Here is a 52944-nt window from a genome sequence, read left to right on the forward strand (position 1 = left end):
GAAGTTTCAGTGCCAGCATTGCCAGACTAGGTGAGGAAGGTGATCCTGTCCTCTGCTGAGCCGTGGTGAGGCCACACCTGGAGCACTGCGTGCAGTTCTGGGCTCCTCATACCGGAGCCATGGAGCTCCTGGAGCAGGTCCTGCACAGAGCTACCAAGTTCATTCAGGGATCTGGAGAATCTCTCTTACAAGGACAGGCTGGGGGACTTGGGCCTGTTTAGCCTCAAGGTGACTGGGAGGGGACCTCAGCAATGCGTATAAATGTCTGAAGGGAGGTGCCAGAGGATGGAGCCAGGCTCTTCTCGGGGCTTCTGAGCAGTAGAACAAGCGGCAACAGGCAGAAATGGATGCTCGACTAGAAGTTCTGCTTCAACTGAGGAAAAACTGCCCAGAGTGGCTGTGTGGTCTTCCTCACCGGAGATATTCCAGAACCATCTGGGCACAATCCTATGCTATGTGCTCTGGAACAGGGAGGCTGGACCAGATGCACCCACCGTGGTTCCGCGTATCAATCAAACCCATCCTCGGCTTTTGATAGTTTATTCTCAGAAATTCTACACTACCAGCAGCTTGTCTCATTGTAGAAATGTACGTGGACGATACGAGCCGCATTCCGGCCTTCTCTGCCCAGGCGTGAGCGCCGGCAGCCGGAGCCGTGCCCGCGGCCCTCAGGCCCCTGGGGACTACAGCTCCCGGCGTGCCCCGCGGGCCGGGCCAGGCCGGGCCGGGCCGGGCCGGGAGCCGCTCGGGCCGCGGCCATGCCGGTGTGGCTGCGGGAGCAGAGCTGGCGCCAGACCCTCACCGCCGTGTACCTCTCGCTGCCCTTGCGCGGCGCCCGGGCCACCCCCAACAGCATCTTCTGCGGCGAGCAGTACCTGAAGGTGGGCGGCCGCGTCCCGCTGGCCTCACGGGCCTCCTGCCGCGGCTGACTCCGGAGCCCTGCTCGAAAGCACGCGCTCCGTGCGCCGTGGCAGCCCTTCAAGGGCACAGGCCTTCAAGTGCATAGCCTTCAAGTGCATAGACCTTCAAAGGCACAGGCCTTCGTGTTTTCCAGTCTCCCTCTGTGTGCTGCGGGCTGTTAAACGCCCGTCCCGCGGCAGATAAGGGCTTTGCCGCTCATTCCCTACTAATGCTTTTGCCACTGGACGGGTGCCGGCTGCCTTTACTCTCATAAATGGACTGAATTTATAGGTTCACTTGTACTATGAATAAGAATCCTAAATTTGAAATCCACGGTTTCTCTTGCCGTGCTGAAGAACCAACTTTTTCAATCTCATTAGTAAAAAAATAGAACCTTGTGATGACCCACCCTTAATGGGAAGGAAGTGCCTTCTCTGGACTTGTACAAACCTCCAAAGCACATTAGTTCTGTCAGTAGTATCTGCTTCTTGAGGTTTGCTGTATGCTTGTACTAAGTGTTTTGACTATGTAAGAGCTAATTTAAAGTAGTAAATATTAGTACAAATTATATTTTTGTAGGTAAGCATCCCTCCCTTTTTATTTGAAGCCGTTTTGTACGCTCCTATTGATGACACCAATAGCACAGCTAAGATCGGAAATGGAAACATTTTCTTCACTTTGTATAAAAAAGAACCTGCCATGTGGGATTCCCTAACTCTAGCAAACAGTAAGTGTTCTACTCTGGAAATTAGACTGTGTGTAAGGAAACCATACTGTGAAACTTCAGCTGGTAGATATCTGCTCAGTTCAACCTTGTTCATTATTAAAAATAGAAAGTATGCGAGAACAAAGAACATCTACTAGCATGTATGAAACAAAACAATATTTCTTGTAAAATTTGTATTTTGTGTTTAAGCAAATCTTAATTTTTCTCTTTTAGAGATGAGCTTGGTAGACACTGGTTTGTCGAATTGTAACCATGTTTTATTTTGCTAAAGTAGCAGAAGAAATCATGTTTTCATTAAGATTATATATACCAGTAGAACACTAGGCCTAAATTACTAAAATAGTTGTTTTTTTTTTTTTTTTTTAAGCTGACAAGGAGAAACTACAATATCTGAGAGAGAATGCTGTTCTAAAAGCCCAAGAAAAGGCAAAAGAGGAGACAGAAGCAAGAAAAATTACAAAACAGGAACACAAAAAATATGCTTTGGAGGCTACAATGAAGGTAGGTTTAGAAGGAGCTCTGCAAGACATGCATGTAAACAGCTACCAATTAATCTGGCAGATACTTTGTTAAATGTACGTTGAAATATATGAAAAGTTCCAATTTCTATTATAGTGGTGGTGAACCTTGTTATTTCTTTGCACTTAAAACATGTATTACCAAATATGAAAATGTTACTGACAAAGTGAATAGAAGTTGCCATTTTCTATGAGTAGTACTAATGAAAGTTTTTGGTGACAAGCTCAGATTTTTGTCTGCTCAAAAGAGAGTACAGTCATGTGGCAAAACTATAGTCTTTTGTGGCCTTTGCAGGTGTTTAGTCCTTTAGCACTGTGAAAAATACTGGTTAAAAAAAAAATCTTATTTATTCTTTGTTGTATTTTATGTCAGATTTGGGGTTTTTTTTTTGTCTTTTGTGTATTTGTATTTTTTTTGTATTCTACTTTTTATGTATATTTTAAGGTACGTTCTTAAAATTTTAATGTATATAAAAGGTCTGGTTGCTTCACTTGTGTTCAAAGGATTTTCTATTTTTTTTAGCATACAATGAAATTTTAAGATTGCATATGCAATATGGACGAAAATGAGCTACGGTTAATGACTGGCTTAGTGGCAACATTGTACCTCTTCTAAATATGTAATAATCTCAAAGAGAAGAGGAAAAATAAGAAATAGTGTATTCAGGTCATCACATATATTTCACATTTCTCTATTCTCCAGAGATCTACATTAAAACATGGTTAGGATTTTCACTGTTTAAAAGCAGGAGTTATTTCTGAATGTTTCTGGATTGTACCTGAAGACCTCTAAAAGCTAATCAGAAATCTTTACTCTCACAGTAATTTTTAAGCATCTTATTTAACTCTGCTTGTATGGTCACATTATTGGTTACACTATGCTTGGGCTGTCAAACTGGGAAAATAATGGTAATTTTAACACAGTCATGTCAGTATGATCAGATATTATGTATCTCATAGGGTGGTTTTTGTTCAAATAGCTAGAGGAAGCAGAAAGAAAAAGAATTGAAGATCTGAAAGAAAAGGAGCGGAAGAAGGTTGCTAAAGAGTTGGAGTTATGGAAAAACCAACAAAAAGATGGTGATAAATACAAGAGCATACAAAAAAAGGTGGAATTATATAAAGAAATAGAGCCATTAAAAGAGAGAAAAAATGAACAAATGAACAAAACTCAGATTCCTAATGAAGGAACTTCTAAGACCAGACTCAAATCCACAAAAGGTTGTATGATTGAACTGTACTTTATAATTCTTTAAAGTGTGGGTGTAACTTTTTTTCTAGATGTTTCTAATTCATCACTTATCTTTGTCTCCACCATACCAAACCAGTTCTTTTAAAATTGTTATTTTCAGGCAATTTATTGAGCTGAAGCACATGAGTTCTTGGCTTTTGTTGAAGTCTTTGGAAATACAAGGGTGGGTTTTGTTCTAAGCTTTAGGAAATTAAATCAGAAAGCCTTTTCTGGCAGTGTAATGCAGACTTCCTGGGGGTGGAGTCTCTTTCATTTCACAGAAATATTCAATCTCCTTTTGCTCTCTCTGTCCTGTGTCTTGGCTGCATGGAGAGCCATTCAGGGAACTAAACCAGCAGAAGACATTTAATATTTTGTTTGTTTGATTTGATAGTTTCAGCTCTTATTGTCACCCTGTCACATCATCAATTTGTACAGCAATACATCAATGTCACAGCATCATACAAACAACAGACAGAGAGGTGTGAGAGGAGTTAAGGTGTTAGGGAGTTAAGGAGTTTAAGTTCATTTGTGACAGATGCTATATTATTCCATTTATTTACTTGGTACATTAGGAAGAAAAATTGTTTGAATGTTCCCTTCAAAAGAACAAGTCTAAACCTTTCTCAAGCAATTAGAGGTTTAATTCTAATGTGACATTTCTAAGTCAGGTGTACTTTGGACTTTGGTAGAAAACCAGAAAAATATTTTGTTTCATTTTTCATTTCCAGTGCTCTAATTCTTTTCATAGGTTCCTGTAGTATATTTTCACAGAATTTAAAGGAAGAACAGTTACCAGCTCCCCGAGCTGCTGCTACAGTCAAAGTCAACTTTACACCACGAGTTTTTCCCACAGCTCTGCGAGAATCTCGCGTTGCAGAAGAGGAGGAGGTAAGGTGGGGAATTATTTATTGTGTATTCAGTCAATACAAAAATAGTGTCTGTGCCAAGGAATGTTACCTGTGCAATATCCTTATCTTCCAAGGATAGCAGTCTTATTCAAATTAAGATGGAAAGAAACAATTTTATATTAAAATTATTTTCAGCATGTGGTTGTGCAGATTAATAACATATTCCTTTTTGGGGAGGGGGAGAAAAGTCAGCAATATTAATTTAATTCCTTGAAGTAAAAAATTTTAAATTTCTTGACTCTTATACTTAAGATTCTTCCAGTTGTATCTTAAAAGAAGTTCACAGCTCTTTTGAGCTCGATTCAATGAACACAAAATACTTTTGGAAGATCAAAACAGACAAGTAAACAAAAATGTGTTAGGGATGTGGTAACCTGACTTTTCATGACAATAAAAGATTTGGGGAAACTTTCAAGATTTTCATATTGGACATAAATATTTTCCTCTGTCTGAAATATGTGGTCCATAGAATTCTTTTGATAAGTATTAGTGAAGAGATGAAAATAAAATCCATTCTTGGATTTGAATTTTTGCTTCTGAAACAATACTAGCACATTTTGTATTTACAGTGGCTACATAAACAAGCAGAAGCTCGAAGAATAATAAATTCTGATTTATCTGAGCTGGAAGACTTAAAAGAAGAGGAGAAGAATCCAGATTGGTTAAAGGACAAAGGAAAGTAAGTTACATTCCACTTGAAGACGTATTAAAAAATTAATTAGTTTTATGGTGTTTGTCTACTGTTCAGTTTTGGTATATTATATTTATTCTAGACAGAGCTGGTGAATGACTAGAGTAGTCATGGTAGTCATACTAGAGATTTTATTGACATCTTATGGGGTTAGAATCTGGTAAATCATGAGGTACACTTGTTGAAGCTCATGATGAACAAAATCATTGTAAACACATTATGCATATTCTTCTTTGAAGAAAGTGGAGGCAGTGCACTATTATACCTAAGTAGATTTAATTTTATTTGTACTTTTTCAGTGAGAGGTTAAACATCTGTGCATAATAAACTTTAGGAACTTGATACAAATATTGGTTTATTTATTTATTTGATTAGGCAATCATAATCAGATATACAAAGCTTTCAAAATTAGTCCCGTGTCTACATAAATGTGTCCACTCTTACAGCTCTTCATTGCTTGTAGGCAGTGACTGTTTTTGTTGTGTATCTCCTAAGCAATGTTGCCAGCATTAAGGTGCACTGAACTTTAGCTATGTTGTTCTCAGAAAAGGCTATAAAGGAGCACTTCAAAGGAAAAGATGCTAAAACCTGAAATTTTTGAAAATAAGTTAACAATTAGTAGGTGTTTATTTTGTATTTATCCCCTTCTTTAAAGTGCATGTTTCACTTTTTGTTGACTCCTTAGCAAAATGTTTGCAATGGGAGACTACCTTGGGGCTGTAAACGCGTTTAACCTTGCGGTGAGGCTGAACAATTCACTTCCCCTGCTGTACCTGAACCGTGCTGCTTGCCACCTTAAACTGAGAAATTTACACAAAGCTATCCAAGATTCCTCTAAGGTATAAAAATCCAGGAGCTCTGGCTGTCAGCTTGTGCATTAATGTGATTTGTTACTGTGATGGTTCTGTTTTAAGCAGATCTGTAAATACGTATTAGCGCAATCCAAAGTTTTAAAATTCAAATTTAATTTAATGAAGCCATGGTGAAATATTAAAATTTGATAGTGATCAATGAACTCTCAGAAATCTAAAACAAAGCAACAATAAAATAAACCCTAAACCAAGCTTCCACACATTTGTGACAAATGGCCATATACTGGTCAGTGTGTTTCCTTATGGACAAAAATATTGTAGCAACATGTATGTTTGAAAAAACCCACAACTTGGAGCAGAGTAAAATGAAACCAGTGTATACTCATGCATTTTCTATTATGTGGTGGTGTGCTTCATTTAGTTGGAAGGAAAAAAAAAGTGGTGGTGATGAGCAGGATACCTTAAAAAACTTTCAACAAACCAAACATTTTTAATGAAGGGCTATATTGTCCTGATGTTTTCACAGCTGTTATTTGTGCAACAAGAGGAATGATCTCAAATGGCACCTAAATAGCATGGAAAAAGTTTTCCAAGAATTATTATTTTTTGAACTGATAAGTACTTGAGTCTTGACGCTAGAGAGTTTTTTGTCTTGTTTTTTTTTTTTTTTTTGTTTGTTTTTGTTTTTTTCCTAGTAACTACTGCTAAAATACATGTGCATTTTTTAGAGCTGCTTTTCTTTTTCTTTTGATAGCATGATAGATTATGATGTGTGAAAACAGAACATATTGTTTGACTGCAATAAACATTTAACCTGATATTTTTCAATTTTTAGTCATGGCAATGTAACTGTAGTTGGCAAACTGGGGTGATGGATACAAATCTTAATGACTAGCTTCACAAGCCATTTATAGTTAAATTTGAATAGCTATTTTCTATTCCAGTTGGAATAGTTATTATGTCACTCTATAATAATAGTAATTGGGTGAGAGAAGTGTTTGTAAATCAGAAAAAAACCCCAAATTATGGAAAATCTACTTATAAATACTTAGGGTGTTCTCATTTGTAAAGGCACTGGAACTGTTGACACCTCCTGTTCCTGATAATGAGAACGCTCGAGTGAAAGCCCACGTGAGACGTGGAACAGCGTTTTGTCAGCTGGAGTTATACACTGAAGGTGAGGCCTTGCTTTTATGAAAACATGCACAGGAATTTATAGTGACAAGCAAGTAACTCTGGCTTAGTGAGGCTGCTCACACCTTTGTTTTCAGGGGTGACTTTGAAGGAGGTCTGTACAATCTATGTCTAGTTGTTATGAATCTTTATTTTAATTTAGTGGATACTTGTAAAATCTTTACAAGTTTGAGAGAATGGATTGCATTCCTAATTTAAGGAGTTTTTCCATTGAAGAGATTAAAATAACCTGGAATATTTAATAATGTCTTTGTAAAATGAGGTAGGAAATCCATACTGATGAGTAAAATGATTCATCAAGTACATGTGATTTGTGTGAAAATACCTGAATTTACAATGTCCCTATTCAGTTCCTCAAGAGTAACAGATTAGTTTTGTAAAGCAAATTTACAAGTGAAAGCTGATACTAGAAACTGAAGAATATTCAAAGTGTCAGTGTTGAAGTACTAAGCTTTGGCCACTGTTTACCTTTTTCTACTTAGGCATCACTTGGTTACTCCCTTACAGCTTCATTTGCACTTTGAAACTCTATAAAAAAGACTAACGTAGGCAAGATTGTACTTCCTGTACTCATGGTTTGCTTTTCCCCACAAGCTCTAGTTCTCACAGTTCATGTCTCTTCTTGTCCTTATTTTCACACAGGATCATTTCCTCTTCTGCAAAACACTTTAGAACAGTCCCCTCATGCACACCTATACATACACATATACAGGTGTATATTACGTGAATGAAGAGGTTCTATTTTCATATTTCAAAACCTGAAGATGTTTGTGTGGTAGAGTGTTTCCACTAAAATGTTTTGTAAAATAAGATAAACAAAAAACAAGTTTATTTACTGATGGAAGTTAAACTAATGTCATTGTGATGCCATCTTGCTTAAGGACAAACCTCAAGATCAGTACTTTATGTGTATGACTGGGGAGTAGCTATTTCCAGTTAGTTGCTCTTGCAAGAGCAACTTGCAATTACAAAAAGAGGATGCTCTTGCATTATTGACTGATATTCTTATTAACGTATCTATATTAGGTCTTCAGGATTATGAAGCAGCTCTCAAGATTGATCCTAGAAATAAAAATATAGAAAAAGATGCTGAGAAGATTCGACATCTAATTCAAGGAACAATGCAAAGTTCTTAATTGAAAAGAATATATAAAAAAGTAAACTCTTTGATGCCTTTGAGGACATGAGACGGAACATTATTTCTCTTCAGTGTGTGTTACCTGCTTCACTTGGAACATTTAGAAAATTGGTAAAAGACTGGATATATTTTTGGAAAGTATAGTATTATAAACATTATTAGATACATTTTAAATATGTCATATTGTCAAAATTGTCATATTTTTTCTTTTTGTTAGCATTCTGTATTACTCTGACAATCTGTAACCCTGGACTTGAAGTGGTTTCTTTTAGTTAAGTGTTCTTTCCAAACTGGGACCATTTCAACTACATTTCTTTCAGTAAGTTTTAGCAGACTTCTGAATTTTCTGCATCAGTCTCTTTCCTGAATACCATTTATGACTGATTTCTGTGTTTATAATAAAGCATTTATCAGGCAGATATATATTATTGTGTGCCAATTTTATAGTGTTGTATCCGGGAGAAGGTAGCAGGCACTGTTTCCAGCTCTTTTACTTAGAGCCTTGAGAGGAGTGCTGAGGTGAGTCAGAAATGTTTGGGGTAGCTGCTGCCCCTGCTTTCCCACAGAAAATTGCTGCATTGCACTGGAAGGGGCTGAAAATACTTTTTTATAACAGCTTGAAGGAGGGCAGTGCAGCAGGTGGAGTGCCTCAGTTGAGGGAACGCTGTGCTTACAGGTATTGCTGTTTTCTTTTTATAATTGCTGAGGGGAAAAGAGGGCTAAGGAGGAGAGGCTGGCAGTGGGAGAAAGATGCATCTTATTCAACCCATCTTACTCAGTCTTTCAACTAAGAGGGCAAAGCATTTCAAATTTGGTAAGTGTGGTCAGAACAAATATTGCTCAAGATGTGTATTGAAATACATGCATGGTGGAGAGTGAGGAACTTAACACTTTGACCTTATTTAGTAAACTGTGGACAGTGGTAATTTGACTCAATGACTATGGAAGACAATAAAATTTATCTCAATTTCTGAATTAGTGATAATCTTGATCATAGAAAATATCTTAATATGTATGGCAGAAATAGTACAAATAATGAAAATACGAATGAGAGTAAGAATAGAGTGAGACTGGGTGATTTGATTTAGTTCTAACCTTTTTTCCTAAGATACAGGAATTTGAAAAATAGACCATAGGAAAATGTACAAGTGACTATGCTTCCTCACTCATGTGCACATGCATGTATTTTTATTTTTATTTTTTTTTTCCTCTATAGGGAGTGAGTTATATGAAAAATACTTCTTGGTCTGTTTATGGAAAGTGCTCTAGTGCTGTATTGATGAGCCTGCTGTAAAACTTCTCTGAGTAAGGTACCTCCCTTAGTGCTGCTGAGCAAGTCAGTTACAACCTGCTGCTTTTCAGAGGTGCAGTGAAGGCTTTTTTCTTTGTTTCTCAGTCATAACAAGACATGAAGCCAACACTTAAGTTGCTATCTTAGATAAAACTTGAGTAAGACATTGACTTTATTAATGAGGCCTGTTGTTATCATCTCCCATTTATTTTTTTCCAGTACCAGAGCACTGTTGGGGTCTAAACCTCTGGAATTTTGGATGTGCTCTGTACAGTGTGCGTGGATGAGCTGTGGTGTAGGAGCGTGGGTGGGATTTAAGAACTGCCTTATCTCCAGTCTGAGTGCGTCTTGGGACAGTTTATCCTGAGGCAGCAGGGCTTTCCTTACAGGACACTATCCAAATTATTACTTAATTCCCAGTCATCAGAGTTTTTCCAGCTGAGGCCGGGAGAGTCAAAGATTAGTTGTCTATTTACAGCACCTTTTTTGTTGTCGTTGTTTTGTTTTTTTGGGGGACAGTGCATGTTCTGGGGGTGTTCTTTGGTGGGGCTTTTTTTTTTTTTTGGTTGCTTGACGGCCGTTTGTTTATTTTTTTTTTTTCTTCCTTTCCCTTAGCACAGGCGTTACCGGTATGTGACGGAGCGCGCCTCCTCAGAGCCGGCTGCTGCCGTGATCCCAGCGGCACAACGCTCCTGGCGCCGAAGGGGCCTCCGAGCAGCCCCCGCCCGGCTCGCAGGGCGCCGGGGCCGCTGGGCCCGCGCTGGGCGGCGCGGCGTTGCCATGGCGGTGCCCGGGGCGGGCCGCGGGGCGGGCGGGGAGCCGCGGCCCCGCCGGAGCTGCGGTGCCCGGCCCGCTCCGGGCGCTGTGGCCGCCGGGCCGCGGCGGGGCGCGGGCTGCGCTCGCCAGGGTGCTGCGGGCGCCGCCCCGCGCGCAGGCGCCGGCCCGGGCGGGCCGGGTTGTTTGTGACGGCGTCACCGGCGGCCGCGGCCCCTCGTCCGTGCCGGGCCCCGCGAGGGCCGCGCTCAGGTAAGCGGCGGGACCGGCCCGCGGGGGCGGCCGCCCTGCCCCGGCCCGGCCGCGGGGAGCTCCGGGGGACGCGGCGGCTGCCGCGGGAGGGGCCGCCCGGAACGGCGCGGAGCCCGGGGCGCCGGGGCCGGGGCCGTTCCCGGTGCGGGGAGCGGGTGAGCGGGGCCGTGCGGGGCGGCGGCGCTCGAGGGGCGAGCGGCCTGCGGGCGGTGGTCACCGCCGTGCCGGCCCCGACTCCGGGCGCTGGCGTTTGCCGGCTTCCTTCTCTGTCATCGTCTGCCGCTGCCTCGCCGGCTGATGCAAGGTGCTGTGTTTCATAAACAGTGTCCTGGCGCTTTAACTGCGCTGGCGCCGAGCCGCGCTCCGGTTCAGGTGCGCTCCAGGAACATCTGCGCGGGACGAGGGGCAGGGACTGAGCAGGGAATGCCCACCCTTGCCGGAGTCTGCCTTGCAGAAGCCACGTTTGTCTTTCCATTACAACAAGGAAATATTCTGTGTTCGGTATGGGTTGCTAAATGTATTCTTAGAGAAGAATGCTGCTTAGGGGAAGAAAATACCACTTAGTAGAAATAATAAACTTCCATGAGAACCCTGACGTGTGATAGCACTGAACCTGTTTTTATTTCTCTTGTGCAACAAAGAATCAGCTGTAGAAGAGAACTGAGAGTTTTTACTTGGAATGACAGCACAGCAAACTCTGTAGAACACATTAATATTCCTCTTGGTGCCTGTTACTCGTCAGTGCATATTGATGTTTTTTTTTTAGTCCAGGAGATCCTCTTTTTAGATGATAGAGCTTAAGGGTTTATTTAGACTGGAGTGGTTCTTTTTAAGACTGGTATTTTATTCTGCTTCATACTGGATAAATAGGATGTGGTATCTCAGATTTATTTTTGTACACATATCTTGCATAACTTGGTATTGTGTTATCAACAATGCATATGGCTGTGAGCTTTTACACCTTATGCTTCTGGTTTACATTTCACTGAGGATAGGAAAATAATTCACGCTTTTGAATTCCTGCCCCTCTTCCCCAGATACATACTAATTGAACTCTGAACGTAATGGATATTTAATTTGTCCAGGTAGGAATTAAGGTGATGTCAAAAGTGGCTGTGAAAACACGCAGTGAGCATACAAAACCAGTGCACCACAGGATGTGGTTTTGGTTGGGTTTTTTTTTCCCCCAGTCTTTCGTTCTGGCTTGGCCTGAAGTACAGGAGATGTGTAACACTAGTGTATCTTCCAGTTATCCCTGCTGTTATTGGACTAGTACACATTAATGTAATCTTGATTCTTTAGGAAGTTTGAAGGCTTTATGTCTTTTTAACTCCTCCTCAAAGCTATCTTTTTTTTAAAAAAAAGTTGCATTCAGGAAGACAGTGGCAGAATTTCCAGCCCCTTTAGGCTGATTGGAGAAGCATACTGGTTCTAAGTAGGCCTTTGTTATTTGGTGGAGAATCATACTGGAGAAGATTTTGTGAGTGGGTCAGTTTAGCCATTGGGTTCAAATTAGTCTTCTGTTTTTCAGTGTATTTAAGGGATTGAATTTGACCTCTGATTAGTTATGATTATGTGCAATTTTTAATCTGTTACAGAAATAAGCTGTTTAGCTAGTGATTGAACTTTAGGAACACTGTACCTAGGTAATTTTTTTATTAAAGCTTTTAAGTATTTTTTTTATCTTTTAGATCTAACATAGTAATAAAATGCTTTAATTTTGGTAACTATTTTGCATGTGTACGTTTGTTGAAGGTACCTGTAGGAATACCTAGACATGCCCTTCAGTCTGATGCCAAGCTATCTATCTTTTGTAATTTGGCTAAATTTAGAAGTTCTAACCATAAGCCTTAGTGTTCTTCTAATTATTCTTTTTAAAAAATTCCATTATTTTTTCTTAATATTAAAAGCTTTTATATTTTGGTGATTTGTCGCCTGTATGCAGTTAAATATGCACTATTAGTGTAATATTCTGGTTGAATATAAATAAATAACTTTTAACTCAAGGCCATTTATCAAGACAAGTGAGCAGTAGAAAATGATTTGTCTGCTTGTTTCTCTCCTTTTTAATCTATTTGATGGTGTCGATACCCAGGTAGGTCCTGAAGCTTTTGTTTGGGATGGGGAGACAGATGTTTATGTGGAAGCCAAAGCCGTGGTTGTATGTTGAGAAGAGAAGATAGATTTGGGTTTCTGCAGTGCTCAGTTACCTGTCAGTGTGTTTTGCAGCTGGAGAGGCAGAGCAGGAAGGTGTTTCTCTGTTAGCCAGGACCCAGGGCATAATGCTGAGTTAGCTGGAGGAAGAGAGATGTTGTAATGTCCAGCACAGAGTCTGCCGTTACGACTTGGGCTTTCAAAATCTGCAGATGCACTTGTATCAAACTGTACTGGTGCCCTGAAGTTGTCTTTTAAGAATTCACTTCAGATTTTGCCAGTGATGTTTCTGACAGGTGATGAGTTCTGGTGCTGGGAGTTACCTTCCTGTGAAAGGAATGCTGCTGCTGCTGGATGCCTAGTCAAATTTAGAGTAATTAATGACAGCAAGCAGATGTCGTTGTCACATGTAAACTCTTGAGCTTAGTCTTTGCCATTTGGGCATTTGTTATTTTGATGATTGAAGAAGTATGGTTTAAAAATAAATCAGGATTAAAAAAAAAAAATCCTTGTATGCAGTGTGATTTAAAAAACCCCAAACAACTCAAACCAAAATAGATTTCTTCCCAACCCCTCCCAGCCTGATATTCCCTGGTTGAGATTCCAGGAAAAGCACTAATGAAGGAAGAAAAATAGCTACTGGAAAAAGACAACCATATTCAAAGTAGGGCTCTATAAAAAACCAGAAATACAGTTTCTTCTAAGGTTCACACCTAAGTTGATTGTTACTGAATATTTGTGCTTAAACTGTTGTTGTGATTGTCTCCATTGCCTTTTAAATATATTAGTTGAAGTTGATGAGAAAGTAGTTTTATCTTAGAAAAGCATGCAATAGCTACCGTAATGCAGAGAAATGAGACTTGTTTACTGTGTTTTGTGAGAAAGCTAAATGGAATTGGAAGTTTTATATTTTGTTGTGCCAATTTCTAGCCACACTGGTGTACATAGATATTCTCATTCAAAGTTTTGTGTATAATTTCTGTGTTGAGAAACCAGGAGTGAAAACAGGGTATATAATAAAATAGAGAGCAAATAAGTTTAAACACATATATGCTTTCCTCTGTGTTCTAACTGGAACTCATTAAGAGTGGGAAATAAATCAGGTGTCAAAATTCTGGGATAAAAGCTTCATTGAACTATGATTTCTTTGGCTGTTTTATTATGTTGATACATAATATAACAAGCAATCGATTTGAAATTGTTCAATTTTGGGAAGATTTTTCCCACCAAGATGAATCCATAATAACTTTTATATAACAACTCAATGTATTTTTATTTCAAGGAACAATAAATTTATTAAACTTCTTCAAAAAGTCTTTTTGCTAGTTAAAGATTTGGAATGTATGTGAGTATGCAATGATAATGAATACTCTGTATTCCTGGTAAATTCCTGTTAAAAAGGAGAAAAGGTAAACAGGCAGCTGCAGTTGGACAGTTCTCTTCTGGAAGTGGCTACCAGTCATCTGGTAATATTGTTAAAAAAAACAAAGTTATACTTTGGGCTATTTTAATTCTGTTTTTATAGTTGCCAGGTACTCTCTCAATTTTCCTCAGAATCAGTGATTTGAGAGTACATGAAAGGAGTGAAAGAAGCAGGAAACATTGTTTTTGCCCAGTAGTTGAAGAGAATTAGTTCCAAAAGATCCTAATCTGTTTCTTTGCAAAAAAATGCACAGTGTTTTTCTTGAATAAAATATAGTTTCTGTGCAGGTAACAAAGCAGAAATTATGTCATTTACTGAATCGTGTCTTAAAATTCATCTATAGCATAATTGTTTAATTATTAATTTATGGACTAGCCTTGTGTGTGTGTCTGTCTAGTCTAAGAGCTTTTTGACTGGCTGAAATAGGTATGTACCTAGCAAAGTGACACTTGCTCCAAGTGTAAAGAAGATAATAGGAAATAAGTACAAAAGAATGTATTTTCTTTCTCAACTTTTATTGGTTTTTTTTTCTCAATTCCAGAATAACAATTTGTGTGTTAGTATATTGTTTTGTAACATCATGATTTCCATTCTTCTGTTTATTTTTTTCTCAATAGTGAAATTGTTTGTCTTGTATATTAAAAGAGTCTACTTTTACCTGCAGTGTGCTTTGAAAATGTCTGAAAATTCCAGTGACAGTGATTCATCTTGTGGCTGGACCGTCATCAATCACGAGGTACCCAGTTTCACATTGGTGAAGTTCTGTCAGTTTAAGGCTATCTATATGGAGTAAAATATTATTTCAGCTTAGTAATTCTTGTTTTGTGTGGATCTTGCGTATCAGCAGAGAATATAGAAGAGAAATTTTTAAGTAAATCATAAAACTATTTTAAACATGTATACTTTTACTATAATCAATATAAATTTTTATATTTAAAATAATTTCTTTTTCAGCAAAGGTTTGGCTTTGAAGAGCTGGTAGAATTTTAGAGGCATGCATTTTTCTGTTCTATCCTGCATGAAAAATTAAGCATTCTTGTAATTTGTCTGTTGTTGCTAATATATTCTTCTCCTGATAAATCTGTACCCTCACCAAAACAAACAAAGCTGGGAATACTGGGCAGGAAAATGATCTTGTGCAGAAGGGAATGAGTCCATTATTTCCCCAAGTTTTTGTACCACTAAGGTATCTAATCCTAATTTCAGCAGTGGCTGTTCAGGAACAGCCCTGTGTCCTTGCATAATCTTCCTTACAGAAAATTAGGATAGGGCCAAGTGTGTATTCCATGACTGTAATGGGACAGGTGTCTGGGTCTGACGTTGGTTTCAAAGTTTGCATTGTGTGGATGAAATCAATGCTGTCAGAGGAGTCTGGAGAGCAGGAGCCTCATGTCAAGGCCAGCACTTAGGTTTGGTCAAATGATTGCACTGACTCTGGTGAAATGGTGCCTTCAACACCTGCTCAGGTGTAGACACATGAATGTAGATAAGAAGAGTGTTTTATTTTCCCTTCCCACAGTGGACAAGGTGGGTCTGAGTTGCTCAGAACCTCTGAGAAGCTCTTCCTGGTAGAGTGGATATCCAATATCCTTTCTTCCTTTAGTCCTGAGGATTTTTATCTCTCTCCAGATCTTGGCTGATATGAGTGTAGGATGGATGGGTTAGTTTGCTTGTTTGGTTTGGTTCTTAAGTATTTAGCATTGTCTTGTATAATGAGGAGGCCGCTGAGCCAGAATCCTCAGGACAGATGGCTTGACAGTTTGACAGTTTTCCTGGAATGACTCTTAGGTATTGCCTGCATCTACTTGCTGTCTGCCCTAGAAAAATATTGAAGGACCAGTGCTGGAGATGTTTCACTCAGAGGAGGAAAGTAGGAAGAAGTGGCTGATGATCATGCTGTGATAGTGGTCAGCTGTCCTTCATTGCACACTCCCCGGTTTTGCAGATTATAATGAATATAACTTGGAACCAAGCTATTACAAAGTTGTAACTGCACTCATGTTCTGACAGTTCTGTGTCACAAGTGATGCAGTTTGAAGTTTATAAATATTGGGCCATGTTTACATTTCTGTTGGCAGCAAAGTGGTATTTAAGAGATAGTTAAAACTTCATTTTGGGCTGCATGACAGGTTGGGAATCTTGTCTCCAAAAGAAACAGAAAACTCATGCACTCCATTCCTCAAGGCCAAGTGGGCTACAAGAGCGTACAGGCTGCTGGACTCACAGAGTTCAGATAAAAGTGAAAGGATTTAGAGGTTGAGTTCAGCAGTTGAGTTATTCAGCTGTGAAGTGCAGACTGTATTTTCATTCTTGGGATGGTTATTTTACACTGTAACTGCAAATGAATTATGCAGTCTAAATAAGTTAACATAACAGGAGATTGTAGGATGGCTGGGATTTGTCTAGCCAAAGCAGAAAAGATTTCTGTGACATGGAGATTTTGTGTTCCCAGTTATTCATCCCTGATTCAGTGAAATCAAAATGGGGAAACACTGGTGTTTGAAAGCTGCCATTATTAGCATTCTTCTGGTAGGACAGCTTTGACCCTGAGCATGAAGAATGTGGAATGGATAGGATGGCCAGGTACTCTTACACAGCTGTTACCCAGGGAGAGGGGACATGGACTTCTGCATACTGCAATGAGTTGATTTGGGTATTTGGGACAGGGGTAGAATTATGGGTTAGACAAATTTGGAGTACTGTAGTATTGTTTTCTCACATACTGTTGTGACCTGTATTGGTGATGACACAGTGGAATCTGTTTCTGGATGTGTTTTGCAGTGAGTTAAGGGGCAAGAAGTGGCTGTTGTCCAGGCTGTGGCTGCAGGGAACTGGCAGCTGTGTGTGCTGGACTGAGTGTGGGCTTTGCACAGAGAAGCAGTGCTGTGCATTGTTGGACTGCTCCTAAGAAAGGACTTGCTAATTTTGTGTAGGAGGATAGGGAGGTGACAATATTTTTTCTTGACCTCTTTGCTATTGCTGAAATGGAAGAGTCCAGCATCAGATGAAGTGTATCAGAGAGTTCATGCATTTACACCTGGCTATGTGTTTTTAAGAAAAGGATGGCTTGCCATGTACTCAGCTAGCCTGTTTTCCTTGTTTTTTAGCTAACATTGTAATCTGTTTTAAATAATACTCCTGGTTTTTTTCTTCTTGTGGACCCTGGACAAACTGAAGTGTTGTTCTTCTTATTCACATTTCAATAAATGAATATAGTGGTTCTATCATACCAGAAAACAATTGTCACATAATAAACCTGCATAGCTATCTATAAAACCCAACAAACCCAAAAACCCCAAATAACTTCATATTTTCTCTCCTGAGATTTCACTCAGATTATAGTAAATGACTTGTAAATGAGAGGTGAATTTCTGCAAAGTACATGGAATCAAACTTGTGATACTTATGTAGTCAAAAGGAAAAAAAGATACAAAGTGTTAAAAAATACAAAGTGTTTAACAGTTTTCTAAGGCAATTAATTTTTGAAGCCTTTTAAAAAGAAATACAACTTTGTAACATGATTATAGAATGTATCTTATGCAATTCTTTTTGAGGTATCTAATCTTCCTAAAGTACCTCTCCATAAAAACAAAAGCATACACGTTTGCTTGAGCCCTGAAATGAGACATCCAGAGAAACTGATCTGGAAGTATTGCTGCTACTGTAATTTCACACCTGCTGTTGCAAAAATAACTACCTCTGTTTACAAAAACAGCTCAACTTATTTATGGATCAGAGTGACTTAGTATTTTGCAGTTATGTTTGGCATGTTTGTAGTTTGCTAATAGCCCTACTGGTGTCTCATCAGTACTTTTAAACAAAAAATACAATATGAAGATTAAATATTTGGAATTATCAGGCATATTGCTTGCCTTTAGTCCCCTGCAGTCTCCTGGCATTGTTTGTTTTCAGCTCGTGTTGTGTTCTGGTGTTGCTGCCTGGCAGTTGACTAATAATGTAGACTCCTTTCTGGATTAAAGACCGAAATCCAATATAGAGTTTGTATAAAGATTTGTTTTTTGAAGTGTTAGAGATGTGCTACATAAGCACAACATTTCTGGCAGGAATTGAGATGGAGTAAAGTTATACATAGTTTTTCCTGGTAGTAGTATTTATTAGAACTCATGCTTGTATGCTTGAAAGTTCTGTTTCTGGGAGAGTGTCTTGTATTTACATACAATAGATGGACCTGGGAACAAGAATTAGATCCCATACTCAAAACCTCTTCCATTTCTCTAAATTCCATTTAATAAACAGGTCTAATAAAGACAATAAAAATAGTTCTTTAAAATACTCAGTGTAGCTGTTAATTAATGCCTAAATTGCTGTCATTTTTTCCCCCCTAGAATTGTCTTCGTGTAACTTTTTTTAACCTTGGTAATGAGTATTACACATTAACACTTGTTTCACTCTAGTTAATTAGTTGGTATTTCACTTGCTTTTCTTTGCTCAAAGCTGTCTTCAGATTTAAAGGCTCCATTTTGCTGTTCCTGTTTTTATTAGAAATATTCTGTTTTCTTTATAACCCTTTCTTCCTACTTTACTGTTGGAAACCCCAGTAACTGTAATCTCCATTTTAACTCCTGTAGTGTCCATTTAAACTCCTGTAATGTCCATTTAAACTCTTTACCTTCAGGGTTCTGACATAGAGACAGTGACCTCAGAAAATGGAAGCACAAATGATAACCATGAGTTTGTTTCAGAAGAATATGTTTCTTTGCAAGAAGAGGAGCAGGCAATTGATTTGCAAGGTAAGATATTAAAAAAAAGAGCAGTTTCATGAAACAGGTCAATATTTCTTGCAGGATTGGCAAAAAAATAGTGTTTTCAATATATTTTTATGTACTTTGTGGACCTCTGTCAGGGTATTTGCTTCACGAGTGTTATGGCAAGTATTCAGTCATCAACTTTATACTAGTATTTTTTCCTTAAATATGCGAAATTAGTAGAATGTTTTTTATTTTGTCCAGACTTCAGATGTGTTATAGAATAGTGTTCACTGGTGTTGCTGGAAGATAGTTTATAGAACCATTATTGATAATTGAAGCATTCCCTAGTAATGTCATAGATCAAATAAAACTAATTTGGAAGGAACCATCAGTGCTTGTACTCCTAAAAAATGACATTGTGACAATGTATTTTAATATTATATGGATGTGGGCATAAGTTGTGGTTGCTGTTTTTAATCCCTTGTTTGTTTGCTTGTTTATTTCCTCCTTTTATTTGTATAGCTCAGTGCAACAATGATGAAGAGATCCCAGCAGTAGATAATACTCTATCTGGTTTTGAGGAAACTCAGACAGTTCCAGAGGTAAATCTTATTACAGATTACATTATTCAGAAGCTTCTGTAAGCTCCATCTGTCAATGGCAGGAAATGTTTCGAAGGCATTATAATAAAGACACAAATTTTTCCTTTCCTAAATTTCCAACAATCCTTGGTTTTTTGTTTGTTTTAAATACATTATGTTTTATGTGTCTGAACAATTCTCACATTGTCCCTTTCCCTAGGGAAGTAAAGAAAAAGTTCCTGATGATGGGTCCTGCATTGGAACTATTAGTGATGATTCTGACATTGTTACACTTGAAGCTCCAAAACCAGAAGAAACTCAGAGTCAGGAGGAAGCTCCAGCTGATGGTGAAGAAGCTCAGAGTTCAGAGGATTTTAACATGGGTTCCTCCTCTAGCAGTCAATATACATTTTCCCATGTAGAAACTGGTAAGAGGAATACAGTCCTAAGCAACTGTGTGCAAAAATGTCACCAGGAGAAAAGCCCAAACCAATCTTTGGTTAGGGAACCATCTTTTTGTGGAGAGAGGAAAAAAAATAATGGCCTTGTTGAGTACATGTCCAAGGATTTGCAGTCTTTAGAAAAACTCTAGGTGCCCTCTACAATTTAGTCTAAATCTATATCTGCACATTTTTAATATGAAAGCAATCTCTCTCATTAAGTGTTCACTATTTTAAATAGAAAGTTAATTTGTATCATATCTCGGAGAATTAAAACTACTTTTAGTTCATAGTATAATTGTAGGTTTTCTTCTTGGCAATATTTTTGGCTTTATATAGAGTTGGCACAAATGACTAGCAAGTGGGAGATGATTTTTGGTGCCATGAGGACTAAGCAGTATGACTACACAAACTTTGTACCAATCTCATAGCTATGTCGTGTATGTTTATATATTTAAGATACTCCCAATGCTTGGCTGAAATAAGCAGGGCATTATAATCAGGAGGAAGGAGATGAAGATTTGTCCAATGAAGCACAAAAACAAACAAAACCCCAATAAATCCAAACAGAAGAGTTCCTGGTTTTTTTTTTTTTCCTCCTCTCTAGTTCTCTAGTCTTCCTCTATAATTCTTCTTGGCTGCTTGTTTGTAATCTCTTCTGTTCTCTTTGCTCTCTATGACACCTTTGTATTGCTGATTTTTATCTTTCAAATTAAGTTTATTATACAAGCAGGATTTTACCTGAAATACTGTTTTATTTTAAAGTAGGATACAGCATCATTAAGTGTTCATATATCTATGTAGTATCCATTGGAAACAGAAAGTGACACTTAGCATCTGATTATAACCAGTGAAGATTTGTGACAAAGCTGCCGCCTTCTTTCAGTTGTCCTTAATTTTCAAGTTAAGATTTAGTTGACTTTGTTTATTTCTTCTAGGGATGAGTTCTAAAAGTGCCTTTTTTCCCCCCCCTATGTTTTTGTACACAAAAGTCAGTTGGCTGGAGAAGCTGTGGAAGATTCCTGAGTGTGTAAGGGGATGGGGAAATGAGGTGAAAGAGCATGTGTCTCGCAGTCTTCCTTTCCAAGGTGGTGTGATTAAATTTGATCAGCTTGTGCAAAGCTGATTGCTTATGGCTTGCATGGAGTGTTCTTACAATTTTTGATAGCAATCTGACTTGATCATACTCTGGACAGATGCTGAAAGCCAATCCTCACTGAAGAACTTGGCTAAGCTATCGGTGTCTTATGTGCTTCTTTAAAAAGATTTTAACATTGCATGTAGGTTTGGAGCAGACATCAGTAAGGTTTGTAGTACATTTTAATGTGTGTGCTTGTTTGTTTAAATGGATAGTTCTTGTTGGAATCCAAGCCTACATGTGAATGGCAAAAAGAATTTCTTCCTTCTAACTTAAGTTGATTTCAGCATGGCCTTTAGTGCTGTGTATTCAGTTGATCAAGTATTGCAGAAAATGTCAGGAGTCCTTTTGCAATTACTTTAAATGCTGAAGTTTTAGCAGTGCAAAAAGTGGCAACAGAAATCTTTACCATCCACTTCCTGCTGACTGTTCTTTTGTGTTGGAAAAGGATGAGCCTCAGATTCTTCCTAACGTAGGTATGAAAGTGTTCTACAAGGACTTTCTGACACTTCTTTTTAGAAATCAATTCCTGTTTAGGCTGTCTTCATCACACAAACAGAAGTGTTTTGATTTTACTTCATGAATGATGTTCAGCCAGCAGAAGTATCCATATGCTGCAGTGAACTGTACCTGAGCTGTGTCTGTGCAGAAATGTCAACTGACTTAATCTGATTTTTGGTGTAGATCTGACACTTCAAAATCACAGTAGAAACTAGGATTTTGGACTGCTGTTGTGGTCACACTTTGTTTCATTTGTAGTCCTTTCCATCCTGGTACTGTTAGAGAACAGTGTTGTGCTGAACTCTTACAGCAGCCGTAAGGCAGTGTCATTCTTGCCTGGAAGTATAATTGCTGTTGACAACTTGCCAGTCAGTGCTTATGAATGGCTTTAAGTGTCTTACAGCATTTTTCTTTCTGATTGTCTTTTTTTTCTCCTTTCATATTCTTTGCTGTCCCAGTGTGTATCAAAGAATTTTCCCATTTGGCTAGAAGCAGCTTTTTCCTTGAGCACTTTTGCATTCCATGTGTGTAAACTTCTTTGGTTGTTGAAAAACCCTAAAAACCCCCACAGATGAGCAAGAATTACACCTTTTACTAAGTTTGTCTTGCATATTTCTCTATAATTTCTCTGCATTCTAGAAATGCATTCTGAATGTTTGCCTTTGTTTTCCAGGATTGGGAAGTATGCACCTGCTTAAATGACTGATTGTAAAATAGTGTCTTTCCTCTACTAAGTTATATAAATTTATTGAAGTGTCTGCATGTCTGAGTCATTGTTTAAGTGATTTGTCTTTATTGCAAAGTCTGTTTGGTTGGTCTGATTTGACTGATTTACTAAAATTGAGTTTTTTATTAAGGGAGGAAGTTGTTTTTCATAATCTGTCATGACGCTTGTCCATGGACTTAGAAATTAGAAGTGTTGCAGACACTAATTGATAATGTTTTCTGGGCTTGATGCAATCACTTCTATCAAGTTGTAATTTATTTTAAGTGAAGAATCTTAAGTGGTAATGCATTTTATAGATAATAGCTAGCATTGCTTGGCATTCTTGTCTGTTCAGTGATGTGTGCATGGCTTTGCTCAAAAAAATGATTTTTCAGTTGTGAACTGTTCAAGGACAGTTTCTCTGTATTTTTACATTTTGACTGATGATGTCTGATATGAGAACGAACAACCATATTTCTGGGAGTAGCATTAGCATTGTGTGGTTGTGAGCAGCAAAATTAGTGTCCAAGCAGGAGCACTTTGTCATGTCTGGGGACTTCACTGATCCCATTGAATTTCTTCCAGACATGTGAATTAGGTACAGAATGTAGATACTGGAAACTACTTTTCCACTCTACTATGGCCTCCCCTTGATATTTACCTTGCACTTGAAAGTTGCACTTTCAAAGGAGGGAGATTAAATAATAATTACTTATATACTGGATTATATAAATCTATTTACAGTATATGCAGCAAACACATATACAAGCAATTGCAACTCTGCTGTTATTTTCCTGGTTAGAATATGTGGATTTTGGGGCATTGGAACATGAACATACAAATGGTATAATAAATATAATTTTGGAAAAAATTCAGTAGAAGGTTTTTTTTTAAGGATAGAATTTGTTCTTATCTCAAATCTTGTCTAATTTACCAACACTTCAGTCAGGTAATAGAAGAGTGTTGGGAAAGAACAAATAGAAAAGCACTTGAGTGTTTTTTTTCCTATGCAGTAGTGGTTGAAAATAGCTTTTTTGAAAGGTGGGTAATGATGTTAACAGATAATATATGGTAGATATTAAAAGAAAACAAAATTGCATACTTGAATAAATTTATATCTTGATTTTTGAATATTTCTAATAGCTACATTAATGGAACTTTAATGGCATTTTGTCTGCAGTTGCATGCAGAGCACAGAATTAAGTTTTTTGAGAGTATGTAACAAAACCATGTCTGTCTTCTAGGAAGCCTTCTTTTAGCAAGCCTTTATGTTGCTCTTTCATTATTAAGTATTGCAGTTTTAATAGCTGGAAGAGAAGGAAAACTGAATTCTTAGTCTTTCAACCTCACAAGAATTTGCAGGGGCAGTACATGTAGAAGCTTTAGGAGGTAGGATTGACTGAAACACTTCATAATGAGTGAATGATAAGGTATGGGAAAGTGCCATGCAGCTTTTTAGTGATGGTTTCTTGATTCTCTACAATCTAGTTTTTAAAAAATAATTTTTAACTTTGGAGACCACACATTCCTTGCATAATTTCCAGCCCAAACTATAGAATTAGAATTTTAGTTTTGTTTCATCAACGTTCTCAAAGATAAACGCCAAATCTATTCCGCAAAAACGCTGTGGATCTTGATACTCAGTTTGCTCTTTAGCACAATATTTGATGCATTTTAACCACCGCTGTATGTCGCTTTGCAGTTTTCTCATCGCAGGCCAGCCCCGAAGAGTCCAGCAGCGATGAAGGCAGCAGCCAGTGCAGCCCCGCCGTGCGCAAGCGGCGCCCGCGGAAGCGCGGGGTGTCGAGCTCCGAGCCCGAGGCGGCTCCGGGCGAGCCCGCGGCGGAGCCGCCCCGGGAGGAGCAGCACAAGCGCCAGTTCAGCAGCGGCCTGAACAGATGCATCATCCTGGCGCTGGTGATAGCCATCAGCATGGGCTTCGGGCACTTCTATGGTGAGTTCAGGGAGAGAACGCAGAGTTCACGGCTCGTGTAGCAAAATATCGTGACTCCGATGCTTTTTCTTGTTCTCTGCTTACAACTTAAACATGAGAGAAAGCAGCTGCTGCCGTGTTGGTTATACAGGGAGGTCCTTCAGCAGTGCAACTGTATGTAATATACAGTAATTTGTATAGTAATGTGGTAAATAGTAATTTGTCCTGGGTAGCTCTAGTTTTGTATGAAAACATGCCTTTCTAAAAAGACATGCCATTCAGTGGGAGATGGGGGATATCATTCTCTTTGGATTTGGTGTTGACTATTTGTTAGGGATTTAAATTTTGGCACTTCTTTTGAGATTTGTATTAATTTTCACTTGATCCCAATTTTTTTTTATTCTTAGGTAAACCTGAAGGTAAGAGCCATGAGTGATGTACTGTGGATGCTGTGCTTGCATTTAGACTTACTTTTTAAACTGTGGATGTGAATACACACATCTGTATATATATGCCTACTTACATTATGAAAATAAAACAAGAAATCAAGTCTCAGGAATGAGATGTATGATGGGATTATAGGAACAACTAATCCAATCATACAAACACATTTTACGTAGCAGGTACAGCAGGTAGTAGTAACTGGTGTTAAAATTGGTTGGTGAACACTGGCATGCTGGAGGTATGGAGGAGCACAATGGCCAGACCAGTCTGTGGTAGTGCTTGTGGTGGGAACTTGAGATTTCAGTTGTTTATCACTTCACTGTGTTTAGTTTGGTGTTAATGATAAATGCTATCCTTTTAAAGAACGTGGAGATCTGTGGATGGAAAATGCACTTTGAATGTGGACTCAGGGTAATACATTTTTTAAGGAATTCACTTGTTCATTCATTGAATTTGTTCTTCTAAATAAAAAGTGTCATCACTGATGACAGTGATGGCAACATTCAGCAGAAAGAAGGCAGCTCTGAATGGCTTCAGGTTTTGCTTCTTCAGATGAAAATTCTTCATGGTTTTGTGATAATTTATCTTTCTACCACTAGAAAGGAAATAAAGTCCTGCTTCCATCTTCCTGTTTTTAGGTGTTGTTTTTTTTTTCCCAACACAAACTTTCAGAGAGAAGTCCATCTCCCTAGCGGACTACTTTGTATTTTTGTGGTTCAGCTTGGAATGAATGTTTCCCACAGCACTCTTCTGTTAGGCTAATTGCCATGTAAGAGGATTGGAAAGGGTAACTTTTTATAAAATTACTTTTATTTTTTTGGGTCAGTATCAGTGTTTTCCTTTTAGCTAGAGCTCCAGGACCCCTTAAGTCTTTTAGAGTTGTAGAAAGCAATTAGGGTTAGATTTTAATAAATAACTATATCCTAATCAGTATTAAACTGAGATAACTGGCTCTATGATGCTCTAGGAAGAACTGAAAGAAGGCAAACTTTTCAGGTAACAGGTGAACCGTAAATGAAATAGAAAGAAAGGACTTGCCAGAAAAATGTCTCCTTATGGACATTCAGATATTTATATTTTTCCTTTAACCAGAAACTGCAAGGGGGGCTATAGCTATAATTCTAGGGATTTGGATTGGTTACTTAAAGAATCTGAAGGATACTGTTACGTAGATTACCAGCTGGAAACACAAACCAATTACTGAGGGGTGGCACCTCAATATGTTCATTGTCAGTGTTGCTAAATGTCATCTTTGCTTACTGTACCTAAATTAGGATTTTTGATAGGGAGAGAAAGAGCACTTCAAGTGTTTTTGTGTAGTTCAGGTTCTACCTAACATAAACCCATTATACTAAATGATTATTTTTCAGATGCAGGCTTTAGGTTGTTAGAATCTATGGACTTCCTCAAAAGTATCCATAAAAGATAAATATTAAAACCAAATTTACTGTCACTACACTTAAATTCATTTATGAAAGGATCTATGCTCCCAAGAAGTGTTTCCTAGGACTCTGCAGACTTAAAATCATTGCTGTAAAAATGTTGCCTTCGCTTAGCTGAATTGAACTATTATAGTTCAACTTGGTTTAATGTAACAGTCTTTTTTTAGGGTCACCTTGACAATAGATAAAAATTAAGAGAGCACAAAACATTCATCAGTGTAAGTGTACTTATAGTATTTCTTCTGTTTAATAACACATCTCCCCCTGCCTTTAAATACAGATATAGAGCTCTGAATATGCTGCACTGGTTTTGAAAGAAATACCTAAAAATTACTGTTGCCTTCTTCTTTAAAGTCAGTTCAAGAGAATTTTAAAAGCAAATATATATAAACTACATCAGTGTTAGGATTTAGAGAATATGTGTTAGGTGAGGAAGTACCTGTCAAGAAGTTGTTCTTGACAAAAAAATTTGGTGGCTAGTACAGCAGATACTTATTCTGAAAACCAGGGTGTCTCAGCCTTTTTCTGACAATTGAAAAACAGGACATTTTGCTTACTCTGCAGCATTTACTTATGGATAAGAAGGACAAGACAGAGCCTGCAATACTTGCTGCTTTGTGAACAGTGTGTACTAATTGTATTTCTGCATGAAAATTTAAATACTGTGCTAATATCCTCTTATTCATGTAATTCAATTAACAGTCAGGTTTGTAGTTCTGAAGTGGATAATGCATGGACCAATAGTCTCCCTTTTATCCTGGCTGACTTGCATGTTACTAAAAAAATTACAGAGAAGTCACAAATATTCTTTCCTGCATAACTTGTGTTGGTTTGGATCTAACTTATTTCTATGCAGTGTTCCAAAATTCCTTTATTTGTTATTAATGAAAAAACAGTGTAGAAGGAAAATTTTCGATCTGAGAAATTATTTATCATTGAAAGAAACAATTTTGCTACAGCTAAACAATTACTGGTAAGGACAGGGCTGAAATGGCAAGGTAAAAATGCTTTTGAATTTGCAGAGAGAATGAAGATGATATTTAGGTTCCTCTGTTCCTCTAACTGCTTACTCTAAGTCAGTCTATCAAAAGAAACTTTTTTATCTTTGCAGGTACAGTACAGATCCAGAAAAGGCAACAGCTGGTGACAAAGACACGTGAATTAAAAGATATGAAGGATGACCTTTACCAGTGCCAAAAAGAGCAGGGAGACCAAGTGCACCACAAAGTGGGGGTAGGTGTGAGCTTAACTGGAAGTCACTGAATAATTCTGTCATTATGTGTGCATTTTACACAAAGTTAAATGAATTTCTCACACAAATCTAGTAAAATTTTGTTTTTAGTAAATTATTTCAAAGAACTTTCCCCTGAATTCTTGACAAAGATTGATTGAATTTCTCTCAGAATGTGTTTAAACATGCTGTGTTTTATGCCTGTAGTCCAGGAGTTATCTGGACACAAGACTGTTTCCCTGTGATACAATGACAGGTAGTCATTAATGAGGACAGCTGAAGTAGAAACTGATTGTGAAGACATGTTGAACCTACAGACTTTGTGAATTTGCTTTCTAAATTATCAATGGTTAATAATTTTTAAAAATAATTAAGCCATACTTCTGGTTTTTTACTGTTGCATCATCCAGAGAGAAGATTAGGGAGTCTTTTTTTTTTTAATATGTATGTCAGCAGTATTTGCACATAATTAGTATGTTCTGGAGCTTGTCAATGATGTCAACAGACTGGGGAGTTCCTTTTGTGTTAGTATATAGTTACACAAACAGGTATTTTCAGCAACAGATTTGGTTCAAAATCAGCTCAATGCCTTTGCTTCTGCTAATTTATTTTTGTAATCTGTAAAACCAGTTTGCTGAACATAAATCAACAGCAAACATGCACGTTTTTATTTCCTTTTAAGATGTTAGAGTTCATGTACCCAAGTGACTATCCTTTAGCGAGTTAAACCAATACAAGTAAGGGGTAATGACCTCTGGCAGGCTGGGGGAGTTTCTCACACGGTCTTTGTTGCCAAGAAAGTGTGTGATAAACAAACCCAACTGAGATAAACAAACCAGCTCTATTTTTGCATCTTGCTGCGCAGGTTTCACTGCATCCAAAATGACAAGGGAGCTCTGTTTGGGCTACCTTGGTTATTCATCTTTCTAGCTAAAACTGTAACAATTCTCATTGTAGTATTTCTGCTTGTTTTCTTTTTGTTTATTTTAGTCACCCAAGGGAGATCTTGCCACATGTTTGACCTTTACTGAGGAGAAGAAATCCTTTGATTCTCAAAAAAAAAGTCTTGCTGCAGAAAATCAGCACTTAAGAGAATCTCTAGAGAAGGAAGAAAAAGCTTTGGCCTCACTTCAGGAAGAATTAAGGAAGCTAAGACAACAAATTAGAAACTTAGAAGATAAAGGTAGTAGCACTGAATCTATTGTAATAGAAAATCAGAAACTAAGGGAGCATTTGGAAGAGGAAAAGCAAAGGAACAGCAATTTTCTCAGGCAAAAGGAAACACTCTTTGCAGAGGCACAGATGTTAAGGCGAGAACTGGACAAAGAACGTCATGTTACAGAAGCTCTGAAAAAAGAACTAGAAAACTTAAGTTCTCATCAGACTCCTGACAGTGCTAGTGATGATGATGATGATGATGAGACATTAAGAGAAAATCAAGAAATAGAAACTCTGCGAGGAAGACTGGCAGAACTAGAAAAAAAGCTAAACTTTGAGCAACAACGCTCTGACTTATGGGAGAAGCTGTATGTTGAAGCAAAAGACCAGTCTGAAAAACAAGAAATTAATGAAAATGGACAAAAGAAAGGCGCTAAAGGGCAAAGTAAAAGTAGAAAGAAATCAAAGGACACATTTTTTGGTTCAGTTAAAGAAACTTTCGATGCTATGAAGAATTCCACAAAAGAGTTTGTAAGACACCATAAAGAAAAGATTAAGCAGGCTAAAGAAGCAGTGAAAGAAAACTTGAAAAAATTCTCTGATTCTGTAAAGTCTACATTCAGACACTTCAAAGATACCACGAAAAACATCTTCGATGAAAAAGAGAAGTCATCAAGTGATAGAAGGTACGAGGCAAACAAGAAAGCTCGAACTTTTTACCAAGACCATAACTCCTATGAGAATCTGAAGCACATGCATTACAGGGGACCTCACATGCCAAAGGAGCCCAGAAATGGAAGAAAACATCATTTTACAACATTTGGAAAAGATTCAGATTCCCAGAAATGTCTCAATGATCATTTGTGTAATAGAAAACATCAGTTTGCCCTAAAGGGCTGCTCTGGTATTTTTGAATGTGCTCATCAAGAATTCATTAGTCTCTTTAACAGAGTTTCGGATCCCATCAGGGTGGATGAATTTAATCGGCTAATGAGAAAGTATTTGCAACAAGTTGTACATAACTTTCATCACTGGAGAGAACTAGAAAATTTCATCAATAAGTTTTTTCATAATGGATTGTTTATACATGACCAGATGCTGTTCACTGATTTTGTTAATGATGTCAAGGATTACCTGGAAGATATGAAGGAATACCAAAGTAATAATGAAAAGGTTTTTGAGGATTTGGACAAATACGTCTACAGATACTACTTCCATTATGATAATTCACCTCAGTATGGACCCAGGTTTGTTTCCGTATTTCCTGAACTTGATAACACAAAGAATTGGTTTTTGTAAAGACAACCAATGTCCTTGTTGTAATGGATGGTCTTTGAGCAGGTATGTGTATGTATGTGTGTGTGTATATGTATGCACACACATACACTAGAAGACTTTCTGAAGGACTTAGTGGAAGTATTAGATTGTTATATAAAATGGATCTGTAGTACCTTTTATATAAATTTTATGTGTGTACGTAGCACAATCTGATGTTTCTGCTGGGTTCTTTAGAAAACTGTAACTGCCAGTAGGATTTCTTTAGAGCAAACAGCTCTGATTGCCCATGTGATGGAATGAGTAACTGTCTTGGAGCATTAACTAGGGCTTCCTTGTTGTCCTTTGCTGAATTAGGTTTTTGAGGTGTCTCCAAGTCCGGTTCTGGCAGATACATTTCACTGCTCTCTTGCAGATGAGTGTAATACTGGGTCAGTCTGTATGCCCAGAGCAGAGCTCATCACACAGCAGGCTTTAGTTCAGATCCTGACCCTGACTAAATTTTGTTCAGACTTGCTCACAATGGCCAGCCCTTGGTGTCAGTTGTTTCCTACATTCCTTTCCTGGATTTAAAGGTGTTCTCAGGGCTTTACAGATTTACACTTGCAATATTTATCATTTCATATACTTTACTGCAGCTGGAAGTCTGAATTATTAACTACTTTGGGGTTACTAAGTATTACCTGAGGTTGCACTTCCACCTATTGAAAGCTGAACCATGAAGGTGATAGTCCTATTATCAACTACCCAGTTAATGTGGTTTTGGCAAACACATAAAGTTTATGATTTTATTTATAGTCCATCTTCCTAATTTATTATCAAATGAACTTTATTTTTAAATTAAATACCTAATTTGTAAGAATTTCGGTTTGCATAAAAACAATTCTGAATTATTTTACTGATACTGTTATACAGAAGCTTGTGATATCAGCTGTATTTTTATTTTTAGAAAGCATTTCTTTTATATATACCATCTTATTGATGATTTAAACAAACAAATGCCCCCCCCCCATTTTTCTTACAAGATAAAGGACTACTTACTAATTTTGTTTTCAATGAACCTCAGCATGTTAAAAGCTGTACTTGAAAATGCAATTGTGTTTCAAAATGCTGTTAGTAGTAATAAGCTTTTTTTTACTCCTTGCAGTCGACCTAAAAGACCTTTTACACAAACTGAAAATTCCAGACATGAAAAACAAGCTCAGAAGTACCAACACCGTAATAAAAGAGAAGGTAAATGGCATAAACATGGTCGCACTAATGGAAGACACATGGCAAATCTTGAAATAGAATTGGGGCAACTACCCTTTGATCCAAAATATTGAGTAATTTATTGTAAAAATTAAGATTAAAATTCACATACTCTCTGGAAACTAATTGGTTTTCAACAAAGCAGCAGGATGCAAGTTTTTTTCTGAATAATTTGATTTTTACACATTTTTGTTAACAGGCAGAAGTCAGGCTTTCTAATTTGCATATTCTGTACCGTTGCTTTTACTGTTCTTTGGAAGTGCAGATAGTTTGGGTTGCCAGCAGTATTGTTGCAGAAACTAGGCATGCCATGACCTATGTATGAAAAAATGCTTAATTGCATTCCATTAGTGTAGTTAAAGCTTGAGCCATGCATAATGTACCAACTACTAACTCTAATGTTTGATATACTAACTTCATCTCATCCTTCAAAAAATAGGTCAACATTGTGGTAATGTATTTGTTAGTGTTTTGTAACCTTATATTTGCTTCCTGTCTTTGGGGGGGGTTCAAGAGCCTGCTGAATTGTGAAGAATTTGCTGTGCTGCATTCTAATCAGCGTGCTGATTTAAACACTTGAAATGTTTTGCATATCTGCATATTGTAGAAGAAAAATAAAATACACATTGTGGGTAAAAGTCTTTATTTATAAAAGAAACTTAGCATATCTATACAGTACTATGAAAATGGTCCAGTCGTGCCTGTATTTTATTGCTTAAGTATTCATATGGTAACCTTAGTCTTCCCAATGTTTTCTAGTGTTGTAAGGTAGGTCAGCAAGCCCACCCTGCCCTACTGCTACTGAAGCTGCCTTCAGGAGGAGGTTTATGTGTTTGCAGGCAGCCACTGGCTGCCTCATGGAACTTACCATTTGACTTCCCCAGTTTCAGACTCACTGCTCTCTCCTTTCTGCAGTACGAGGTCTAAGCATAGCTACTGCTATGCAGAACTGATCTCATCAGGTCCGAGCTCTGGACGCTGATCCTCAGGGATAGTTCATTTCACTTTTTCTCCTGTAGATGGAGACGTGACTTCCAACTCGTCCTTGAGGCACATGAGTATGAAAGACAGTGGCTGTTTTCTCATAGCCCCTTAAAGCTAGAAATGATGATATTTCCTGTAAATGAATTTACATTAATTTCCACAGTCAGAAAACACAGCTGGGAGCATAAGAATAAGCATTCCAAAGTCTCTTTAAAACCATCAATTCAACTGTCCCTGGGAAGCTTTATCCTTTATTTCAGGAAAACCTGCTAGAAAAAGAAGTACCTATCCTTTTTGATCCTGTCCGGAGCGGATATTCACCAGCCACCATTGTTTGAGTGCATGGACTTCATTAAAGCTTTGAGGGGTTAAAAGGTACTGTGACTGCAGGTGTTTTTGCTTTTCATTGTTGCTTACTTAAAAATGCAGTTTCTGGAAACAGATGGCACATTTGTTTTAAAATGGATTGAGAAGAATTCCATAAAACATTACTCTGTGGCCCGTAGAATTTGCACAGAGGAGAGGGCATATGTGAATATTAAATATATATTAGTGGAATGATATCAATAGTCTTATTACGGACTAGAGGGTTTAATTTTAATATAAGCTATGTTCTAAAAAGTTGTGGGCAACAATTTTCAAGAATTTTAACTATAACTCTTCCTTAATTTATTTTGTAACTTATGCTCAGAAGTAGTTTGTTTCATCTTGCAGTTACCATACCTGTTCTAGCACATTGAAGAGGATCATGTGACTGGGTAATAATGTGTCATTGTAAAATTCCTTATTCAGCCAGCCAAGTGGGTTAGAGTAAAACACATCTGCTTCATCAACGTAGCTCTCATTGCCACTTAGGTTTGGGGGACACTGAAGGAATCTCATTTTCAGAGGACAGTGAACATGACTAGGGAGAAAAAAAAAAAAACAAACACACATTTCATGACAAACTAACCAGAATCAGACATTTGAAACTACTCATCACTTTAAAACATACCTCAGTCAAAACAAAAATCAATTACATTTTTTTCCTCAGGGTAGTATTTTCTTCCCTTCAATATTTCATATGAAAGCAAAGTAGAACAAGCAGACTCTGCTCCAAACTGCTGGGACTGTGTTGTTAGCAGTTAACAGAAAACACATTTATCTTAATAAAAATACCATTTGCACAACATCAGTTTCTCAAAAAGGTACTTTTCCATATCAGCTTCACTATTTATATCTGCTTTAATTTCGTTTACTTGCCAGAATCTACTGAAAACGTTTTGCAGTGACCTCACTCTGTTGTAATGACATTTCTTTACTGCCTAGCAGCAAGAGTAAAATGAATACATTGATTGAAACTATTAGTTTCATTTTGCTACAAATGTTACCATAATGAAGTGTCACATACTTTGTGAGGTCATTAGACTGACTGCATATCCTCATACAAAGATATTTCACAAAAATGAATAAAGTTTAATGCTGAATTTTATTCTGTGGTATAAACATTTGGCTTATTTCCCCTATTCACTCTTTATTAGCTGTATGAAAAATCAAAACTCTTTCTGTACATATTTATCTATCTCAATTTATTAAACCTTGGAAAAAAGAAATCTTGATTTCTGATTAGGAGTTTGGATTCTAAGGTAGTGCACTGTAAAACTTTTAATACCTGTAAAATGGAGTGGAGTGGCACGGCATCAGGATGAAGACAAAAGGCTGTGACTGCTGAGAGTCATTGCAGAGCTGCTGGATGTGACTCATAACGTCCAGAGTGCCTCGCTGGTGAACCAAGCCTGTGTACAGGGCTGGGACTAAATTGGATAAGAGCAGGAAACTTGCTGCAGTTTTCTTCCATGCTTTCAAGTGTTTCAAAGAATATCCTACAGAAATATTTGAGTAAGTTTGGGAGATAAACAATTCACACATTTTTGAAAGTACCCTAACACAGTGGCAAACCATTACTCAGTAAATAGCAATACTTCCCTTTGAGATGCTTTACCACAGTGTTCTTTGAGTCCTTACTCTTTGAATGGAAATTCAAAGGTTAGACTTTGCTCTTTAAACCCACACTTGTCTCCTGCAATACAGAAATACAGTTTCAAAACCAGTGCTTTGTCTCTTTAAATTTAATTTCTTGTAGTGGAAAATAGTCCATTCAGTAGTTTGGATGAATGATATACGGCACCTTACTGATGTATTCTGATTCATGCAAGTCCACGTAGAGCCAGAATAAATGGTAACTACATGTGCATGGCTGTGGTATTCTTCTTGAAAATGCTGACAACTACAGCATTCCTTTATTGTTATTAAATTTTGAGCTGCTGGCCTTGCAAGACCATACTCCTTCATTTTTTCCCCCCACCTCCAATCGCTGCCCCTTCTCTCCGCTTTTCTCGAAGGAGCTAACAATGGGAAAAGGCATTTCTCCTGGGGGGAGATGGTTGCAGAAGCCCCTTTCTCACAACCACAGCTTAGATGAAGATGGCACAGACAATGAACATGGCACAGACACCAGCTTCATGTTGCAGCCAGCCTGAAAACCCTTTTCAAGTCATGTGCCTGACAGAATCTTGAGAAAAATATTTTATGTAGCTTTGTGACACCTGTACTGAATCACAGAAAACAAGCTACAAGGCATGTTCCAGAAATCAGTAACAAGCAAATTAATTTTAATTAATTAATTTAATAAAATTAAATTAGACTTCAGTTGGTCAGTTCTGCCAAACTGTATTTTAGATGAAGGCCACAAATTAGTTTGTGGTTTAAACATAATTGGTAGCATTCTATTATAGGCATTTTTTTTAGTGCTTTTGTGAAACATTTCTTGACTTATGTACTTGGAAATTACTTTGAAATTAATGTAGGTTTTTTCTGCTTTTATTTTATAATGTTTTGAGCAATTAAGATCTCTTTGTAACCACAGACTTATCAGAATTAACTTCTGTAGGTTTTTTAAATATACAGATGGATGATAATGAATTGATCAATTGTATAGATGATCTCCTTCCCTTACAGACATGAAAGTTGCGGGATATTCAGTATTTTTTGTGATTTGACTAGAATTCTTCTGCATGTAAAGTTCATCTTATTGCTACTGAACTAAGCCAAGACTTACTACATATTTGATTTTAGCAGAGAGCAGAATTATTGAAATAAGATTTACTTTTGTTTAGACTAGCAAAGTAGGTTAAAGAAAATTACAGTGTTCAGTGATTCATCAGTTTTGAACTTGTATTTAAACTGAAGCTATATAGCTTTATGTTCCAGAAGTTTTAATCTTCCTTTGTAACATCTGAATCTAGAAAAGCATAGCTTAATTTTTTTCTTCCATAATTAAAGACATTTGTCAGGCATACTTGAAAGTACTGTGTGGAAGAATACTACAAAGGAGCCAAGGAACAGGATTTATTTTAAAGGTGGCAGTGCTGAAAAATTAGGAGTCACTGACACAACTGTCATGTTTTTGCAGGAATACTTCTATCCATGCTAAGAATTCTTTATCTGTGCTACAGTCACTTGCTCTTCCTCATATATTTTCTTCCTCTTTATAACTAGCTGTAAGAAAAGGCTAGGCTAATTCAAAGAACCCTTTATCAAATACCTATATTGACCATTAACAGTCTCTCTCTGAGTAAAAATTATATCCAGGAAAGGTTGCAAGACATTTGAAACCAATGCTTACCACAAAAAATCATGCAGAATGGCAGTACTGGATAGATGAACCTGAATTCCTTATGGCTCAGTATGCTGTAATAAAACATATTTATATATATATATATATATATATATATATATATATACATATATATATATATATATATATATATATAATATAATAGTATATCAAGAAAGTAAAATGTTTCAGTTCTGCTGACAAAATTGTGTTTTAGAGTACAGAGGACTGGGAAAGCATGTGCATGTATTAAGAAGCTTTTGGTATTGAAGCAATTAAGAGTAAAAATCCAAATTGTCACTTTTGAGGAACATAAGTACATTTGAATTAAGATGATTTGGTCAGTTTAAACCAAGCACTGATAAAAACTCCTGGCTACTACAATTAAGTGGTCTGATTCTTTGACAGTTAGATGTAATTTAGCCAGTACTTCACCAATATCTTTTCTGTAATAAGACACAATAAATAGCATGGAAGAAAAGCTAAGATTCAAGTGCCCACTTGTATGTAGCAAATTAACTGTCACCCCTGCTAATACAACAATACACAATTTCCTATACCAACTTTTTGGGCTTTTGGGGGATTACTGCAACAGTCATGTCTTGGGAATCAAAGTGGTTCTTACAACACTAAGGGAAGTAAAAATGTCCTAAACCAAATAGAGTTACTTCCAGTTTTGAGTTGGAAAGAAGAAAGGGCATTTCTAGTCTTGCTACTGTTTTGCTGTAGTCTATACTATGACAGTATGAAAGTATTTATTGCTTAATATTTATTTACTTGCTGTATTTTTTCTTGTCTGAAAGTTTCTCCTGTTTAATCTACAGTTAATTCTGAAGCTTTAGATAAAACTTACCTTTTCTGATACTTCTGAGTTTAAAATGAGAAATACAGCCTTATGATAGTTAAGAGCTGTGTGTAAACTTGTGAATGGAATAAGTTTTAGAGGTCTAAGAACCTCTCACGGGGAATGTATTAAAGAAGCAAATGAAATGATTTTCATTAACAGGCATCTAGTGAACTCAGTTTTCTAACTACTTCTATTTTTGCTTAAACACCTGCTGGGTGATTGAGTGTTGGTTTTGGGATTTTTAAAATTTCAGTTTACATTGCATTTCATGATGAATTATTTTAGTCTTTAAAGGTCTAGTCAATCTAAAGATACATGTTGGTGACAATACAAGAAGCAGTATTACAGAGAATTCTTGAACCAGTTTTGTAACTGTTGGAATAGTTTTAAGTTTTCTATCACTTAACCTGAATACTACGCTGCTTTTTTTTTTTGGAGAGGATGTGAGCTTTGTGAAGAACACAACCAGTGAGAGGCAGGAGTTCTACTCAGGAGATTACCTGTACACCAGCACTGTCCAGATCACTGGCAGTAGAAAGATGTGGTACCTCCTTGGTGCCAATGCACAGCCATGAATAAAGAAAGGCAGATGGGGACCCAAGATGACTGGGAGTCCCTGAGTGAAGTACCAATGCCAAGGATGAGAGCCGTAAAACGTTCCCAAATTCTGCAGCACGTTGAATTTCAAGAAGTTCAGCTGAACCAGTACCCACTGGGAGATGGGGGGGAGTTGAACACAAATCCAAAGTCAAATCCAACAGCTACAATGAATTCCACAATCATCACTGGCCCTATGTAACATGTTTCACTCCTATTTCAGCTTTTATTTTTTACTAAGACTCACCATGGACTTCCTCTATTTAGCAATTAATCACAGAAGTGTGTAAGTTTGTAGTTTGTTGATAACTACAGAGGACTGAGCACACTGATTTTATGTAGCAGTCCATCATTTGAAATACTTGAGAAGTTAGTGTTCAAAGATTTGTGGCTTAGGATATATTTAAAGATCATAGGCCAGACACTGTCACAGAAACAAGAGAAGTCAGAGAAGTCTGAAATACCCATCAATGCTAAAGTACTAAACCCCAACCTTCTTCTTATAAGTCAAGTTTAAAACAGCTTACCTCACCAAAAAACACACGGTCAATTATTAAAGAGGTTCCTACTGTGACCAATCTGCAAAAACGGAAAGTTTGTTGCACTGATATTGCCTGAATTGCTTTTGTATTTTCTCCAGATAGCTGTCAAAACTCTGACTCCTAGTGTTTTTGGGATTATCCATACTCACGGCCATTTTACAGTGGCCACTTGCCATCACCTGGTATCCTTGGCACAATCCCAGATTAAGGTAGAATGCTGCTCATGTCTCACCATCATCAAATCTTTCCTGATTGCTTTTTTGCAGCATATACAACAGTTTAAAGGAAACATGCCCCTTCCTTAAACTTTTGCAAAAGGATTCTATTTGTTCTCTTTTTTTATTTACATGATATCAGTTTTTTTTTGCTTGGCTGCCTTTACCAATCTTAAGATGTAGCTGTGCACAGTCCTGGTATAAACTGAGAAAGAACTTACCCAACTGGAATGCAGGTGTGTAGGATAAGGTCTGCTTTCTTCTGTTCTTGCAGAAAATGACTGAAGACCAAAGGTATCCACAGGATAGCAGCAGTGGGACGAATAACAATTGCAAGTGCCACCAAAGCTAAATACTTAAAACTAGAAGGAAGAAACATAAAAAGCCCAGCAGCTTATTGAAAGGTCTGGTCAATTCCTTTGCAGTGACATTTCAACAACTCTCATGTCTCTGGCCAAGAGTTTTCATACTGCAGGTAATCTTTGACTTTCTGACTGCAGATACTCTGTTTTGCTTGGAAGGCTGCAACTCTAGAACTGCTTTGTTACAATGGAGTTGCTAACTAGAGGTACCTACTTTAAAATAGCGATAAAGAAAATTGTGACCACGAATTCACCTATACCTGACCCCAAAAAGCTTTTGTTATCTTTTCACAAATTACTATATATTCCAGTTTTTTGAAGTTTAAAATAAAATTTCCCATAAAGTCACACTTTGAAAATGGGAACAGGGGAATAGCTAATTTTATATACCAGCTACAACAATATCTTAAAGAAATACTTAAAGGAAATACTAGAGTGTTCCTTCCATGAGACAAAACTCTTGCTACATGAATGAGGGGGCTTTTGGTTGCCTTAGATGTTAACAAAAAAAGTTAGCATTTTAAACAGCATCAGTAGATTTGTGTCATCCCAAACCAAAAATTATCTATACTGTTAGGAGAAAGTTTCTCACCTGTTCCCCATCTTGGAACCTTTTATTGGATAGTAGGAAAGAGCAAAAATGGTAAGAATAGTCTCCATGGTGTTTGTTAGAGTTCTGGTACAGGAATACCACGTAAACCAGGAACAGAGTTGGCAGAAGAACTGAAAATAATTATGAACACATTAAAACAAGTTTGCCTAAAGTAAGGCAGTAATTCTTCAAGGTGTATTATTCTGCTCTTATTTACAGTGCAAAATCAGTGTTTATTAACATGTGTAATTTTTTAAAGGCTCATTTTTTAAAGGACTCACCACGAACTTTGCTGTTCCTGAATTTTCAAGATGTTGCACTAATGAGTAAAGCCGCACATCAGCAAAAGCAGCCAGCACTGCCTGTGCAATCCTAGGGACCCAGATCTGTGTAAGCAGAGAGAAAACTGTACTTGTACAAACCAAGTTAAATTCCAGCTTTTAAGAGAGGACTGAATTAGTGAACTGACTGTTCAGATATGAAAACAGCGAATTGGAAAACATTCTTTATAGCTTTTTATGATTTTAAAAATGAAATAAATAAGGATTGAATTTCTATCCTTATTTATTTCATCTGGGTAAGGATAGAATTTCTGCCAAAATAGAGAATATCTAAAGTTCAACTGAAAGTGTTCAGAGGTGGAAAGTAGAATTATCTGCTTTACATCTCCAATAGAAATCAAAAGGGGCTGTTGTTAGTTAGTTGTTGTGGGTACAAATATACATTGTGGATACAAATATACATTGCTAAGCACTTTGGAAAACTGAACTACTGTGCATTTATGATGTAGTGGCAAACACAAGCAGTATGAAACTCCAAGAGATTGACAGAGGCCAAGAATAATCCTCTGTACTCACAGGCATCAGTGCTGTGACTGGAAATCTCTGAATGAGTTCTACCCTCATGGGAAGTCAATGGGGGTCTCTGTGCTCACACATCTCTAATTGCCAGACTCAAGGCTTTGCAATTTTCTTGGACAATGCTAAAAATACACTGTGTTTAAATACAATGATTTAAAATTGAATTTTAGTAGCAGATGCACATTTTTTTATTAAACTCACCAGCAGCTGAACGTTGTCCTTAGCCAGCAGCTGTAATGCTTTGTACATGCTGGCAAAGATCAGTGGGTACGAGTAGCCTCTTAAGCAACTTGTCCATTCCCAAGTCAGGTAACCATAATTATGAAAATTAAGGACAGATAATGACCAACTGAAAGGGAAAGCTTCACCCGAGCCATCCGGGTCGAGACTTTCTGTGCCCTTGGGCCAGAACAGTGGGGTCTTCGTTGCTGGTCAAGCCAACACAGCCGGACCCGAGCACCCTCCCGCCCACGGCACCGCGGGGCCCGCGTCCCCTCCGGCCCGCCAGGAGCGACGAGAGGGCGCGGGGACCGCGGCAGGCGAAGGATATTTGAAAACCATGCGATGCGCCACTTCCAGAGACTGCCAGTACTCGTCCGGGACGAAGCTGGTCTGGACAAGGAAGCAATTGAGCGTCCGCAGCGCCAAGGCGAGCGCCAGCAGCGGGGCGGGCGCGGCTACACCTGGGGGGGGCGAGGCTGGTTCGTCACGGGCCCCTCGGGGGCCGCCCCGCCCCCCTCCCCTCCCCTCCCCGGCCGGCCCGGTCCCGCTTACCGGCGCCTCGCTGCGCGGCGGCCCCGCCGGCCGGGCTGTAGAGCACCGACCGCCGCTTGCGGAGCCGCACCGCCCCCGACATCTGCGCCCTCAGCGTCCCGGCCGCCTCCCCGCCGGGGCATGCGCGGCCGCGGGGGGCGGGACAGCGCCGGCACTTCCGTCCGGTGCCTGCAGCGAGCGGGAGGCGGGGGCGCTGCTGGCTCCCGCGTTCGGGTGAGGGGCCGGGGGCCGAAGCCGAGCCGAAGCCGAGCCGGGCCGCGCCGCCGCGGGTGCCTGCCCCACGCGTGTCGGCATGAGGGGGCGGCTGCCTCTGCAGCACGTGGCCGTGGCCGTGGCGCTCGGCGTGGCCAGCGGGCTCTACATCTACGGGCCGCTGTTCCAGCCGCCCGCGGCCCCGCGCGGCTCCGCCGCGCCGCCGCCGCCGGACTCCGCGCCCGAGAAGAGGCCCTGAGGGAATCGTGCGGCGCCGTTCCCGGGCATCGCCTCGGAGCCCGGCCCTCGCACGCCCCCTCCGTTGAAGGCAATGGAGCCGCTCGGAGCCGGCGCCACCGTCACCGTCACCTGCCGAGGCTGTGCCGCCCGAGCCGCCTCTTGCAGCCCGGCCCCGGCTGGAGCCGCCTGCTTGCTGGAGCTGCAGCTGCGTGCATGTGTTTGCTACCAGACTTCGGGACGGGAGTGTTGAATCGTGTGTGGCATTCTGAATGTCTGAAGGTCTAGTTCACCTCTGAATATAAATAAGGAAACTCGAAAAAGAAAGCTGTGTGGTTACGCTTCATGGATTTTGTTGGATTGCTTCTGATCTGATCCTCCAAGTGATAAATACAATATTTCTCTGCTTCTCATGGTTTCAGTTCTTAATATGTTAGCTCAGTTGGGAAGGCAGTTGTTTAAATGACTGAGAAGGGAGCTGCAGCTAACTTTGGTATCCTTAGCTTATAATCAGACCTGGCCATATGTACGTACACACACACGGACCACATGTGCTCATACGCAGATTTCATTTCTGACAGAGTGAGGTTAAAAATAGGAAAATCTGCCTGGAAAATGGCTTGTACTTGGTGTAGCTCAGGAAGAGAACATGGCTCTTGGAATAGGTGTGGATTAATCTGACAGAACAGAATCTGAGACTTAGGGAAACCAAATCAGTAGATATTTCAAGACTTTAGTAAATCTAAGAAGAAACCAAACCCAGGAGATCGTGAGACAAAGTTATGCCAGGTTTTGGCTTTAACACAGAATCTTGTTTGACAGAATGAGGGAAGAAACCAGTTGTCTGGGTGTCTATATTTTAAGCCAGGAAGAATGTTATAGCTGGAAGCAGTGATATGGAAGCTGAGATGGGACGATAACAGCAGAAGGTGGGCTGGGAGGTGCAACTGGGTGCAGTAAATGCAGCTTGGACATGACATTACATGAGCAGTGGCTTTAAACTGAAAGAGGACAGATTTAGATTAGATATTATGAAGAAAGTTTTTACAGTGAGAGTGGTGAGTCTCTGAATTTGATGAATCCCATCAACGGCACAGGTTGCCCAGAGAAGCTGTGGCTTCCCCATCCCTGGAAGTGTCCAAGGCCAGATCGTATGGGAGCTTTGAGCAGCCTGGTCTAGCAGAAGGTGTCTTAAAGTCCCTTCTAACCCAAACCATTCCCCGATGCCACGAATTGCCACAAAATTTTAATGCAAACACTGATCTAGTGCAGTGGCTCCAGCAGCTTCCTTTCCAGTACCGCTATCTATTGAAAAGGTTGTTTTGAAGAGGTGTAGCTGAGGTCTAGAAGGCACTTCCTTTATAAATATGACTGGAATTGTCTATAAAGATGGCAGTTAAATTTGAAAAGCCTCAAGAAAGAGGAGGTCTGAACTGATGCAGGTGGAAAGGGTTATTGATGTAACTGAGCTTAAGACTCTGCTCGCTGAATTCTTGAGACTGCTGGATTTAAAGCGTTTATTGGGAAGCTACTGAGAGTGAAGAGCACTCTTCCCTTGCGGGAGAAGGCAGGCAGCCAGCAGGCGGCAGGAAGAACTCATTAAACCCACAGTGGTGCGCATTAATCAGGCACCGCGGATTTTCCCTGCAAAACCTGTTTTGCCTCTCATGAATTCTTCCCATCCAGCGCGAGATCTTTCAGAGGGGTGAGGAGGGAAGGGCTGCCGATCAGCCCGGCCGATGCCGCCGAGCTCCGCGCGGTGCTGCCCGCGGGCCGCGCTCCGCTCGCCCAGGTGGCCGCGGCGGGGCCGGGACACGCCGGGGCGGCGCCGCCCGGCCCGCCCCCACCTCGGGCTGTACGGGAAGTGATGTTGCCTTGACGGGAAAGACACGGTCGGAGCCCAAAAAAGGGCAGGTGCGGCGTGACGCGGCTGCGGGAGCTCCGGCGGCCGGGAGGAGAGCAGGTAGGTCGGCTGGGCTGGGCTGGGCTGGGCTGAGCTGAGCTGAGCTGAGCTGAGCTGAGCTGATGGAGGGCTTGGTCAGAGCCCCGGGACGGTGTTTCGGGCAGGCTTTCGGTGTTTCGTGGGTTCCGGCGCCCCGCGGCTCCGGAACAGAGAGCCGAGCTTTAACAAAGGGGCTCACTGGGGAGATCAGGGACAGACGTCCGCAGCCCTCTCCCCTTTTGGGCAGCCCCCTCCTTCGGGCAGCCCCCCAGGTGCTTCCCCTCACGGTACTGCCATGAACGAACAGCCCCGCTCGGGCCTTCGCCCTTCCTGCCGCTGCTGCAGCATCTGCAAGCTTCCCCCCGCTTTAGAACTGCGTTTCTTTTTACAGAGCAGAAGTGGATTGCATGCCTGGCTTAAATTTTTAGCAAGGCTTTTAAAATGGTAAATCGTTGTGAAAGCGCTATAATAATGTTACATCTGGCTAGCCAGGACCCAAATGTTGTACGTAACCATCCAACCAAAGGACCTGTTGCTCCTTTCTGAGCACCGCGGGTTTGCCTGAGGGAGGCTCCATGCTGAGAAGGCCCTTCAGCCTGGTTTGCAGCTCTTGGGGCTGAATTTACACTTTGGTGGTCTTGGATCTAAAGAGAACTGAATCCATCAGAAACACCTATTGATTTTTCTAGCTCTGTAACTAACTAGAGTATATTAATATGTAAGTGGTATTTTTAATGGTACTAGCAAAGTGTAAAGGACATTATATAAAGGCTTAGGGTATAAAGGCTTAGAATTGCCAAAAATGCTAAATTTTCATCTCTTAGAGGTGTAGCAGGTATATTTTGAGTTTTCTGACTGTATGACTCTAACACTTTCCTCATGGGTGTTGCTTAGGAGATTTTCATCAGGATAACACATATGTGTTTTGAGTTAGATCTGCAGGGTGATGCTCTACTCCGCAGGTTTTTCTTTGGAACTCTACAAAATCTATTCTGCCCTTTCTTGGAAACTTAATCTTACCTAGACATCTTCTCTCAGCCCTTCTTTCTTGTCACAGACTTTTACTAATTTTGTGAGTGTTCCAGGTATCTTCCATCCAGGGAAAAGATTATGCTTCAATATGCATTTCAAATGTTGATAAGTAAATGTAGGAATGGTATTTGTAATGCTAAATGAACATCTCAAAAGCATGGTTAAAAAGATGGAAAAGAGAACAGCATGTTCCTGTGTTTCTCGTTCAGGGTTCTGATTTTACATCTACTTAATCTCTTGCACAAAGGAGTTTGGGAGAAAGGGTGTTCTACAACTTACACTGGTTTATTTTCACAGTTAAAGTTTCTCATGAGGAGCCAGATGGCAAAAACCAGACTGTAAGTTTGTTTTATCACTATTGTTAAACATGGGAACACATTACTTTATTACTTGATTACACATTTCCTTTTCTTTCAAAGAGAAGATAAGATGAGATAAAATAATTCTTAAGTAGCATTTGACATTTACAGAAACAAGTATTATGTGCAGTAACCCTGTGTCCCTTTGAATTCTTGGTTGTGCTGTTCCTGTCAGGTATGTGCTGTGCTGACAAAAGACCTGTGATAGGTCTGTAAGTTTCCAGCATAACCCTGGACTTGCAGATCAACACCATTACTGAGATCAGTCTGTCACAGTCAACAGAGGTAGTTAGAATTTAATTTATTTTGAAGAAACAGGCAAAATTTCCACTAGAGATGGAATATAAAGAATGAGAACTCATTTCCCCCTGTTGATATCTCAGCAGTTAATTAAGTTGCATTTAAAATGTATACATTCATTATTTAAATAATTAATCATCAAATATTCCCTTCTGTATTAAAGCTGCATTATTGTACTCTGCATGTGTGCTTGGTCCTGCAGAAGGGTTACTTAGATACTTATAGCTAAACTTTTCCAGGGCTGGGCATATGTAGTACTCTGGAACTTGCTTTTGCTGCTGTGGTCTTGTAGATACCATCTTTGAGTTTACAGCACTGGCTTCAAACATGCCTAAAAAGTTGTTTAAGTACATGGTTTGATAAAGTCTTATCTAAAAGGCAGCTTTTTTAGCAGAAGCACATTTATTTTCTATTTATACAAATATATTCCAAATCAGTCTTTCTCTGGATGTAGTATCTGGTAATGAGGTTTCTTTTACTCAATTCTTCTTTTCTCTTCTCAATCAGAGCTGCATCTCTGTCAGGAGGCAGGGCTAACTTGAACCACGTTAAATCAGCTGAGATCACTTAATGCTTTAATGATTCTTTTATCTCCAGTGGAGCTTTGTGAATAAGTCCTAGCCCTGCCTTTCTTTTCTGGAACACCCTTACATTGTTATGTTTTCATACATAAAACAACAGAATTTACTTTTGATTTATAGTAATAAGTAGTCTCAGCAACTGTGATTTCTTTTCCAATCTAATAAGCCTTATGAAATAAAGATTAAAATATGACAGATAGCCAGCATACCTTTTTTCCTGTGGTGGTATTGGGGCTTCAGAGGGCTGAGGATGCTTTAGGGTGTGTGTGACAGTTTTGCATATCCTGGGTGGTGGAGTTCTTTTTCCCATACTGGCATATTTCAGCACTCTGGAGCTGACCTAACAAGTTCTTCAGTATTTTAGACTACAGGAGGAAAAGAAACCCAGGCAAATATCCTTGCTTCTATGGCTCTGAGGCTAATATCAAAGTGTAGTGCAGTGAAATTTTCCTGAGTTTGCAAACCCATTTCCCATAACTGTTTTCCTTCTCTATGTCTAATACTCATGAGAAATGGGTAAGAACCAAGTGTGTCAGAAAAAGGCACTTCTGGAAGACAATGTGAAGACTGGTAGTAAGGTAGCAAAGGGGCAGGAAGCAGCAGCAAAGATACAAACTTAGCAGGGATACAACTTTACTAGAAATCTATGATTTGCAGCGGACAGAAGAAGTTGGTTTATATGTAATCAGTGTTTTTAAACCAAAGGTCAAATTTGTGGGCACTTGCAAAAAGTATTTTGATAATAACTACACTTCTGCCATAATTTTTTGTGGAAATATGATATGTGAATGAAAGTACAGTAAGGAGTACACCTTGCTGAAATATTTTACATGCAAATAAAACATTGGAGGGGTATTAGGACACTGCTACACAAATCAAGTAGCTGAGTCCAAATTAAGTTTGGAGTTTGTGACTGCAGTTGCAGCTGTGTATTGCTATTGGTTTAAAAGGTGATAGCAGGATAAAGGAATAGATAGCAAAGCAGATAAAAACTGACTCTTCAGTAAAACTTTCAGGTAAGGAGAGCTCCATAGGTAGAAAGAATGCCTTTTATTAGAGCAGTTTATTTAGTTGGAAAGGATAGGTTTTCAGGTATGTAAGCCCCTTTCAGGTTTGAATTAGAAACAGCAGAGTGCAAAGCAAAATTGAAAACAGTGGATGCACAATTTTTATAATACTTTTATTAAACATTTATCATTAGAAGGTGATGAATGTTCTCTGGAGAAGTGCTGTTGTCCAAAGTCAGCCCAGTCTCACTCTTAAGGCCTGCCTAATTATTTTCATAGCTGTGGGATGTTTCATTTGGTTCCCTTATCACCCAAAGACTGTAAGGAAAATGTTTTTTCTTCCTTTCAGTTCACAGAGCACAATTAATTCCAATAACATCCTTGGGGAAAGGGAATATTTGAACTAGACTGAAGGCTGTTAGTGGTGATAAGGACTAATAAAGCATGTATGGTGGGTAGGGGGAAAAGAGAACTTCATTCATTTTTATGAATAAAAATTCCAGTTTTTCTGGTTTTCTCATATTTTTCCACCAGTCTTGGTAGTATAGTATTTTATATTGGTAAATGCTGAGGGAAATGACCTTCTTCCTGGAGATCCCTGCTGATAATTTTGTGGCTGTCTTGAGTGTAGTGCCTTTTGAGAATTTCAGGGTATCGCTCAAGGCTCACAGTTGTGGAACTGTTTGTGCTGCAAAATGCTTTTATGCAAGGTTTGCATGAGATTATTTGCTGCTACAGTTATTACCAGTGGCTGGTTCTTTCCATGTCTGCTTGGAAGCCTAGATAACATTCAGAATGCAGATTATAGCAAAAGGCTGGATAATTGGGGTCTTTTTATGGTGGCTTGTTTTTTTTTTTTTTTTAATTGCAAAGGCTAATCATAATTCCTCCTCCCCCACCCCTACTTGTTTTTTTCTAAACCAAACTTTGACTGAATATGACCCAAAATCCAGGTATCAGAATAGTTCTAGCCCTGCTGGTGTTATCCATTTCCAACAGAGTTTCTCATGCAGCATGTTCAGATCCTGTGCACGTAACTGCACATGCTCCACTGACTTTCTCCTCTAATACTGATTCAGCTTGACAGCTGTCTTTTCTGTTGGGGCATGAACTGTCTGATTAATACTTAATTTTTCCATATTTTTTCTTGGATTGGTGTCAGGATGGACGTCTCTATATGGAGATGTTGTTAACCAAGTTTGAAGATAGTACTATCTGATTTGATTGTATTTCTTGTGAATTTCATAGCAAAATTCTCATCATTTTAGTTTAGGTAAATACAGGCTTAAGCTGGAGTTGTTGAAGTAGTAGTAGTAGTTTTTATCTATGAAATGGAAGAGGTGAATATAAATCTTTGATAGTTTGGATATAGCTCACAGGAGATCCTGCTGTGTGTCAGGAGGAGCTGCAGAGCAGGCTTTGGAAGGCCTGTGGAAAGAATGTGCAGCAAAAGTGGAATAATGCTTTTTAATAGGTTTTGAAAGACAACTCCTCCCCCAGATCTGAACTGCTGATATGGCGAAACTCCACTGGTCTTATTCCATTCATTTTTAAATAATTGATGTGCTTTAATTAGCTTTTAAAATAGATAGTGTCTTTTAAATCCAACTTGAAAGTAAATGTAAAATTGAATGACAGTCACAGTATGTGCTGCAGCAGGTACAACCTGGGCAGCTGGTGGGTTTCCCTTGCAGAACTGGAAACTGTGACTGCCAGCTTTCAGGGGAGGCACACATCCCACTCTTCCCTTTATCCAGTCTGCCATTTTTTTGCCGTTTTTTCACAAAGTGTTCAGAAAGTTCAGATCTTTGTGGTTTCTTCCCCTCTGTAAAGGAGTGTTAAAGCTGATCAGGAGATTCAAATATTGGGGGAGAAGGCAGAAATAACAGAAATTCAGTGTCTCTGCCCCTCCCTAATGAGCTTTGTTTCCGTAGGAAACCAGGCTAAGAGGCAAGTCCTCATTTCAGCTTTGTCTTTTGCATTGCAAATTTGGAGCTTTGTACCAAAAAGTCCTTATTGCATTCATAATCTCCAGTGTGGTGTGTTGAGCCTTAGGGAATTTTTCTTCAGCCCAGCATCCTGTGGGAGCATGAAGAATGGGAGCAGTAGCATTTTTAGTAATTGGGAGTAACACAGGGAGTGGAATGGGGCCACTGAAACTGAAAGATCTACTTTGGTAATGTACTGTAGAATCACCACCTTTCCAAGCCCACCTGTTCCTCCTGCACACCCTGAAGGAAGGCAGATCAACCAGTCAGGTTAGTTAACCTGGGGAGTCACTGAATAAATGGGAATATGAGCATCTCTAATGTTAATGGTGTTTGTGCTTCAAGAAATGGTAGAAAAAAAATAGGCATCCCAGGTGTTTAATTTGGTTTCATGTCTTCATTGCATGGAAGATCAAACAATACGCTGCAAAAGCAATACTTTGCTGTAGCTCAGAAAGAGCAGACTTCTCTGTCACATAGTTCACATAATTAACCTTTCCATTTTTCCTCCTGAGAGCAGAGCTGAAGTGCAAAAGACACTGTTGTCAGCTTGTGAGGAGAATGATGAACCACTTGCCCTATTAAATAGATTCAGAAAAGATGTGAACAGTGTCTTCTTTTGCTGGAAAAAAAACCCATCTCTGATGAGATTGGTTTTCAAGTAACATGTTGGATCAGGTAGTGCCAAGAATAAACACATATCAGTTAAGCTGAAATGTGGATAGAAGTATGGCAGAAACTTTAAAAGCTGTATTAATATAGAATTGTAAAACATTGAAAATCCTTTCTTAGTTAGCTGCAGTGCACACGTCCCTTTAAATTGGTACAGCAGCTTCCTGTAAAGATACTATGTTTTTTAATTTAAAAAGTTCACTTAGTCATCAACCCTTTACAGTAGATAAAGGTTATTGATCTAAAATGACATTTGTAGCTCTTCAGGATGAAGATAAAGACATCAGATTACTGATGTGCTTTTACAGCTTCTCATCCAGTGCAGGGCCACCGGTGTCTCATGCAGTGCTACTCTAGGTGCTCTCTTCATGCAGTCAGGCATTCACTTAATAAGTCTTAAAAAATGTCAACTACATAGTCTCACAGAACTGTAGCATGTCAAATAATTCATACATCTTTAGGTCAAATATTCCTTTGAGTACAGATTATGTAATTTAAGTAATGTGAATATTGCCAAAATACCATTACCTGCATGCAAAATGATCACATTTGCTCATTTCAGTCAGAAAAAACAATCATGTTTATTTTATTGCCATTATAAATAAACCTGTTTTGACCATTTCTTGGTGTTGCAACATCTTATACAAGGACATGTAAAACAGTCTTTTTTAATACTATTTTCTTTCTGATATTTCAGAACTGTAATAAGAGAGAGAACCTGTTTCAGGTATTAAAGGGCTCTTTCCTTCCCCTTTTGATTCAGACCTGGAATGGTCATCTCTTCTTGGCTTTGCTTTGGGACAGACTGCATACATGGGCATTAATAGAAACTGGTGTGGAGGCAGAAACCTGCAGCTTTGACATAACTGACAGATCAATTAAAGTCACTTGTTTGGGATAATTCTCCTAATCTTTTCTGAGGTCAAATATAACCATATATAAATATTATTTGGGATGCAATCTTTTGATGCATTTTCTGATGACAGAATTTGGTCTAAAGCTTTTCAAAGTGCTGATGTTGAGTGCCCAGCTGCTGCAAAGGATTTCTGTCTTTAGGCAGTATGACATTCTACGATAGGAAATCTTAACGCTTTTCATTTGTTGATTATTTTACTGTTAACCTTTTATTGTTGAAGAGACCCTGGTAATTCTTGGACATTAGTTATCTGGAGCCTCTCTTGGAGGAGATTATTTTTAAGAACCTCCTTTCTACATAAAATACTACCTTAAATATACCTTAAATAAATCCTTTACAAAGGATTTATATTAATATATATAATATTATAATAATATATTATATGATAATAAATCCTTAAATAAATCCTTTATCACGTGCAAAACTAAGAGAAAGCTCTGTCATCATTACTAGAAATTACCTAGATTGGCTCAGAGTTGAAAGAACATATTGAAAGTTTTACTTTACTCTGTAATATTACTAAATAGTTAGCATTTCTGATTTGTGCCTTTGGATAGCAGGAAGCCCTGCCCGACCTACTTTTATTTTAATCACCAAAAGGATCTTTTGTGATTTGATCCTGGCAAAGTTCAGCTATAACAGTTCTGGTGTGAAAGCTGATTTTGTGAGTGGTTTGGTGTTTTTTTTTGTTTTGGTTTTTTTTTTTTTTTTTTTTTTGTTTTTGTTTTTTTTTGTGAAAGGATATTGGTGAGAGGAAAGCAAAAGCAAAATCCTTTATATGGAATTTATTTCTTCTCCCCTCCTTTTAGGTCCTTTTAGTTCTGTCCTGAGGTACTGGCATGTTACTGCAGACACTGATGTTAGACACAGCTCTTGGTGTTAGAAACAGGGATGTGTTCTGTAGCATTGTCTGAAATGGGCTGTTACTAGATCCAGTTCTTCTCCTATTCCTCTCTCCAGTGGCAGATGTCTTTATTTCTGCAGGCAGGCAACAATGCAGCGTTTTTCTTGTAGAAGAAACATCTGCTACAGGACAGTTTGAACACCTGCAACTTTTCTCAAGGGTATGGAGTGTATGAAGGCAAATATTCTGATGCTTATATTGAAGAATGCTCCATGCTGTTCACTGTATTTAGCTCCTCAAATTTCCTCCTAAATTCCTAGGCCTGTAAAGCACAGGAAAGTTTTACAAGCAAACCATAAATTCCACGTATTCAGATCATCTTGTTCATACAACTTGTAAAAACATTGAGAATATTGAATAACTAAGTAGATAGGTATTCCTTTGTAGAGCTGGAGCTTCAAAACTACATTTCACAGTTTCAGTAATTTGCATTCCCTAAGTAAACTAAGAAATTGTCCAAGCTCTTACAGCCCCCTAGGACTGGGGTAGCAGAGGGAGGGAGGTTCACCTTGGACTGCCTGCAGTGGTTCCCATTCCAGCTGTTGCTGCTTGGTTTGTGTTCTCTTCCTGCCATCACAGCAGGGCTGCCTCAGCTGCTTGTGCAGCATTTGCTGAGAGACTGCAAACGTGTTTGTTTAAAAATAGACATTGTAAATAACCAAACATTGATGTTCTCCCAGTTTATAACTCTCCAGTTTGAAATAAATGTAACTTCACCCTCAAAAAATAGTTTATTTCAGCTGCACCGTTCTGGCAAAGTCTTACTGTTTCGGATAAAACCCTTGCCTAGCAGGGAGGCAGGAAGAATTGATTAGTGTTCCTCACACCACAAGAGACAAGTTGACAGGCCTCATTTCATCCTGAATTAAAACACTGGAGTCTGGGGATTATTTATGAATTGTTTTTCCATTAAAGATGGCAAACATCTGACTGTGTGGAAGAGTTTGAACTCCATTTACATTGCTGGTTGAGACTTCCAGACAGTTTGTGCTCAGTGTGTGTAGTCACCCCCCAGGGCTGTTTGCAACATGCAGAAGAGTTGCTGCTTTGTCTGTCAACATTTCTTATCCTGTTCCTCCTTCTGCACTCTGGAACAGTTAGCAGACATTCTAGGGTGCTTGTGGTCTGAATATTTCTTCACAGTTAAGCAAATGTGCCAGTATTGATCAGGGAAGCAAGCAGTTAAAAATCAAAAATGTGCATGTTACTGAAAATTGAGCACAATTCTGGTTTTTAATTGCATGTGGGCAAAAAATGGGGCATTTTATATTTCTCTAAAACTGGTGAAATTTATAGAAGATTGGATTGAGCCAAGAATGGGTAGAGTTTAAAAAATTACAGCGTGTAACTAAATGTTAAAGAAACGCATTTTAGTTAATTCTGGAAAAATGCTAAGTCAGGGCATGAAAAAATGTTCCAGCTCTGTATAACAGAACTTAGATGTTCACTAGGGCAAGGAAAATAAAAATTGCCTTGATTCACATGAAAAGAGGCAAGATAGTTGAGCACTGAAACAAGTGAGAGTTGAGAAGCTTGTGGAGTTGTCTTTGTTACTGGCGGATGAATCTGTATGTTAAGTATTTGTAGCAGCCTGTCTGCAGCACTTCTTAAATTAGAAGATTGGAGACTAGACTGAGACACCAGCTTAATTTCCTTTCTTTGCTGCTTTTGAAGCAGCTTGAGGAAAAAAACTGAGACAAGAAAGGATTATGCAAGGAGACTTGTCTGCAAAAGCTCACATCAGCTAAATCTTACATGGTGAGTGCAAAACTTACCATCCAGTGCTCCCCTGTGAGCATCTATAATGTCGGGGTGTCTGGGAGGGGATGAGGCCTCGTGGGACTGCAGGGGGCTGGGAATGTCCTGTCTCATCCCTTGCACCCAGTGCAGGGCCCTCCATCCAGTGAGTGCCTCGGTGCAGACACTGGTGTTGAAATTAGGGCAGACCTGTGAATTCTGCCTCTTGGGGGCCTGTGTTATCAGGCCTTTGAGAACTGACTCATTGAAGAGTTGCTTTACATGTTAAATCAGTAGCTTTATTTCCTTGAAGTTATTGAGATGTTTAATATGTCTGCATGTGTCTCTTAGGACTGTGCAGGGACAGGAGCTTGTAGGTTTAGCGTCTGTGTTTTAGAAAGTTTCTGGCAGCATCCTCACTCTGATCTCTTCTTGGAGCTTGTTGCCATCAGGAGTGGTTCAGCAGCAAGGACTGGACACAGATACAGATGCCCACAAAGCCCTATGGTACAACTGCCCCGTCCCCCCAAATCCTTCCAGCTCCTGCTCACATGGTCTGTCTCTGGTGTCTGTGCCAGTTTTGGAATCAGTAACTTTTTCTGCTGTCTGTGAAGGTGGGAAATAAAACCAGTTTGGGGAACTTTGGTGCTTGCTGTGTTTCAATATAGTAGACTAGTGCATTTGCTGTATTTTATTTTTTGTATACTTAGAAAAAGTTGTGCTCGCACCTGCAACTTCTTCTCCCTTAGACAAGGAGGAGGGTCAGTAGTTTATGCAAAGGCTAGAGGTGTTTTACCTGGTTTAGAGAGATCTAGTTAGCTACT

The 52944-nt window shown here is 39.1% G+C and overlaps 3 protein-coding genes across 7 annotated transcripts; 2 read left to right on the plus strand and 1 right to left on the minus strand.

Annotated features, from left to right (window-relative positions):
* The first annotated feature begins 758 nt into the window (after nucleotides 1–758).
* On the plus strand, nucleotides 759–8489 carry DNAAF4 (dynein axonemal assembly factor 4). 3 transcript variants are annotated; one of them, XM_062501307.1, is made up of 9 exons: nucleotides 759–881; nucleotides 1480–1627; nucleotides 1995–2132; nucleotides 3130–3382; nucleotides 4138–4267; nucleotides 4857–4966; nucleotides 5664–5817; nucleotides 6862–6967; nucleotides 8011–8489. In XM_062501307.1, exons 1-9 carry the CDS (start codon nucleotides 759–761, stop codon nucleotides 8118–8120), a joined length of 1272 nt encoding a protein of 423 aa, XP_062357291.1. In that variant the 3' UTR covers nucleotides 8121–8489. The 3 variants fall into 3 exon arrangements, with proteins under 3 accessions (XP_062357291.1, XP_062357290.1, XP_062357292.1); XM_062501306.1 differs by having other exon boundaries at nucleotides 1995–2128; nucleotides 3126–3366; nucleotides 4128–4267; XM_062501308.1 differs by lacking the exon at nucleotides 6862–6967.
* Nucleotides 8490–10822: 2333 nt separating this feature from the next.
* On the plus strand, nucleotides 10823–37980 carry CCPG1 (cell cycle progression 1). 3 transcript variants are annotated; one of them, XM_062501738.1, is made up of 10 exons: nucleotides 10823–10940; nucleotides 14681–14752; nucleotides 18653–18767; nucleotides 19248–19327; nucleotides 19527–19734; nucleotides 23794–24045; nucleotides 27022–27143; nucleotides 28132–29546; nucleotides 30722–30807; nucleotides 37940–37980. In XM_062501738.1, the coding sequence occupies exons 1-10, from the start codon at nucleotides 10863–10865 to the stop codon at nucleotides 37948–37950; spliced, it is 2439 nt and encodes an 812-aa protein (XP_062357722.1). In that variant the 5' UTR covers nucleotides 10823–10862; the 3' UTR covers nucleotides 37951–37980. The 3 variants fall into 3 exon arrangements, with proteins under 3 accessions (XP_062357722.1, XP_062357721.1, XP_062357720.1); XM_062501737.1 differs by lacking the exon at nucleotides 37940–37980 and adding an exon at nucleotides 32070–32355; XM_062501736.1 differs by lacking the exon at nucleotides 37940–37980 and having other exon boundaries at nucleotides 30722–31503.
* PIGB (phosphatidylinositol glycan anchor biosynthesis class B) lies at nucleotides 32492–40335 on the minus strand. Its single transcript, XM_062501739.1, has 11 exons — nucleotides 40254–40335; nucleotides 40033–40162; nucleotides 39681–39801; nucleotides 38901–39005; nucleotides 38620–38750; nucleotides 37887–38027; nucleotides 37436–37487; nucleotides 36812–37023; nucleotides 35474–35538; nucleotides 33461–33671; nucleotides 32492–32713 (listed from the first exon to the last, which is right to left on the minus strand). Exons 1-11 carry the CDS (start codon nucleotides 40333–40335, stop codon nucleotides 32524–32526), a joined length of 1440 nt encoding a protein of 479 aa, XP_062357723.1. The 3' UTR covers nucleotides 32492–32523.
* Nucleotides 40336–52944: the final 12609 nt, after the last annotated feature.

The sequence above is a fragment of the Cinclus cinclus genome, chromosome 13, assembly GCF_963662255.1.
Source record: "Cinclus cinclus chromosome 13, bCinCin1.1, whole genome shotgun sequence".
NCBI lineage: Eukaryota > Metazoa > Chordata > Aves > Passeriformes > Cinclidae > Cinclus > Cinclus cinclus.

Bases quoted from the DNA above. Each gene is read 5' to 3' on its own strand.
- DNAAF4 (XM_062501307.1), top strand. From the start codon at position 759: ATGCCGGTGTGGCTGCGGGAGCAGAGCTGGCGCCAGACCCTCACCGCC. The intron at 882-1,479 runs GTGGGCGGCCGC...ATATTTTTGTAG, and splicing joins GCGGCGAGCAGTACCTGAAG to GTAAGCATCCCTCCCTTTTT. The intron at 4,268-4,856 runs GTAAGGTGGGGA...TTGTATTTACAG, and splicing joins GCGTTGCAGAAGAGGAGGAG to TGGCTACATAAACAAGCAGA.
- CCPG1 (XM_062501736.1), top strand. From the start codon at position 10,863: ATGCCCACCCTTGCCGGAGTCTGCCTTGCAGAAGCCACGTTTGTCTTT. The intron at 14,753-18,652 runs GTACCCAGTTTC...CTTTACCTTCAG, and splicing joins GGACCGTCATCAATCACGAG to GGTTCTGACATAGAGACAGT. The intron at 24,046-27,021 runs GTGAGTTCAGGG...TTATCTTTGCAG, and splicing joins GGGCTTCGGGCACTTCTATG to GTACAGTACAGATCCAGAAA.
- PIGB (XM_062501739.1), bottom strand. From the start codon at position 40,335: ATGTCGGGGGCGGTGCGGCTCCGCAAGCGGCGGTCGGTGCTCTACAGC. The intron at 40,163-40,253 runs GTAAGCGGGACC...CGCCCCCCCCAG, and splicing joins CGCCGCGCAGCGAGGCGCCG to GTGTAGCCGCGCCCGCCCCG. The intron at 35,539-36,811 runs GTAATCTCCTGA...GTTTTATTACAG, and splicing joins TGGACAGTGCTGGTGTACAG to CATACTGAGCCATAAGGAAT.